Source organism: Macaca nemestrina, chromosome X (genome assembly GCF_043159975.1).
Source record: "Macaca nemestrina isolate mMacNem1 chromosome X, mMacNem.hap1, whole genome shotgun sequence".
Taxonomy (NCBI): domain Eukaryota; kingdom Metazoa; phylum Chordata; class Mammalia; order Primates; family Cercopithecidae; genus Macaca; species Macaca nemestrina.
In genome coordinates, this window is record NC_092145.1 from 35,878,020 (window position 1) to 35,948,798 (window position 70,779).

At 48.9% G+C, this 70,779-nt stretch overlaps 1 protein-coding gene and 2 non-coding genes across 6 annotated transcripts; 2 read left to right on the plus strand and 1 right to left on the minus strand.

The window, feature by feature from the left end:
- Window positions 1-2,631: 2,631 nt before the first annotated feature.
- On the plus strand, window positions 2,632-15,767 carry LOC105468398 (uncharacterized). Of its 4 annotated transcripts, XR_011618083.1 has the most exons (4): window positions 2,632-2,722; window positions 2,919-3,118; window positions 4,722-4,825; window positions 7,009-8,160. It is a non-coding gene; the product is annotated as an uncharacterized protein (transcript). The 4 variants fall into 4 exon arrangements; XR_011618085.1 differs by lacking the exons at window positions 2,632-2,722; window positions 7,009-8,160 and adding an exon at window positions 15,746-15,767 and having other exon boundaries at window positions 2,805-3,118; XR_011618084.1 differs by lacking the exons at window positions 2,632-2,722; window positions 7,009-8,160 and adding an exon at window positions 6,514-7,002 and having other exon boundaries at window positions 2,805-3,118.
- LOC112424422 (small nucleolar RNA SNORA69) lies at window positions 7,555-7,686 on the plus strand. The gene has a single exon (XR_003015167.1). It is a non-coding gene; the product is annotated as a small nucleolar RNA SNORA69 (small nucleolar RNA).
- A 19,332-nt stretch (window positions 15,768-35,099) lies between the features above and the next one.
- On the minus strand, window positions 35,100-37,225 carry LOC105468397 (sosondowah ankyrin repeat domain family member D). Its single transcript, XM_011718525.3, has one exon. It carries the CDS (start codon window positions 36,812-36,814, stop codon window positions 35,867-35,869), a length of 948 nt encoding a protein of 315 aa, XP_011716827.1. The 5' UTR covers window positions 36,815-37,225; the 3' UTR covers window positions 35,100-35,866.
- Window positions 37,226-70,779: the final 33,554 nt, after the last annotated feature.

The window sequence follows — 70,779 nt, forward strand, 5'->3', positions numbered from 1 at the left end:
AGTGTAGTGGTGCGATCTCGGCTCTCTGCAGCTTCTGCCTCCTGGGTTCAAGCCATTCTCCTGCCTCAGCCTCCTGAGTAGCTGGGATTACAGGCACACGCCACCACGCCTGGTTAATTTTTTTGTATTTTTAGTAGAGACGGGGTTTTACCATGTGGGCCAGGCTGGTCTTGAACACCTGACCTCAGGTGATCCACTCGCCTCAGCCTCCCAAAGTGCTGGAATTACAGACATAAGTCACCACACCTGGCAAATTCTATCACATGTGTAGCTTTGTGTAATCCCCACCACAAAAAATCCAGAACCATACCATTGCCACCAGATTCCAAGAGGGCAGGGATATTTGGTCAGATGTGTTTGCTCCTGTACCCCCAGCACGAAGACCCGAACCAGACAGAGTAGGTTCTCAAAATGTGTGGAGTTGAAAAGGCAGTAGAAGGTACTGGTGACAGCACAGACTCTGAAGCCTGAACTACCTGAGTCTGAGTACTGGCTGTGCAACATAGTAGTTGTGTGACCCTGGGCATACAACTTAATCTGTCCCTGCTGCACTTCCCTCTTCTGTAAAATGAGGATAAATAACCGTACTTACCTTGTAGTGTTCTGGTGAGGATTCAAAGGGTCACTGGTAAGACATGGTAAGCTCATAGTGAGGCTTGAATTAATACATGCAGGCACATAGTAACTATCAAGCCCCATAAGCAACATTCACTGTTACTGTCATCCTTTTGTATCACAACAGAACAGATAGTGCTAGGAGCCACAAGAAAGATACAAATAAACTATTAGAACAATGTTGAAGGGGTGGTGATTTCCAGCTAAGGGGAAGAGACAGCATTTGAATTCGGCCTTAGAAGGTGACTGGTGGTTTCATGAGCTAAATTATGTTTCCCCAAAATTCATGTGTTGAAGCCCTAATCCCCAGGGCCTCAGAATGTGAATTTAGGCCGGGCACGGTAGCTCACTCCAGTAATCCCAGCACTTTGGGAGGCCGAGGCGGGTGGATCACTTGAGGTCAGCAGTTCGAGACCGGCTTAGCCAACATGGTGAAAACTCAGTCTCTACTAAAAATGCAAAAATTAGCTGGGCGTGGTAGGGCGTGCCTATAATCCCAGCCACTCAGAAGGCTGAGGCAGGAGAATCACTTGAACCCAGGAGGCGGAGGTTGCAGTGAGCCAAGATTGTGCTATTGCACTCCAGCCTGGGCAATAAAAGGAGACTCAGTCTTGGAAAAAAAAAGAAAAGAAAAGAAAAGAAAGAAATCTGTGCTATAGTAATATATGGGCTTCTTAACATAGTTCTACTTGTGAACTTAATAAGTAATATAATTTAAAGGAAGTGTGTGTAAATAATGTCTGGAGACATCTGCATCAACTGTAATGTAATATGAAGCCATCTATGATTTCTATTAGTGACCAAGTCACAAGTACTGCTAATGCCACTGTGGTCTGTTGCCTACATTCGTAAATAAAGAAAGCATTAAATTTCATTAAATTTGGTGGAAATAAAGTTGTATTTTCCCATTCAAGTTCATGGGATCCTCTGAATTCTATACATGGACTCTTGTGGACTCCAGGTTAAAAACCCTTTCTGGCCGGGCGCGGTGGCTCAAGCCTGTAATCCCAGTACTTTGGGAGGCCGAGACGGGCGGATCACGAGGTCAGGAGATCGAGAGACGATCCCGGCTAACATGGTGAAACCCCGTCTCTACTAAAAAATACAAAAAAAAAAAAAAAAATAGCCGGGCGAGGTGGCGGGCGCCTGTAGTCCCAGCTACTCGGGAGGCTGAGGCAGGAGAATGGCGTAAACCCGGGAGGCGGAGCTTGCAGTGAGCTGAGATCCGGCCACTGCACTCCAGCCTGGGTGACAGAGCAAGACTCCGTCTCAAAAAACAAACAAACAAACAAACAAACAAAAAAAAACCCTTTCTGTGATCCATTGGTGCAAAAATGCTTGAGGTGACTGCAAATATACGTGGAGGTTTTTGCTTTTATTTATTTACTTTTTCCTTTTTGAAATGGAGTTTTGCTCTTGTTGCCCAGGCTGGAGTGCAGTGGCGCTCGGCTCACTGCAACCTCCGCCTCCCGGGTTCAAGCAATTCTCCTGTCTCAGCCTCCCGAGTAGCTGAGATTACAGGCGCCGACCACCACGCCTGGTTAAATTTTTTGTATTTTTAGTAGAGACAGGGTTTCACCATGTTGGCCAGGCTGGTCTCCAACTCCTGACTTCAAGTAATCCGCCCGCCTAGGTCTCCCAAAGTGCTGGGATTACAAGCGTGAGCCACCACGCCCGGCTTATTTTTATATTTATTTTATTTATTCATCAAAAATGAAAGGTTTTTATTTTAAACGGGGAAAAGGATTAAAACGGGGAACACTAGCATCCCAAACGCATGTCATTAATTATTGTACAGCTTGCCAAAGGCGGGATACAATGTCAGGCTGGACTTCTTAGCAGCCAAGGAAGAGGTTCTGTCCCTAACTTTCTGAGTTGAAAACTTTGATTGGCAACCTTTCGCCTAGTCGAAAACCCCAAGTGTCTAGGCTTACATAAGCGTCCACGTGGTCCAACCCCCTCTAACTTCTCCTGCTTCCTCCGACACGGCTGTCCCTTCCCACACCTTCCAGCCAGGCCGGAATGACTCGTAGCCCTCCGGGAAAATGGCACTTGCTCTTCGCCTGCCCAGCTCCGATCCGGCGTTCCCAGTCCCAGGCGCCCGGAGGTGACGGTCGCTTCCCCTGCCCTCTCTTAGGGTTAGTCCCGCCCAATCGACTCCTTAGGTTTTCGGAAGGGCTTCTACTTTGGCATTTATCACGGGCTGTCTGCCTCACTTGCAAAGCAGGGTGCCCCTAGCACACTGCCGGGCCCCTCGGGGAACCCACTTAGGGAAGCGAAGCAAAGCGAATTGCATTTGGCAGGAACCAGCGCTCTTTCCCACGGCGCTATGGGAGCGCACCGGTGGGCACAGAAGGCACTAGGAAGAGGCGGTCGGCGAATAGCGTCACCTCCTAAGCTCCGCCCATCAGAAGCGCCTTCTAAGCTCGTTCTTCCGCCTGCTTCCCCCCTCTTTTCCTTTCTCCGCCATCGTGGTGTGTTCTTGCCTCCACTTCTCGCCATGGTAAGTCCATCGGTCCCCATCGGTCCCCATCGGCCCCCATCGGTCCCAGGGTGGCTTCCCAAACACCCGAGGCCGCTGCCACGAAATGCCTGGGCCGCGCGGGGCGTCGAGGCGCTGGTGCCTTTTACAGGCTTTTTCAAGAAAAGCTCCAGTTCGGCCACTGTTGTCTTCCTCGGCCTGGAGGGAAGCTAATGAACCAGCGAGCAACCTGGAGAGGGGCGGGCTGCGCTGCGGCCGCGGATTCAAGGGGACTCTTTCTTTGCCGGGCCGCTGCCGAGTCGGGCAGGGATTCCGGTTTCCCTTCGCTTGTAGCGAACTCTGGTTCTGGAGGCGAGGGTTGGGAGGTAGCCACCCCCGAAATCGTGACCTGACTGTGGGCTGCCCGTGGCACGCGCAACGTGGAGGGCAATCAGGAGGGTAATGTGGGCTACTGGTTTTCGAAAAGGGTTTAAGCTTGGCGTGGAGAAGCGAACCACATTTTTAGATCCCAGGACTTTTGTTTAGAGAACGTTTATTCAGAGACTTGAGCGTCACCCCGTGGAAGCGCCTAGAACAAGGGGTGTTTTGTGAACCGGTATGTCATTCTGGCCTTCTTAGTAAATAGCAGTAGCGAACTAGTCACTCTTTACTGGGAAATGTGAAATGTTGATTTACAGATGTGGAGGCGATAAGTACTGATATTTTGTCACTTGTCAAGTAATAGTTTATTACTTGACAAGATTTACAACTGCTACTGTGGGGGGGGGGGGGGCCGTGTAATCTTTGCCTTCTTTGTATTGGCTCCCATTATTATGCAAGGGTATGTTCTTTCAGGTTGGCCAGGCATTCAACCTGCATCCGTGCCCTTTTTGCGAGATTATTCTGTAGATTTGGGGGAGTATTGGGGTTGGCCTTAGATGACTGAAGTTCTTTATGAAAGCCAAAAGATGCAACTAGAATCTGAGACAGTCATCCTGGGAAAAGTGACATTTCATTTCTTTTTAAATTTAAAAGTTTATTTTTGTAGCAGTGAAAATTAGCAGTAGGGATAGAGTTACGATTAATACCGAAATGGTGAGTAGATCCTCTGAACGTCAGCAGGGACTTTCCCTAAGTCTTAATTACCCTCCCAATGACACTTGAAAAGTATGTACCCCTATTTTACAAAGTAGAGCACTGAGATTCGTTGACTTGCAAATGGTAGATGGTTCTGTTTGACTCAAAGCTGTGTTCTTCCCAGGAAGCCAAGTTCCCTCGCCATTCCCAGTGTGGTCGTCTGAGTCCTTGGGGGACCGCAGGGTAAACTGAAAGGTAGCCTCTGGCTGTGGAGCAGAGAGGACCTGGGTTTCAATTCTGGTTCTGCACATTGATGCTCTGATTTTGTGCATGTTTCTTAACCTCCTGATTCCACTTATTTAATTTGAACAATAGAAACTGTGGTATCTGCCTCCAGAGAAGTTGTGAGGGTCAGAGACTTGCTTGGTTTGATGGCTTAGCGTTGAGAAGATTTTGGGGCTGGGGTATGTGTTAAGCACTCAAATGTTGGTTTGAAGGAGTTCTTGACTTTGAATCATTCAGGCAGTCTCTAATATCAATGTCTAAATTGATTGCATTTTCTTCCCAGTCTTCTCACAAGACTTTCAGGATTAAGCGATTCCTGGCCAAGAAACAAAAGCAAAATCGTCCCATTCCCCAGTGGATTCGGATGAAAACTGGAAATAAAATAAGGTAAGACCTCCATCATACTGCTTGTATTTTGCTAAATGTAAGAGCCACTGTACCTGGCCAAGGTTACTTTTTGAGTATAAATACATGATTAAAATTGCTTGCAGTCCAATCCACCCTCTGACAGCATTCTCAAATTCCTTTCTAAAAACATGCCTCCTTTGTTTCTGCACTGCATCCAGGCCACAGCTGGGCTTATGGGCAGACAGTTTTCCAATACTTGTTAATTGCCTGGTTATCTTCAGTCTGAGCTAGGTCATAAGGTGGAAGGCTGCCTTATACACATCCTGGTGGAGAAGGCCCAGTCAGTGTTTTTAGGCTTTTTGTTTTTGTATTTTGTTTTTTTTCGAGATGGATGGAGTCTCGCTCTGTTTCCCAGGCTGGAATGCAGTGGCACAATCTTGACTCACTGCAACCTCTGCCTCCCAGGTTCAAGTGATTCTTCTGCCTCAGCCTTCGGAGTAGCTGGGACTATAGGCATGTACCCAGCTAAGTTTTGTGTTTTTAGTAGAGATGGGGTTTCACCATATTGGCCAGGCTGGTCTCGAACTCCTGAGCTCAAGTGATCTGCCCCTCTCGGCTTCCCAAAGTGTTGGGATTACAGGCATAAGCCATTGCGCCCGGCCTTTGTTTTTGTTTTTTGAGACAGGATCTTGTTATGTTTTACATGCTTCATTGACACTATCACTGCAGCCTCTACACCACCAGTTTCAAGTGACCCACCCGCCTCATCTCTCTGAGTAGCTGGGACTACAGGCACACGCCACCACACCTGGCTAATTTTTAAATTTTTTGTAGGGATGGGGTCTCTCTGTGTTGCCCAGGCTGGTCTTGAACTCCTGAGCTCAAGCAATCCTCCTGTCTCACCCTACCAAAGTGCAGAGATTATAGGCGTGAACCATCGCACCTAGCCCAGTTTTTTAGATGTTTCTCTTTTTTTTTTTTTTTTTTGAGACGGAGTCTCGCTGTGTCGCCCAGGCTGGAGTGCAGTGGCCGGATCTCAGCTCACTGCAAGCTCTGCCTCCCGGGTTTTTACGCCATTCTCCTGCCTCAGCCTCCCGAGTAGCCGGGACTACAGGCGCCCGCCACCTCGCCCGGCTAGTTTTTTGTATTTTTTAGTAGAGACGGGGTTTCACCGTGTTAGCCAGGATGGTCTCGAACTCCTGACCTCGTGATCCGCCCGTCTTGGCCTCCCAAAGTCCTGGGATTACAGGCTTGAGCCACCGCGCCCGGCCTAGATGTTTCTCTTTTCTAAAGAGAGACTAGAAAAGATTGGAAAACTGCCCTGAACTGCAGAAGTAGTTGATCTCAAAGGAAAAACATTACTAGAATTGCTATGAAGGACCTCCAAGGTCATCTAGCCTAACTCCAGGGAAAGCTAGGCCTGAAACTCAATGACTCGTGCATGGCTTTTTCAGCCTGTCGCTCTTTGGACCTGATGGTCCTTGAGACGGGTTTTGAAGGGAGGAAACATAAGTATCAAGAATCAGCAAGAGCTGCCCAAGGTTCAGCAGTTGCTCTCTCACCCAGGCTGAGTGCAGTGGTGCAACCCTCCCACCTCAGCCTCCTCCTGAGTAGCTGGGACTACAGGTGTTCACCACCATGCCTGGCTAATTTGTGTACCTGTTGTAGAGATGGGGTTTTGCCATGTTGCCCAGGCTAGTCAAAGCACTTTTTTTTTTTTGAGACAGAGTGTTGCTGTCATTGCCCAGGGTGGAGTACAGTGGTGTGATCTTGGCTCACCGCAACCTCCGCCTCCCGGGTTCAAGCAATTCTGCTGCCTCAGCCTCCCAAGTAGCTGGAATTACAGGTGCCTGCCACCACACTCGGCTAATTTTTGTATTTTTAGTAGAGACGGGGTTTCACCATCTTGGCCAGACTAGTCGGTCTTGAACTCCTGACTTCGTGACCCACCTGCCTCCCAGAGTGCTGGGATTACAGGCGTGAGCCACCGCGCTCAGCCAGAACTTGATTCGAGTTGTATGGCAAAGCTAGTGGGATTGGTTTGCTAAGAAGACTTAAAAGTGTGGCTTCTTAGGGCTAAAGTTGAGGGCCCATTTCCTTGGATCATTTAGCCAGTTAGATGTGAAAATTGCCACCCATTGTAATGTTATGGGCTAGTTAATTGCTTACCATTTGATTACTGGATACTAGACACTGTCCTTTATTGTTTGATACATCTACAGGAACGTCGGGTTTCTCTGTGTCCTGCCTGATGGTGGGACCTGCTTGTGAAGAATGAAAGAAGTATATATAAGCCAGGCACAGTGCCTCATACCTATAATCCAAGCACTTTGGGAGAGGCCAAGGCAGGAGGATTGCTTGAGGCCAGGAATTTGAGACCAGCCTGGGCAACATAGGGAGACACCCCCCACCCCCATCTCTACCGAAAAAAAAAAATTAGCTGGACTTGGTGGCACATGCTTGTAATCCTAACTATTTGGGAGGCTGAAGTGAGAGGATCACTTGAGCCCAGGAGTTCACAGGCTGCAGTGAGCTGTGATCCGGCCACTGCATTGCAGCCTGGACAACAGTGTGACCCTGTCTCAAAAAAAAGAAAAATGTATGTAACACTCAATGCCTAGTTCAATAAATAACTTGCTATTAAACTGTGGTCTCCTAGAATTGAGAAGGTATTTTGTACGTAAGATTATATACCTTTGACCCAGATAATTGACCTGATGGAATGATTTTCATTGTCTTAGCTATCTTCCAGTTTTAAAAATGTTTTGAAAGCAGGTTGCAATTACAGTGCTTCATTTTGTGGAAGTACTGCCATTATCCTGCTGAGAGAAAAGCCGTGTTAATCATTTTTGATTTTGCCTTTATGAGGGTAAAATCATGACAGATTGACATGGACAATTCAGGGATTGCTGTTTCCCTGTACTAGACGTGAATGGGGGAGTTGATTGATTGTAAAGATCACGCGAGGCCAGGTGCAGTGGCTCACGCCTGTAATCCCAACACTTTGGGAGACAGAAGCGGGTGGATCTCAAGGTCAGGAGTTTGAGACCAGCCTGGCCAACATGGTTAAACCCCGTCTCTACTAAAAATACCAAAATTAGCTGGGCGTGGTGCGGGGGGGAGGACTCCATCTCAAAAAAAAAGTATCATGGGGGAGCTTTTATGTGTTTGTGACCCATTATGAAGGGGTTCAGAATATGTGTGTACCTCCAGGTCCATTGAATCAAAAGTGGGTGCAGGTACACTTGGAGAGAGCGGGCTTCCCCACTGCTGTGATCCCAGTTAAGAGCCTAGCCTTGAATTATTTTGAGAGGATAAAACTTGACTTGGCTAGTTTTTAAACACATAGGGAATCTTTTTTTTTTTTTTTTTTTTTTTTTTTTTTTTTTTTTTTTTTTTGCTCTCCAGAAAGAACTCCAAACTTGTTAAAGGAGAGAAAAGTGGTACCCTTTGTATTTTGTGGTACCTAAAAGGTTGTGTGAATGGGAACGGCTAAATTGCTGTCGGACTGCCTTTGTAACTTGACATGTTTTTCTGTGTAGGTACAACTCCAAAAGGAGACACTGGAGAAGAACCAAGCTGGGTCTATAAGGAATTGCACATGAGATGGCACATATATTTGTGCTGTCTGAAGGTCACGATCACATTACCGTATCAAACTGAAAATGTCACCACTCTCTGGAGAGTTCGACGTATTTTCCTCTCTGAATCTATTATGAATGCGTTGGTTGGCTGGGTTCAGTAATAAATATGTGAGGCCTTTCATTTCAATTGCTGTTGTATTGTGGTTTGTCAAGTACTGAATTCTCCCTTCCCTGCCAAACCTAACAACAGTATCCAGTAGACCTTTCTGCAGTGATAGAAACGTTCTCTGGCTACCATATGCTTGAAGTGTGTTTAGTGTAAGGGACTGATTCTGCAAATTTTATTTTATTTTATATATATTTTGAGACGAGTCTGGCTCTGTTGCCTAGGCTGGAGTGCAGTGGTGCGATCTCGGTTCACTGCAACCTCCGCCTCCCGGGTTCACGCAGTTCTCCTGCCTCAGCCTCCTGAGTAGCTGGGATTACAGGTGCCCCACACCACGCCCGGCTAGTTTTTGTATTTTTAGTAGAGACAGGGTTTCACCATATTGGCCAGGCTGGTCTCAAATTCCTGACCTTCAGATCCACCTGCCTCAGCCTCCCAAAGTGCTGGGATTACAGGCGTGAGCCACCACGCCCGACCTCTCATGGTTTTTACAATCGATCACCTCCCCCATTCACGTCTAGTGCAGGGAAACAGCAATCCCAGAATTTTATTTTTAGTAGAGACGGGCTTTCACCATGTTGGCCAGGCTGGTCTCAACCTCCTGACCTCAGGTGATACACCACCTCTGCCTCTCAAAGTGCTGGGATTACAGGCATGAGCCACCGCCTGTTTTTGTACAGTCTGAACGATACAGTTCCTACATTTTTAAATAGTTAAGAATATTTTATGCCATCTGAAAATTGAAATAAAAATTTCTGTCCATGTAAAATGTTCTTGTTTCACAGCCATGTGCATAACTTACGTGTATAAATGCTCCCTTGTGCACAGAGATAATGTGGCCTGCAAAGCCTAAAATATTTACTACTTTGCTCTTTATGGAAAAAGATTGCCAACCCCTGTTCCTGCATTCAAGAGAGTTCACTTTTGTTTTTAAAAAAATCTAGGCTAATTGTTGACATTGTAACAGGTAATGCCATTGCCTGACTTATTGAAGAGCTATAGCTGAGTGAATGTACATGGAAATCTTGTGGGTTTGAGCTTTTACCGGGTTAGTGCAGCTTCTTTGGTACCCCTTGCAGTTTTCCTGGCTGACGAATCACCAGGGAATTATGTTTAACATCTCAAAGAACCAGTAGCAACTTCATATTTAGAGAGATGGTTAGCAAATTATTGGCCACCTTTGTGTCAGGCACTGTTCTAGGTACTTGGGATTCATTGGTTGATAGACAAATTATGTGGCATGTTAAGTGGTGACAACGAATAGGCCAATATACAAGCCTTAACAGATCTTTTCTGTAGAAAAGGTGAGAGGGAACAAAGCTCCCCCAATTACCAGTGGAATTAGGATTGAAACTGCAGCAACAAGGGAAAGAACAGGGTTTGGCTGTAACTCCCTGCCCAGTCGATAGGGGGCCTGTGCTGCCTGGACATAGCTGAGAAGGCAGGTGGCAGGAGATGTGGGCTGCTGCATAAAGTGTGCAAGTGATATAGGCGGGATTGCACAGCAAAGGATTCCTGCCTACAACCACACTAGGAGGTTCAGATGAAAACAATTCCGGCCGGGCACAGCGGCTCACGCCTGTGATCCCAGCACTTTGGGAGGCTGAGGCAGACGGATCACCTGAGGTCAGGAGTTCGAGACCAGCCTCGCCAACGTGGTGACGCCTCGTCTCTACTAAGTAAAGTACAAAAATTAGCCGGGCATGGTGGGCACGCGCCTGCAGTCCCAGCTACTCAGGAGGCTGAGGCAGGAGAATTGCTCAGACCCGGGAGGTGGAGGTTGCAGTGAGCCGAGATCACCCCACTGCACTGTAGCCTGGGCAACAGAGCAAGACTCTTGTCTCAAAAAAAAAAAAAAAGAAAAAAGCAATTCCTAAGTGCATGGCACTCACCAGAAGTGTGAAGAGTGAGCTCCAGAATACCAAGGAACTTAGGAGCTTTAAAGGATCTTTGGAATCTACCTCCTGAATCCCTAGACTGCAAATACTTTTTTCTTTTTTCTTTTTTTTTTTTTGAGACGGAGTCTCACTCCTGTTGCCCAGGCTGGAGTGCAGCGGCATGATCTGGGCTCACTGCAAGCTCCGCCTCCCGGGTTCACGCCATTCTCCTGCTTCAGCCTCCCAAGTAGTTGGGATTACAGGTGCCCACCACCATGCCTGGCTAATTTTTGTATTTTTTTTTTTTTTTTAGTAGAGATGGGGTTTCACCATGTTGGCCAGGCTGGTTTCGAACTCCTGACCTCAGGTAATCCGCCTGCCTTGGCCTCCCAAAGTGCTGGGATTACAGGTGTGAGCCACTGTGCCCGGCCTGACTGCAAATGTTTTCTCTTATTGCATCAGTGATGACTTCATATTCAAAGAAAGCTGCCACTGTGAACAGCAGTTGGTAAATATTAACATACTTAAAAATGTTACTCAAGGCCGAGTGCAGTGGTTTGCCTGTAATCCCAGCACTTTGAGGGGCCTAGGCAGGTAGATCGCTTGAGCCCAGGTATTCGAGACCAGCCTGCACAATATGGCAAAACAAAAAATTAGCCGGCCAGGGTGTAGCGCACCTGTAGTCCTAGCTACTTGGGAGGCTGAAGTGGGAGGATCACCTGAGCCTGGAAGGCCGAGGCTACAGTGAGCCGTGATCATGCCACTGCACTCCAGCCTGGGTGACAGAGTGAGACCCTGTCTCAAAATACTCAAGTCCAAAGGAGAAGGACTTGATAAAATTAACTGACAGTCACAAGACAGGGAAATTTCTAACCATTTCAGACCATTAGAAAGCAGTCTTGTGCTTCAGAGTAGGTTGGGTGTTTGCTAACAGAGCCCAAGGAGGTTAAGTGACAAGGCTAAGATCTAATTAATGGCATAGCTGGCTTTCTCTACAGACCTCGAATAGTTGGGATTACAGGCGCCCAACAGTTGCACCTGTACCCAACTACTCAGATAGGTAGGATTAGGATTTGGAGAAAAGGAAAATGATGTGGACAAGGGGTTAGCTGTGTGTGAGGGGTTTATTTGGAGCCTGGGAGTTGAAAGCTGTGGGGTCTGGATCCAGTGGCCCCTCGCTATCTTGTACAATTGCCAGTACCTGTTTCCCCATCTATGAAGGGAAATTGGATTAGATCAGTGCATCTTGAAGGGAGGAATGGGAACTTGCGATATATTTTAAGATTTCAAAAAGGTACTGAAATTAAGTAAAGAAGTGAAGCATTAGATGACAGGTTTTGAAAGACAGGAAGTCACCCCTGTGGTGACACTGCCCATCCCTTGACCTACTGAGAAGCAGGCAGCAGACTGGTGGTTGAGTTTGCTGCTGTCTGTGTATCACCAGACTATAGTCTGGATTCATCAAACCCTGCTCCCAGGCCAGGCGTGGTGGCTCATGCCTGTAATCCCAGCAGTTTGGGAAGTCGAGATGAGTGGATGATTTGAGGTCAGGAGTTGGAGACCAGCCTGGCCAACATGGTGAAACCCTGTCTCTAAATACAAAAAAACCCTGTCTCTAAAATACAAAAATTAGCCGGGCGTGGTGGTGCAGGCCTGTGTTCCCAGCTATTTGGGAGGCTGAGGCAGGAGAATCGCATGAACCCAAGAAATGCAGGCTGCAGTGAGCCGAGATCACGCCATTGCACTCCAGCCTGGGCCACAGAGTGAAACTCCATCTCAAAACAAAACAAAACCCTGCTCTCCACCACTCACCAGTTGTAAGCCCTCAGCATCCTCATCTGCGAAATGGAGTCTCCCTCAGAAGGTTGTGAGGATGAAATTTAATAATTCACCAAAGCACTTGGTTCAGTTGCCTGACTAGGAAAAGGAGATGAGGAGTAGGGAGTGAGCAGGAAGAAAGTTTTGGTGTCAGTCCCCAGCACAGATGCGCCATATGTTGGCACAGGGAGACGGAGGAGGTTGTGATGGGAGGCTGAGATAAAGTCAGGCAGAGCTGCCATGGAGTTGGTGCTCAACATCAGCTGCTAGATTGATGTCAGTTCTCTTCCAACTCTGGGGTTTTAATTTGGAGGGACAGAGTAACCCCTCAAGGTCTTGCAGTCAAGCCTAGGGTTGAATCCCAGCTTCATCACTGAACCAGTTGTGGGACTTTCCTCTCTTAGAAGACTTTTATATCCAGAGTCATACCTGACTACCTCAGGTTTGTAAGGATTGATTGATGTCTGTAAAAGATTAGTTCCAGGAGTGTATATTCAAGGTAAATTCAGTCTATGCTCCCAAGTAAAAAGGTTTTGTTTGTTTTGAGACAGAGTCTCGCTCTGTCGCCAGGCTGGAGTGCAGTGGCACGATCTCGGCTCACTGCAATCTCCGCCTCCCGGGTTCGAGTGATTCCTCTGCCTCAGCCTCCTGAGTAGCTGAGACTACAGGCACGCACCACCACACCTGGCTAATTGTTTTGTATTTTAGTAGAGACGGGGTTTCACCATCTTGGCCAGGATGGTCTTGGTTGGACTCCTGAACTCGTGATCCGCCTGTCTCAGCCTCCCAAAGTATTGGGATTACAGGCGTGAGCCACCGCGCCTGGCCTTGTTTGTTTTTTTAAGACAGAGTTTTGCTCTTGTTGCCCAGGCTGGAGTGCAATGGCCCGATCTCAGCTTACTGCAACCTCCGCCTCAGGGGTTCAAGCAATTCTCCTGCCTCAGCCTCGCAAGTAGCTGGGATTACAGGCCTGCACTACCATGCCCGGCTAATTTTTTTGTATTTTTAGTAGAGACGGGGTTTCACCATGTTGGCCAGGCTGGTCTCAAACTCCTGACCTCAAGTGATCCACCCGCCTCAGCCTTCTAAAGTGCTGGGATTACAGGTGTGAGCCACCATGCCTGGCTGTAGAAAGTTTTTAAGAAGAGAAAAGGATCAGTTCCACCAGATATTCTTCCATTTTACAGGTGAGAAAAAGGTAGGCTGGACATGGTGGTTCATGCCTGTAATCCCAGCAGTTTGGGAGGCCGAGGTGGGCGGATCGCCTGAGCTCAAAAGTTCGAGACCAGCCTGGGCAACATAGTGAAACCCCGTCTCTACTACAAATACAAAAAATTAGCTGGGCATGCTGGTGCGCAACTGTAATCCCAGCTACTCAGGAGGCTGAGGCAGGAGAAGCACTTGAACTGGGGAGGCAGAGGTAGCAGTAAGCCAAGATTGCACCACTGCACTCCAGGCTGGGCAACAAGACTGAAACTCCCCGTCAAAAAATATATAAATAAAAATAAGGCCGGGCACGGTGGCTCACGCCTGTAATCCCAGCACTTTGGGAGGGCAAGACGGGATGATCACCTGAGGTCAGGAGTTCGAGACTAGCTTGGCCAACATGGTGAAACCCCATCTCTACTAAAAATACAAAAAATTAGCCAGGCATGGTGGTGTGTGCCTGTAATCCCAGCTACTCGGGAGGCTGAGGCAAGAGAATTGCTTGAACCCAGGAGGCAGAGGTTGCAGTGAGCAAAGATCATGCCATTGCATTCCAGCCTGGGCAACAAGAGTGAAACTCTGTCTCAAAACAAATAAATTAATTAATTAAAGTAAAAAATATTGATAGTAGCGAGGCTGAGAAACCCTGGTCTAGCAGCACTGCAGCCAGCCACAGTGACCCTTTATTAATTTTTTAAGACAAGGTCTTGCTCTGTTGCCCAGGCTGAAGGACCCTTTATTTATTTTTTTAGGCAAGATCTTGGACTGTTGCCCAGGCTGAAGTGCAGTGGCATGATCATGGTTCACTGCAGTCTCAACCTCCCAAGCTCAAGTGATCCTCCCACCTCAGCGTCCTGAGTAGCAGGGACTACAGGCATGTGCCACCATGCCTAGCTAATTTTTATAAAAAATTATTGTAGAGGCCGGGCGCGGTGGCTCAAGCCTGTAATCCCAGCACTTTGGGAGGCTGAGGCGGGCGGATCACAAGGTCAGGAGATCGAGACCACAGTGAAACCCCGTCTCTACTAAAAATACAAAAAAAAAAATTAGCCGGGCGCGGTGGCGGGCGCCTGTAGTCCCAGCTACTCAGGAGGCTGAGGCAGGAGAATGGCGGGAACCCGGGAGGCGGAGCTTGCAGTGAGCCGAGATCGCGCCACTGCACTCCAGCCTGGGCAACAGCGTGAGACTCCGTCTCCAAAAAAAAAAAAAAAAAAAAAAAATTATTGTAGAGACGGGGTTTGGCTCTGTTGTCCAGGCTGGTCTTGAACTCCTGGGCTTAAGTGATCCTCTTTCCTCTGTCTCCCAAAGAGCTGGGGTTACAGGCGTGAGCCACCATACCCAGCAGTGGCACAATCTCAGTTCACTGCAACCTCCACCTCCCAGATTCAGGCAATTCTCCTGCCTCAGCTTCCAAAGTAGCTGGGATTACAGGCTCGCACCACCACGCTCAGCCAATTTTTGTATTTGTAGTAGAGACGGGGTTTCACCATGTTGGCCAAGCTGGTCTCGAACTCCTGACCTCAGGTGATTCACCAACCTTGGCCTCCCAAAGTGCTAGGATTACAGGCATAAGCCACCGTGCCCGGCCACCTGGCTATATTTTTAATGTTTTTGAAATATAACATTCATAAAGAAGAGTGCACTTTTTTTTTTTTTTTTGACAGAGTCTTGCTCTGTCGTCCAGGCTGGAGTGCAGTGGCGCAACCTCGGCTCACTGCAGCCTCTGCCTCCTGGGTTCAAGCGATTCTCCTGCCTCAGCCTCCCGAGTAGCTGGGATTACAAGTGCCCACTACCATGCCTGGCTAATTTTTGTATTTTCAGTAGAGACAGGGTTTCGCCATGTTGGCCAGGCTGGTCTCCAACTCCTGACCTCAGGTGATCCGACTGCCTCGGCCTCCCAAACTGCTGGGATTACAGGCATGAGCCACCATGCCTGGCAGAAGAGTGCACTTATATGCGTAGATAGCTTGATGAATTTTCACGGGGTGAATCCAGTCGTGTCACCAGCACCCAGATCAAGAAACAAAACATGATCAGCATCCTAGATGCTCCTCCTTGAGCTACCTTTAGTCACTGTCACCCCCCCAAGTGTAACCACTGTCCTAGCATCTAACAGCATACCTTAGTTCTGCCTGTATTTGTGTTATTTATGAATGGAATAATGAACTTGGCCCTTCTGTATCTTGCTTCTTTTGCTCACTATCACATAACATTGATCCATATTGTTGCACGCAATTGTAGATAATTCTGTATCATGTTCCAGTGTGTGAATCCCCCCTGATTTATTTTTCCACTTTCCTGTTGGCAGGCATTTGGACAATTTCCAGTTTGGGGACTTTATGAATAGTACTGCTGTGAACATTCGTGTACATATCTTTTGTCCAACATGTGTACACATTTCATTACAGGTGATTTGGTTTTCATTCTGTGCTTCTCAGGATATATAAACATAACGAAAATGTGTGTCATAATGAGACGAAAGCTAATTAAAACTTCCACAATGAGCATGTATTTACAATCAGGCGAGATTAGGCAAATTCAGGGTGGCATGACCACAGACTGTACTTATAATCAGAAAAAGATTTCTTTAAGAACAGGAAAATTGGCCGGGCGCAGTGGCTCAAGCCTGTAATCCCAGCACTTTGGGAGGCCGAGACGGGCGGATCACGAGGTCAGGAGATCGAGACCATCCTGGCTAACACCGTGAAACCCCGTCTCTACTAAAAAAAAAAAATACAAAAAAACTAGCCGGGCGATGTGGCGGGCGCCTGTAGTCCCAGCTACTCGGGAGGCTGAGGCAGGAGAATGGCGTGAACCCAGGAGGCGGAGCTTGCAGTGAGCTGAGATCCGGCCACTGCACTCCAGCCTGGGCGACAGAGCGAGACTCCGTCTCAAAAAAAAAAAAAAAAAAAAAAAAAAAAGAACAGGAAAATTAGTGGAAGTTGAACAATGAGAACACATGGACGCAGGGAGGGGAACATCACGCATCGGGGCCTGTTGGGGGATGGGAGGCCAGGGGAGGGATAGCATTAGGAGAAATACCTAATGTAGATGACGGGTTGGTGGGTGCAGCAAACCACCATGGCACATGTATACCTATGTAACAAACCTGCACGTTCTGCACATGTATCCCAGAACTTAAAAGTATTAAAAAAAAAAAAAAAAGAACAGAAACATGTCTTTACTTTTTTTTTTTTTTTAGATAGATCTTGCTCTGTTGCCCAGGCTGAAGTGACGTGGCGAGATTTCGGCTCACTGCGGTCTTGACCTCCTGGGCTCAAGCGATCCTCCCACCTCAGCCTCCCAAGTAGCTGGGACCACAGGTGCATGCCGCCACACCCAGCTAATTTTTGTATTTTTAGTAGAGACAGGGTTTCACCATGTTGGCCAGGCTGGTCTCAAACTCCTGGCCTCAAATGATCTGCCCACCTCAGCCTCCCAAAGTGCTGGGACTACAGGCGTGAGCCACTGTGCCCGGCCATCTTTTTTTTTTTTTTTTTTTTTAAAGAGGGCAATTGAACACAAGGCTTCAAAGATGTCTCTCATGAAATCCAAGGGCAGGAGGCAGCCAGGCTTCCAGAAGAACCAGAACCAGGGCCTTGAAAGCCACTGAGGGCCGGGCGCGGTGGCTCAAGCCTGTAATCCCAGCACTTTGGGAGGCCGAGACGGGCGGATCACGAGGTCAGGAGATCGAGACCATCCTGGCTAACACGGTGAAACCCCGCCTCTACTAAAAAATACAAAAAAACTAGCCGGGCGAGGTGGCGGGCACCTGTAGTCCCAGCTACTCGGGAGGCTGAGGCCGGAGAATGGCGTGAACCCGGGAGGCGGAGCTTGCAGTGAGCTGAGATCCGGCCACTGCACTCCAGCCTGGGCTACAGAGCGAGACTCCGTCTCAAAAAAAAAAAAAAAAAAAAAAAAAAAAGAAAGCCACTGAGAAGTCAGGCAGGCTGCTCTCGCTCTCTGGGCCTCAGTCTTCTACTCAGCTTCTTTCTGTGTGTTTGTCTCACTCTTGTTCTTGGCCGACCTGCCTCCTCTGCTTCTCTGAACACAAGGCAAAAGATGGCCTCCTCTCTGTCCTCAGGTCAGGCCACCAGTGGAAATGGATGGTAATCGCTGAATCCCAACAGCAAGATCATGAGAGGGAGAGGCCAGTTGGCTCAACTTGGGTCATGAATCCAGTCAAGAGTCAGTAACTATGGACCAGGCGCGGTGGCTCACGCCTGTAATCCCAGCACTTTGGGAGGCCGAGGCAGGTGGATCACCTGAGGTCAGGAGTTCAAGACCAGCCCTGCCAACAAGGTGAAACCCAGTCTCTACTAAAAATACAAAAATTAGCCAGGCACGGTGGTGTGTGCCTGTAGTCCCAGCTATTCAGGAGGCTGAGGTGGGAGAATCGCTTGAACCCAGGAGGTGGAGGTTGCCAGTGAGCCGAGATCGTGCAGCTGCACTCCAGCCTGGGCAACAAAGCGAGACTCCATCTCAACAAAAAAAGAGTCAATAACTGTGGCTGAGAGGACAGGGTTATGCATAGGCTTGACTGCCCTGTGAGTGAGCTGGTGCCCGGAGAAAGCAGTATGGGCTTAGCAGATATCCCCAAGAGCACCTACTCCAAGGGAACTCTGAACGAGAGACCTGTGTGTGTGCTAGTCCTGGCGGCGTTGCCTCAAGTAATCCCTTACCTCTCTGGGATTTTGTCTTCATCTGTTTGCTCCTGTTCTCTTGGTGCTTCCTACAGTACTGTATGTTGATTTTTATTTAAGTTTGCTTTTCTGTGGGTAAATTTTCAGGGGCTCCCAAGAATACTAAGACCTGGGAAAGATGGCATATCAAACAAACAAAGGATAATTCTGAAAGAAATTCGACAAGCTTATGAATTGTGGGATTTGAAAAAAGACATACCCTTTGGACCCAAGACCAAATTCTTGGGTTTGGGCTGCAGGCCAGTTAGCAGTCCAAGCTGGAATAAAATATTACCTCTCTCCGGAAACTCGGGATAAGATGTTACCTCTCTCCGGAGACTCGGGATGACTCCCACTTTCTTATCTGAAGCCGCTAGTTTCAGAGGAAGTCTTTGTAACTGCCTTATGCCTTACAGCCTGGCACCTGTCTCTGAGTATTCTCTGAGACACATATATTGATGTATTCCAAACAGCACAGGGTAGAGGCAACTTTTTCTATTGTTAGTAATTCATTATCGCAGTTACGATTTAAAATATTTAAAAATAGGCCAGGCGCGGTGGCTCGTGCCTGTAATCCCAGCACTTTGGGAGGCTGAGGCAGGCATATCACGAGGTTAAGACAGCGAGACCATCCTGGCCAACATGGTGAAACCCCGTCTCTACTAAAAATACAAAAAATAGCCGGGCGTGTTGGCACACACCTGTAGTCCCAGCTACTCGGGAGGCTGAGGCAGGAGAATGGCCTGAATCCGGGAGGCGGAGGTTAGAGCGAGCCGAGGTGGCGCCACTGCACTCCAGCCTGCCAACAGAGCGAGACTCCATCTCAAAAAAAATAATAATAATAAAAAATAAAAATAAAGAAAATATTTAAAAATAAAGTAACCATAGGAAAAGTGGGTGCAGGCTATACAGGAACTCTCTGATATTCTTGCAACTTTTCTGTAAATCTAAAACTATTCTAAAATATAACTTTATGACTTTATTTTGGAAGACCGAGGCAGGAGGATCACTTGAGCCCACCAGGAACTTGAGACCAGCCTGGGAAACATAGTGAGGCCCCATCTCTACAAAAAAAAAAAAAAAAAAAAATGCTTTTAATGAGCCAGGTGTGGTGTCACACACCTGTAGTCCTTCTACTTGGGAGGCTGAGGTGGGAGGATCGCCTGAGCCCAGGAGTTTGAGGCTGCAATGAGCTAGGATTATGCCACTGCACCCAGGCTGGGTGACAGAGTAAGACCCTGTCTCAAAATAAATGAATGAATATTCATTTATGAAAATAACCAAGCAAGCACCTATACCTGAAGTGAAATTGATGAAATATGCATTTTAAAGTGTGGTACTCAAGGAGGAATGCTGATGGGACACTGAGTTCCTGGTTTATTTACAAATCACCAAAAGTTGATGAACTCCACTGATGATGTCTGCATCATAAACACTTACTTTAAATTGTGTCTACGTAGGTCGGTTCCGCATAGATTGATGGAGAAAATGTCTTCCTATTTGCAGGATGTCTTGTCTTAGCAAAACCCTTCATGTAGGTGCTTTGGTTAACTGCATGGGGGCAGCAGAGTGACATGGAGCACTCACAAAGCTATGGAGCTGACCAGGCCTAAGTTCACATCAAATACATACCTCTCACTTACTAGTTGGGCGACTTTATTTTCATTTATTTATTTCTTTATTTATTTTGAGACAGAGTTTTACTCTTATTGCCCAGGCTGGAGTACAATGGCGCGACCTCAGCTCACCCCACAACCTCCACCTCCCGGGTTCAAGTGATTCTACTGCCTCAGTCTCCTGAGTAGCTGGGATTACAGGCATGTGCCACCATGCCTGGCTAATTTTGTATTTTTTGGTAGAGACGGGGTTTCTCCATGTTGGTCAGGCTGGTCTCAAACTCCCGACCTCAGGTGATCCGCCCACCTCGGCCTCCCAAAGTGTTGGGATTACAGGTGTGAGCCACCACGCCCAGCCTAGGCAACTTTCGAGGTGTTACTTAACCTCCCTGAGCATGTGTAAAATGGGATAGATATTGTGCTATAACTTGCTTTGGCAATTAAATGAGATGGTGTGTTAAAATTGCCTGGCCTATTGTATGATAGCAATCTTTAAGAGTGTCTGGTATAGGCCCAGCACAGTGGCTGATGCCTGTAATCCCAGCACCTCGGGAGGCCAAGATGGGAGAATCACTTGAGCCCAGGAGTTGGAGACCAGCCTGGGCAACACAGTGAGACCCCATCTCTATTTTTAAAAAATATATATAAAATAGAAAAAAAAGAGTTTCTGATATAAACCTATAACTGATATTTTTTTCTTCCCTCCCTGCCTCCCTCCTTTCTTTCCTTCCTTTCTTTCTTCCTTCTTTCCTTCCTTCCCTTCCTCTCTCCCTCCCTTCTTTTTTACTTTTGACATATTTGGGGAGGGAGTAGATAGTTTCTGTTCTGGCAGGCAGTTAACAGAAAGTTCACACTGGTGTAGATATGTAGGCCCAAACTGAAAACTGAAAATGGATGAATAATAAATACATTGCTGTAAGACTCCTTGAAATACAAGTCTCAGCTGGGCTGAAATGCAAGCCCAGCACTATTCTTGGGAAAGGGTGAAGGGTCCCAAGAAGACAAGGATATTCATCTCCTAATAGGAGCATTCAAGAATAAATTTCATTCATTTAACACGTATTTACAGAACACCTACATGTGCCAAACAGTGTACTGGCTGCTGGGGATGCAGTGGTGAATAGGCTAGGCAAGGACACTGCCCTTAGGATCTCACAATCTATTCCAGTGGCTACAACACACACACACACACACACACACACACACACACACACAATCCTGCAATCCTGCAAGTTTCTTGATGTGCAATGCAAACTTATATTTTTATTTTATCCCATTTCATTGAAAAAATGGATTTCATGCCCCACTAATAGGTTGCTTGTTTAGTTTGAAAGGCATAGATCCAGTCGAGAAAATAAATACATAGACAATTAATTATCATACATTGTTACAAGCACAATGATAGAGAAGTATTCACAGAGGCCAAGGAAAATATTCTGAACTTACATATTTTAAATAAAAATAGTCTGATAAGGCTGATGCCAAAACAATCTGTGTTCGTAGTGTGAAGTGCATATTTATATTTTATTTTATTAATTAATTTATTTATTTATTTATTTATTTATTTTTGAGACAGAGTATCGCTCTGTTGCCCAGGCTGGCGTGCACTGGTGAGATCTCAGCTCACTGCAACTTCCGCCTCCCAGGTTCAAGCGATTCTCGTGCCTCAGCCTCCCAAGTAGCTGGGACTACAGGCGTGTGCCACCACACCCTGCTAATTTTTGTATTTTTAGTAGGGATGAGGTTTTACCATGTTGCCCAGGCTGGTCTCAAACTCCTAACCTCAAGTGATCCACCCACCTCGGCCTCCCAAAGTGCTGGGATTACAGGCATGAGCCACCTTGCCCGACCACATTTATACATTTTTATCACCAAAGTGACATTCATATGCTTGCAATATGCATACACATATATTTAGTATGTAATTTGGGAATCACAGAATGATGACACTTTATACAAACAGAACTTTGTGCTTCAAAAGACAGCATTTCACTGCCGTTTTGAAGAATGCTAGAGATAGTATGTGTTCCTGTTATCTATTGCTGTGTAACAAACTATCCCAAAACCTAGTGGCCTAAAAAGAGCATTTTGTTTCCATTCCCAGGTTGGGAAGCAATTTGTTTCCATTCTCAGGAAGTTGGGAAGACCTTGGCTTGTTACTTTTTTTCTGATCTAGTGGGGGTAGCCTGGGCTGGAGGATTCACTTCCAAGATACCTTTTCCACTCACATGCTGGGTGCCCTAGTGCTCCTTGGCCTTTCACTCCCTCTCCTTACATGGCATCTCATCCTACAGGGCCGCTTTATGTGGCTTGGCCTTCTCACAGCATGATGCTCTTGGGGTAGATGACTGCTTATGTGGTGACTGGCCTGATCATGTGTTCCAAGAGACAGGAACTGGAAGCTGCCAGTCTCTTAAGACCTGGGCCCTGGCCGGGCGCGGTGGCTCAAGCCTGTAATCCCAGCACTTTGGGAGGCCGAGGCGGGTGGATCACGAGGTCAGGAGATCAAGACCATCCTGGCTAACATGGTGAAACCCCGTCTCCACTAAAAATACAAAAAACTAGCCGGGCGTGGTGGCGGGCGCCTGTAGTCCCAGCTACTCGGAGGCTGAGGCAGGAGAATGGCGTGAACCTGGGAGGCGGAGCTTGCAGTGAGCCGAGATCGCGCCACTGCACTCCAGCCTGGGTGACACAGCGCGAGACTCCGTCTCAAAAAAAAAAAAAAAAAAAAAAAAAAGACCTGGGCCCTGAAACTGGCAGCACCAGGATCAGCTTCCTGGGGGTGGTCGTGCAGTTGCACAGGGCTCTGCGCTTAGCTTGATACTCTGATTTTGCGATCTTGAAATTTCTTCTTTTTTTTTTTTTTTGAGATGGAGCCTCATTGTGTCGCTCAGGCTGGAGAGCAATGGTGCCATCTCGGCTCACTGCAACCTCCGCCTCCTGGGTTCAAGCTATTCTCCTGCCTCAGCTTCCCAAGTAGCTGGGATTACAGATGCATACCACTATGTCCGGCTAATTTTTTGTATTTTTAGTAGAGACAGGATTTCACCATGTTGGCCAGGCTGGTCTCAAACTCCTGACCTCAAGTGATCCACCCGCCTCGGCCTCCCAAAGTGCTGGGATTATAGGCGTGAGCCACCACGCCCGGTCTTTCTTGAAATTCTTAATTTCTTTTTTTTTTTTTTTTTTTTTTTTTTGAGACGGAGTCTTGCTCTGTAGCCCGGGCTGGAGTGCAGTGGCCGGATCTCAGCTCACTGCAAGCTCCGCCTCCCGGGTTTAGGCCATTCTCCTGCCTCAGCCTCCTGAGTAGCTGGGACTACAGGCGCCCGCCACCTCGCCCGGCTAGTTTTTTGTATTTTTAGTAGAGACGGGGTTTCACGGTGTTAGCCAGGATGGTCTCGATCTCCTGACCTAGTGATCCGCCCGTCTCGGCCTCCCAAAGTGCTGGGATTACAGGCTTGAGCCACCGCGCCCGGCCGAAATTCTTAATTTCTTAAAAGGGGTCTCACATTTTCAGTTTGGGCTCCACAAATTACGTAGCTGGTCCCACCCAGACTGGGTTATCTCTTTTCCTATACTTTTTTGGTCTAAGCAGGTCCAGAACCCATCCAGATTCAAGGGAAAGTGTGATAGAGGCCACCTCTCAATGGGAAGAGTATCAAAGGACTCGTGGTCATCTTTAATCCATCACAGCATGGTATGGGATAGGAGAAAGAGCACTGGAATCAAGAAGTCTGAGGCTTAGTCCCAGTTTTACAGCTATAACTAGCCTGCCACTAACAAGCCACCACAGCTTTGGGGACCTGTTTACTTCCGTTTGAAATGAGGAAGTTGGACTTGATCGCTAACCTCTAAAATCATGAACCTATAATGCCACATTTGTAACTGTCTAATGTACGTCTAACATGGTGTTCATTAGAAAAACTGTTTCCAGGCCGGGGGCGGTGGCTCAGGCCTGTAATCCCAGCACTTTGGAAGACCGAGGTGGGTGGATCGCTTGAGGTCAGGAGTTGGAGACCAGCCTGATCAACATGGTGAAACCCCGTCTCTACTAAAATTATAAAACTTAGCCAGGCATGGTGGCAGGCGCCTGTAATCCCAGCTACTTGGGAGGCTGAGGCAGAAGAATCGCTTGAACCCAGGAAATAGAGGTTGCAGTGAGCTGAGATCACTCCACCGCATTCTAGCCTGGTGACAAAGTGAGACTCTGTCTCAAAAAAAAAAGGAAAGAAAAAAGAAAAATTGTTTCCACAGGGTTCTCCAGAGGAAGAAGGGCATGGGAAAACGGAAGGCAAATGAATACAAAAAACACAACTATTAGTTAAATCAGAAAGCCTGCGGATCTAAATTCAAGGTCAGCTGCCTCCAACTCCCACTTGTTCATTCTCAAACACCCGTTTCAGACTATAAGGCAGATACACAGTGTTGGCTACTGGGTGCTGGGTGCTGGGCTGCAGCAGTGAACCACATCCACAGGCCCACATCTTCTTGGACTCCCAGCCTACAGGGAGGCAGATGACAGTGCAGACAGCTCCTAGTGCGGAGGGCCGTGGCAAGGAAGGCACTAGGGTCTTGGGAACCTGTCCCGAACACAGGAGGGGCTGAGGAAGAGCAAGCTGAGCCCTGGAGGCCCACAAGGAGTTAGGTTTTGTGGCTGAGGCTGCCGGGTGGAACGTTCATGTCCTATGCAGAGGAAACAGACTGTGAAAAGGCCCAGTCAAGAGAAAGCTGGGAGATCGGGAACTGAAAGTTACTGCATGGCAGGAGTGTAGAAAGGGGATGTATTCATGGGTGAGGAAAGAGGATGCGAACAGGAAGTAGTGATGAGGAATGAGGCTGGAGAGGTAAGCAGATGCCAGATCACGAGGAGCCTCTTAAGTATTGAGTGAGAGCTTCAATTCTATCCTGAGGTCAAGAGAAACATTAAAGAGTTCAAAGGTAAACAGTGGCCTATCAGGTTTGGGTTTAAGAAATCGTCAAGATTAGTAGGCTGGGCGTGGTAGCTCATGCCAGTAATCCCAGCACTTTGGGAGGCTGAGGCAGGCAGATCACCTGAGGTCAGGAGTTCAAGACCAGCCTGGCCAACATGGTGAAACCCCATCTCTACTAAAAACACAAAAATTAGCTGGGCTTGGTGGCACATGCCCGTAATCCCAGCTATTCAGGAGGCTGAGGCAAGAGAATCACTTGAACCTGGGAGGCGGAGGTTGCAGTGAGCCAAGATCCTGCCACTGCACTGCAGCCTGGGTGACAGAGCAATACGAAAGACAGAGGAGTCAACGCGGGTAGCTGGATCACAGGTATGTACCACCACGCCCAGCTAATTTTTGTATCATTAGTAGAGACGGGGTTTCGCCACGTTGGCCAAGCTGGTCTCGAACTCCTGACCTCAGGTGATCCCCCCGCCTTGACCTCCCAAAGTCCTGGGATTACAGGTGTGAGCCACCACACCCTTTCTGGAAGCAATTGCTCTGGGATGATGGAGGCAGAAAGTTAAAGACTGAAGAAAAGGTAAGGAAATTGAAATGATGTGGTGAGGAGACCTCTCAGTAGACAGGCTTTACTGTGAAGAGAAGAGGCACAAGTTTGAGCCAGAAGGTTAGGGAAGACTTGTGCTCTTTTATCACCCAAAGTGACACTCCTATTAATGACTTACTAAATGTCTGTTGTACATGGACACATATAGGGAAACAACACACACTGGGGCTTATCAGAGAGTGGAGGGTGGGAGGAGGGAGAGGATCAGGAAAAATAAATAATGGGGGCCAGGCACAGTGGTTCACATCTGCAATCCCAGCACTTTGGGAGGCCGAGGCAGGGAGATCACTGGAGGTCAGCTGTTCGAGACCAGCCTGGCCAACATGGTGAAACCCCATCTCCACTAAAAATACAAAAATTAGCCGGGAATAGTTCCAGCTACTCGGGGAGGCTGAGGCAGGAGAATCACTTGAACCTGGGAGGCGGAGGTTGCAGTTGAGCTGAGATAGAGCCACTGCACTCCAGCCTGGGTGACAGAACAAGACTCCGTCTCTAAATAAATAATGGGTAATAGGCTTAATACCTGAGTGATGAAATAATCTGTACAACAAACCCCCATGACACGTTTACCTGTGTAACAAACCCACACATGTACACCTGAACTTAAAAGTTAAAATAGGCCAGACACGGTGGCTCATGCCTGTAATCCCAGCACTTTCAGAGGCCGAGGCGGGTGGATCATGAGGTCAACAGATTGAGACCACCCTGGTCAAATGGTGAAATGTGTCTTTACTAAAAATACAAAAATTAGCTGGGCGTAGTGGCACACGCCTGTAGCCCCGTGTGTCCAGAATTTATTCCTTCTGGTGGGTTCTTGGTCTTGCTGACTTCAAGAATGAAGCCGCAGACCCTCCGGTGAGTGTTACAGCTCTTAAAGATGGTGTGTCCCAGAGTTTGTTCCTTCAGATGTTCAGCTGTGTCCAGTTTCTTCCTTCCAGTGGGTTCGTGGTCTTGCTGACTTCAGGAATGAAGCCACAGACCCTTATGGTGAGCGTTACAGCTCATAAAGGTAGTGTGGACCCAAAGAGTGAGCAGCAGCAAGATTTATTGTGAAGAGTGAAGGAACAAAGCTCCCACTGCACAGAAGAGGACCCCAGCGGGTTGTTGCTGCTGGCGCCAGTGGCCAGCTTTTATTCCCTTATTTGGCCCCACCCACATCCTGCTGATTGGTCCATTTTACAGAGTGTTGATTGGTCCGTTTTTACAGAGTGCTGACTGGTGCATTTACAAACCTTTAGCTAGACACAGAGTGCTAACTGGTGCGTTTACAAACTTTTAGCTAGACACAGAGTGCTGATTGGTACATTTACAAACCCTTAGCTAGACAGAAAAGTTCTGCAAATCCCCACTCCACCCGGGAAGTCCAGCTGGCTTCACCTCACACTAGCTACTGGGGAGGCTGAGGCAGGAGAATCGCTTGAACCCTGGAGGCGGAGGTTGCTGGGAGCCAAGCTGAGATCACACCACTACACTCCAGCCTGGCAACAGAGCGAGACTCCATCTCAAAAAAAAAAAAAAAAAAAAAGATACAGGAGAAGACGATTGATGTCAGTAAACCCTGAGAGGAGAGGGGGTTGAGAGCATGAGCGATATCCTGAAAGAGGACAGGCATGCTCCTTTGTCAGAACGAAGGGAAGGAGGGAAGATGGGGAGTCTTGGTGTGGAATATTTGTTATGTTGGCTGGGGTTAGGGGGCATTCCTATAGATGAATAGGGCCAGGAGATGAAGGACTCCTTTGATTCTCTTCAGAGGATTTCAGGTTTAGCTCTGGCTCCAGTTTATGACTTTATCTGAAAACAGTATCTAACATATTTAATATTTGGTGGGCACTTACTAAGTTGCTGCTTTTACTTCCCTGAGTGAAGAACAAGGTACCTTTGCTGATTGCAATTATGTCTGTCTTAGTCCATTTTTGTGTTGCTATAAAGAAATACTTGTAGGCCAGGCGTGGTGACTCACGCCTGTAATGCCAGCACTTTGGGAGTCCGAGGCGGGTGGATCACTTGAGGTCAGGAATTCGAGACCAGCCTGGCCAACATGGTGAAACCCCGTCTCTACTAAAAATACAAAAATTAGCCAGGCATGGTGGTGCAAGCCTGAAATCCCAGCTACTCGGGAGGCTGAGGCAGGAGAATCCCTTGAACCCGGGAGGCAGAGGTTGCAGTGAGCTGAGATCACACCACTGCACTCCATCCTGGCAACAGAGCAAGACTCTGTCTCAAAAATTAATAAATACTTGGGGGGCCAGGCACAGTGGCTCATGCCTGCAATCCCAGCACTTTGGGAGGCCAAGGGAAGAGGATTGCTTGAGCCCAGGAGTTCGTGACCAGGCTGGGCAATATAGGGAGACAATGTTTCTATTTAAAAAAAAAAAAAAAATTTTTTTTTGAAAGAAATATCTCATCTTTGGCCACATTTAAAAAAAAGAAAAGAAAAGAAAAGAAAGAAAGAATTGGGGGAAAAGAAATACGTGAGGCTAGATAACTTACAAAGGAAAGAGGTTTATTTAGCTCATGGTTCTGCAGGCTGTACAAGAAGCACGGCACCAGTATCTGCTTCTGGTGAAGGCCTCAGGCTGCTTCCAGTCATGGTGGAAGGCACAGGGGAACAGGCATCACATGGTGATAGAGGAAGGAAGATAGAAAGGAGGGAGGTGTCAGGTTTTTTTTCAACAATCAGTTCTCAGCCGGCCACAGTGGCTCACGCTTGTGAGGTGGGTGGATCACCTGAGGTCAGGAGTTCGAGACCAGCCTGACCAACATGGTGATACCCTGTCTCTACTGAAAATACAGAAATTAGCCAGGCATGGTGACACGTGCCTGTAATCCTAGCTACTCAGGGGGCTGAGGCAGGAGGATCGCTTGAACCCAGGAAGCGGAGGTTGCAGTGAGCCGAGATTTTGCCACTGCCCTCCAACCTGGGTGACAGAGCGAGACTCCGTCTCAAAAAGAAAAAAAACAAAACAAAACAAAAATCAGTTCTCACAGGGACTAATAGAGTGAGAACTCACCCTTTACTGTAAAGATGGCACCAAGTCCTTGGTGAGGGGTTCACCCCGATGACCCAGAAACCTCCTTTTAGGCCCCACCTCCAACATTGTGAGTCAAATTTCAACATGAGGTTTAGAGGGGACAAATATCCAAACTCTATCATTCTGCTCCTGGCCCCCCAAATCTTATGTCCTTCTCTCATGCAAAATACAATCATCCCCCCGAATAGTTCCCAAGTCCAGCATTAACTCCAAAAGTCCGAAGTCTCATCTGAGACTCAGGACAAGTTCCTTCCCACTGTGAGCCTGTAAAATCAAAAAATCAGGCTGGGCGCAGTGGCTCACGCCTGTAATCTCAGCACTTTGGGAGTCCGAGGCGGGTGAATCACCTGAGGTCGGGAGTTCAAGACCAGCCTGGCCAACATGGTGAAACTCCGTCTCTACTAAAAATACAAAAATTAGCTGGGCATTGTGGCGCGTGCCTGTTATCCCAGCCACTGGGGAAGCAGAGGCAGGAGAATCGCTTGAACCCGGGAGACGCAGGTTGCAGTGAGCTGAGATCGCGCCACTGCACTCCAGCCTGGGCGACAGGGTGAGGCTCCATCTCAAAAAAAAATAAAAAAATCAAAATCAAGGTATTTACTTCTGAGACACAGTGGTAGAACAGACATTGGGTAAATACTCCCATTCCAAAAGGGAAATATCCCCAAAAGCAAGGGCTAACAGACCCCACACAAGTTCAAAACACAGTAGGGCAGACATAAGTCTTTTTTTTTTTTTTTTTTTTTTTTGAGACAAGGTCTTGCTCTGTCACTCAGTCTGGAGTGCAGTGGTATGATCATGGCTCATTGCAGCCTCAACCTCCTGGGCTCAAGCAATCCCCCCGCCTCACCTCCTGAGTACATGAGACTACGGTCTTGCACCACCATGCCAGGCTAATCTTCTAATTTTGTATAGAGACGAGGTCTCACTGTGTTGCCCAGGCTGCTCTCAAACTCCTGGGCTCCCGCAACCGTCCTGCCTTGGCCAGCCATTAAATCTTCAAGTTCCAAAATGATCTCCCTTGACTCCATGTCCCCTCATCCTGGGCACATTGGTACAAGGGGTGGGCCGCCAAGGCCTTGAGCAGCCCCATCCCCATGGCTATGCTGGGAGCAGCCCATGTAGCTGCTCTCATGGATTAGAGTCCAATGCCACAGGCTTTTCGAGGTTGAGGATGCGTGCTGCTGGTGGCTGCACTATTCTGTGGTCTCGAGGGTGGTGGCCCTGCTTCCACAGCTCAACTAGCCCCTGGTAGGGATTCTTGTGGGGGCACTACCCCTGCAGCACACTTCTACCTGGGCATCTAGGCTTTCCCATACTTCCTCTGTAATCTAGGTGGAAGTTGCCAAGCCTTCAATTACTCTCACATTCTGCAAGTCTGCAGACTTAGCACCATGTGGAAGCCCCAAGGCTTATGGCCTTGGGAGCAGCAGCCAGAGCAGTACCTGAGGCCCTTTGAGACTGGGCTGGAGCTAGAGCAGTAGGGATGCAGGTCAGTGGTACCCCAGGCCTGGCACCCTATTTCCTTCCCTTCCACGCCCCCCCCCCAAAAAAAAAAACAAAACCCATTCTGTCCTCCTATGCCTGTGGCCTTAGTGAACTTTTTTTTTTTTTTTTTTTTTTTTGAGATGGAGTCTCGCTCTGTCGCCCAGGCTGGAGTGCAGTGGTGCTATCTTGGCTCACTGCAACCTCTGCCTCCCAGATTCAAGCAATTCTCATGCCTCAGAGCCTCCCAAGTAACTGAGACTACAGGCACACACCACCACGCCTAATTTTTTTTATATTTTTAGTAGAGACGGGATTTCACCATGTTGGCCAGGCTGGTCTCAAACTCCTGACCTCAGGCGATCCACCTTTTGAGACAGAGTCTTGCTCTGTCACCCAGGCTGGAGTGCAGTGGTGCAATCTCAGCTCACTGCAACCTCTGCCTCCCGGGTTCAAGAGATCCTCCTGCCTAAGCCTCCTGAGTCGCTGAGATTACAGGCACCCGTCACCATGCCCAAATAATATTTGCATTTTTAGTAGCGACGAAGTTTCACCATGTTGGCCAGGCTGGTCTTGAACCTCTGACTCCAGATGATCTGCCCACCTCAGCCTCCCAGAGTGCAGAGATTACACACGTGAGCCACTGAGCCAGCCTGCCCTTAGTGATCTATAAAATGCCTTCAGGGCCTTTTCCCATCCTCTTGACTATTAGCACTTGGATCCCTTTTAGCCATGCTAAGCACTTCAGCAAGTGGTTGTTATGTCAAAAGTAAAAATATATAGCTTGTGAAGAACATCAGCAGAGGAACCAACATCTCCTTTGAGGAACAGTCACTCCTCTGGCACAGATGGAAAATAACTTGCAATAAATGCAAACTCATTTTAAAGCTGACATAATGCAGGTAAACCACAAGATACCTCCTGGACTACCCTAGCAGATAATGTAGTTTCACCACAAGAACCTGCTGAGCCCCTTAGGATTCTTTCAAACAGCCGTTATTTCCTATTCCCTGTGTGTCACCCAGTGTGCCAGATGTTGCACATACATTATCTTGAATGCTCAGAACAAACCTGCAAAAAAGATTCTGTTGGTCCCATTTCACAGATGAGGAAATTGCCACTCAGAGAGGCCAGCACGTAGCTCAAGGTCATGAATCGGGAGCTAGGATTTGAACCCAGGCAAGGCTGAGAGCTTTCCACCACACCAGTGGCTTTGAATTTTACTCCAGGGGCCATGGTGTAGGACTGTCTGTCTAGAAAAGAGGCAGGGGGTGGGGAGATTTACACACGAGGATTCTAGGTGAGCTTCATTAGAACAAAGACTTTGGAGGAGAAAAAAAAGAGAAGTTTCAAAGGCACTGCCCTCACAGGGATCTTTGAACTTCTTGGGGTGAAGAATGACTATTTTTCTTAGAGACAGGGTCTTGCTCTGTTGCCCAGGCTGTAGTGCCATGACACGACCATGGTTCACTGCAGCCTCTACTTCCTGGGCTCAGGTGACCCTCCCACCTCAGACTCCCAAGTAGCTGGGACTACAGGCAAACAGCAACTATAGGCATACAGCCTTGCTAGTATGACTTTTCTGAAAGCATTGCTCTAGAAGTGTTTTGCTTTTGCGATGCATTTGCCCCCAGTTTTCTCCCCTGGCACATTCATCCTCCAGGTGACTGCCAGAGTGATCTTCCAAAATCTCATCATGCTACTCCTCTGCTTAGAAACCTTCCATGACTCCCAACTACCTTTTGGCTAAACTTCATGAACCTCTTTTAGCATGACCTTCGAGACTCTTGGTGATCTGGACCCCCTTCCACTTCTCCAGCCTTGCCATTAACCTCTCCCCAGCTTCCACCCTCCTGCCAAACCCGCTGCCTTTATAGTGTCTGGTACTTGCCACACTCAACGGTCAACTCGCACTCAGCCCTCCAGCCTCAGATCAGGCACCACCTTCCTCCACGAAAGCCTTTTCTATTCCTCTCGACTTGGATCCGGCCCTGCCTCCTGTGCTCCCTCAGCACCCCCTCCCCCTGATCCATCACAGCCCTGCTTCTGTCTCCTCTTCTTGCTTGGCTCCCCTGCTAGAATGAAGTCTTGCATCATCTGCTGAACTCCACTTTGCTCCCCTGGAAAGAGGTTTCTCGGGGAATTTGCTCTTTCTCTTGGGGTAAGCATACCAGTCTTGCCTCAAAAAGCATACCAGAAATGCCAACGGCTTGATGTGAGGCACGGAGAGCTTTCAGCATGGGAGTTTGTCCCCTGCAGCCAAACCTCAATTTTACATGGAGGAGGTAGGCTAGGCAGTATCACATGATGAGAAAAATCTGTGGGGAAGAGTAGCTGACTACAGGAAAACTATGGAAAACCGTTTTCGAATCTTCCAGCTAACTTGGTTTTCATTTTGGAAGGAGGAGGGTGAACGCTTGTCTCAGGCCCCCAGATCTGCTAACAGTTAAGATGCTTAGGTTCATACTTTTCCTATAAAGAGGGGACTAATGTTATAAGTGGCCTGTGAATGCTCAGCACACACCAATCTTCCTTTCAAGCCAGGAGCCTGCAGAATCAGCAGAAAGCCCTGCCCTGACAGCCTTCCCCAAGCCCAACCCACCTTGGCAGCTGTCAAGGGGGAGGTTGTGGAACAGAAACCACGGTCCTGCATCAGTTGGCCTCTTCGCATCTATAAAATGGGCACAGGGGTGGAGAGGGTTAATGCCAGATGCCAATGCCAATTGCCAGAATTTAGGAACTGTTAGCCCTCCCTCCTTCAATTACTAAAGAAGTTCATTTAGAAAAGACAAAGGAAGGCCAGGCACAGTGGCTCATGCCTGTAATGCCAGCACTTTGGGAGGCCAAGGTCGGGGGATGACTTGAACCCAGGAGTTCAAGAACAGCTTAAGAAACATAGCAAGACCCTGTCTGTACAGACAAAAAAAAAAAAAAAAAAAAAAGTAGCTGAGCATGGCGACATGTGCCTGTAGTCCCAACTACTTGGGAGGCTGAGGCAGGAGGTTCACCGAAGCCCAGGTGTTTGAGGCTGCAGTGAGCTATGATCGTGCCACTGTACTCCAGACTGGGTAAGAGTGAGAGATGCCATCTCAAAAATAAAAAATAAAGGAAAGTAGGAAAGTTTTGAGCATAGAGGCAACAGGGCCACCAGGCAGAGATGGAAACATGGATGGATGGGCTCAGGGTGGCGTTTCTGGGCTGTTTGTTAGTGGTGACTTTTTCTCCCTGGTGTTCACGGACTGGGATGAGAGGGCTGGGGAATGCGACAGTCCATTGCAAGGGCTACCCAAACCGTCAGGGATACAGTGCTATTTTTAAAATGCACTGTTCTCCAAGGCAGCATGGGTCTGTAGCCAGCAACTGCTTTCCTGGCCTTTCAGGCTGAGTCAACCCTCCTGTAGTCTTTTTTTTTTTTTTTTTTTTTGAGACGGAGTCTCGCTCTGCCGCCCAGGCTGGAGTGCAGTGGCCGGATCTCAGCTCACTGCAAGCTCCGCCTCCCGGGTTCACGCCATTCTCCTGCCTCAGCCTCCCGAGTAGCTGGGACTACAGGCGCCGCCACCTCGCCCGGCTAGTTTTTTTATTTTTTTAAAGTAGAGACGGGGTTTCACCGTGTCAGCCAGGATGGTCTCGATCTCCTGACCTCGTGATCCGCCCGTCTCGGCCTCCCAAAGTGCTGGGATTACAGGCTTGAGCCACCGCGCCCGGCCCCTGTAGTCTTATTTAATTCATGCCATTTCTGAATGGGAGCAATTTTGCAAGCTACAATTTATGCATTAAACTTAACTTTTTAAAAAGAATTTTTACGTGTGAAATATATATATATATAGAGAGAGAGAGATAGGGTCCTACTCTTGTCACCCAGGCTGGAGTGCAGTGGAATGCTTTACTCACTGCAGCCTCCACCTCCCAGGCTCAAGCAATCCTTCCACCTCAGCCTCCCTAGTAGCTGGGACTACAGGCCTGCACCACTACACCTGGCTAATTTTTGTATATTTTTGTAGAGATGGGGTCTCCCTATATTGCCCAGGCTGGTCCAGAACTCCTGGGCCCAAAGGATACTCCCGCCCTAACCTCCCAATATGCTGGGATTACAGGCATGAGCCACTGTGCCCAGCCTTAAACTTAATTTTTTAAATGCTGCTGAGCAGGCGCGATGGCTCATGTCTGTAATCCCAGCACTTTGGGAGGCCGAGGCAGGGGAGCACTTGAGGTTAGGAGTTTGAGATCAGCCTGGCCAACATGGCGAAACCCCGTCATTACTACAAATACAAAAATTAGCCAGGCGTGGTGGTGCACGTTTGTAATCCCAGCTACTTGGGAGGCTGGGGTAGGAAAATCGCTTGAACCCAGGAGGCAGAGGTTGCAGTGAGCCTAGATCACACCATTGCACTCCAGCCTGGGCGACAGAGCGAGACTCTGTCTCAAAAAACAATAATAGTGGCCGGGCACGGTGGCTCACACCTGTAATCCCAGCACTTTGGGAGGCCGAGGCGGGTGGATCACGAGGTCAGGAGATCGAGAACATCCTGGCAAACATGGTGAAACCCCGTCTCTATTAAAAATACAAAAAATTAGCCAGGCTTGGTGGCGGGCGCCTGTAGTTCCAGCTATTCAGGAGGCTGAGGCAGGAGAATGGCGCGAACCTGGGAGGCGGAGCTTGCAGTGAGCCGAGATCGCGCCCCTGCACTCCAGCCTGGGCGACAGAGTGAGACTCCGTCTCAAAAAATAATAATAATAATAGTAACAATAAATACATGCTGCTGGCCAGGCGTGGTGGCTCATGCCTGTAATCCCAGCACTTTGGGAGGCTGAGGCAGGTGGATCACTAGGTCAGGAGTTCGAGACCAGCCCAGCCAACATAGTGAAACCCCATCTCTACTAAAAATACAAAAAAAAAAAAAAAAAAAATCGCTGGGCGTGGTGGTGGACGCCTGTAGCTATTTGGGAGGCTGAGGCAGGAGAATTGCTTGAACCCAGGAGGCAAAGGTTGCAATGAATCAAGATTGCATCACTGCACTCCATTTCATAAATAAATAAATAAATAAATGCTGCTGAAAAGCTGAAGAAAGCCCCATCTTGGAAAAAAAAAAGTGCCCATGGGTGTGTCTCATTAGAGGCCACAAATCAAGGTGAATTACATGACTCATCGTGGAAATATCAGAAATGTAAATTTGGAAACTTTTGCCTTTTACCCCCTAACCCAAGGCCCCTATAGGACAACTCTTCTAGGATGAGGCTGGTGCCTGAGGCCAGACCATCAAGGAGCTCAGGACAGAGGTGAACTGTGTGTTTCTCCTCAGATCCAAGGGGGAAATAGCTTCTTCCCTGCACAGCTCTGGCCATTTGTTCTGAGAAGGAGGCCCAAAGCCTGCCCTGGAGCACGAGATCATGGCCACGGGTGGGTGACCTCTACCCTGCAAACATATGCAGCTTCTTCCTTTGTGGTTAGTAAGGGAGGTGGGGGAAAACACTAAAAGGACAGCCTTGTCATGTGAAAAGAACACATATTCCACTTTAATATACATAAGAAGTCACCTGTGATACATGAGAAAAAGTACCAGTTAAGGCTTGGTCGTCTCAGGAGGAGGTTGTCAGAGGCTGACTCTACCCGCACCCCAAGACCCCATTAATGGCCGAGCCAGGCCGGCAGAGTGAGGCATTTTCTCTGCATTGGTGGTATGCAATTTTAACTCATTCTTCTAGAGAATGTTTCCTAATAAACCCTGCGCGTCGGCCTGCCCAGAAATGGCCACTGGAAGCTTAACTTGCCCTCTCCCAAGCAGGACCACGATCCCTTCTCCCAACTCCTTAGTCGTGTAGCTTTGGAACTCGGAGCCAGGCCAGCTTGGTCCTTCACTCTCTCTTGGTGAGGTGGTGCCCAAGTCCCCAGGTCCTCCAGGCCGGTGGGTACAGGAGACCTGAGACAAGTACCTGAGTTGGACCCCGACATGTTCTGTTCCTTGCAGGCCCAAGCAGCGTCCAAGGCGCCTCTCCTTCGGTGGAACCCGGGACAACCCAGGACCTAGCCATCGCCACAGCGTCGCGGCCCCTCCTAGCTCTCCAGTCTCTGTCCCTGTCAACGGTCCTGGAATGAGGGGAACAGATGGCGGAAAAGGACATGCATTTGCGCCACCCGGCTGCCCGCGGTGTCCTTCGCCTTGGTCCGCGACGCCGCCGCTCTTCTGCTTGTCTCCACAGCCGTCGCGCCCACTGCGCTCGCGGCCCTCCACGCAGTGGTGCCGCTGCTGTTGTTGTTCAGGTTGGTGCACCCGCTGCCGCTCTCCATCTCCCATTCCTCAGCTCCCGACAGCTCCCGCAACCTCCAAGGCGCGTCGGGCCGCAGGTAGTGGCAGGCCCGGTGGCCGCTGTGGTCGCGGCGCGTAGCGTCGGCACCCAGGGCGCCCACCAGCACCTTGATGACCATGTCGTGGCCCTGAAGGGCCGCCAGGTGGAGGGGCGTGAGGCCGCCGCTGCCTGGGGCGCTCACGTCGAGCCGCAGCCCCCGGCGTAGGGCGAAGTCGTGTACTAGAATGAGCTCCTCGTGGCGCCCGTGCTTGGCCAGCCAGTGCAGAACCGAGTAGCCGGTGATCGGGTCGCCCCGCAGCAGCAGCTCCGGCTCAGCCTCCAGCAGCTCCCGCAGCACCTCATAGCGGCCCTCGGCGGCCGCCAGAATCCACGCGTGCTCCCGCGGTTCCAGGCACAGCCTGCTGCTGCCCGGCCCGCTGGGCCCGCCCAGCTCCTCGGCGCGCTCCTCCGACAGCCACCCGGCAGGAGCCGCCCGCTGCAGCCCCAGCAGTTCCCGCAGCGCTACCCGCCGGCGCCCTGAGCCCGCTCCAGAGTGCATCAGCGTGCCTGGGAAGGGGGGCTCCCGGGAAGCAGTGGCTGCGGCTTTGCCCCAGTACCTGCCCAGGCTACCAGTGTCCGCTCTCGAGGGGCGGGGCTGCGGGGCGCACCGCAGGCTCTGCGCGGTCGGCGCGAGGGAGGCCGTGGGTGCCCGGTTCGTGGCCCCTCCGGGCTGGGCCATGGTCTTGCAAGCTGCCGCCGCGGACGTCCCAGTGTCCAGTTCGCTGCCCTTCTCGGGCCCCAACGGGAGAGGAACTGGCGCTGGCGTTGGGGAAGGAAGCGGCTTGAGCAATTGGGTTCAGAGGGAGGGAGCAAAGGAGAGGAGGAGGAGGAGGGAGGGAGCTAGGGGAGGGCCCCCGCTCAGGCCTTGGGGGCCGTGGAGGGGTTTGAGCTCCAGCCAAGCCCCCAGGGCAAGCTCAGCTCCAGCGCCCTGGGTACCGCCGCCTCTGCAGCTCCCCCGGGTCGCGGGCGGTCCCACCCCAAACGGCCAGGTGAGCTCTGCAGCCCCGCCTCCAGCACCGAGGGGCGGGCGCGAGGGCGGGCTGGGAGCTCGCCTGTGGCCCTGGAAGCCCCGGTTCTCAGCATCCCAGCCGCTGCTAGGGTGTAGAGGCTCGAGGGCGCCCCTTCCGCAGCGGGCCGAGCTCGGCTTCCAGCCATGGCCTCCCAAAGCGCGGTCCTGGAGCTCCGAGGCTCTGGCTCCCCGCCCCCTTCCTTCGCCCTTCCCTCTTATCTCTTCAGGAGTCTCCCTGCACTTTGTCCCGGAGTTGCCTTTGTCCCGCGCCTAGCATTCACGCAGGCAGCTCGACTGCCCCTTGTGACTGGCTCGTCTGCCTGCCTTGCGCTTTTTGCGGCCTTGACCTTCCCCGCGGCGCCCGGGGCTGCCCAGGATTCCAGCAGAGAAGCCCAAGACCGGGGTCCAGGCTGACGCTCTTCCAGGGAACTGGGGTGGGATATTCCCCTTCTGCACCGCCCTCTCTGTCCAGCTCTCCACCCTCTTCCCTCCCGTCAATTTTCCCAGGTTGGCTTGGAGAAGCAGCTACAGGTGAATCTGAGCTGGAGCCACGGGAGCGCCCTGTTCTCTTTAGAGATGCATCCCTGCTCTCTCCCCAGGACCCCGCTTTCTGCAAATTCAAAGCTTAGGAGCTTTTTTAAAAAAGGATATTTTTTCTTTTTTACTGCTAATACCAGCGTACTCTTTGCTCTTCCCTTCCCTTAGTAAATGGTAGTTCTTGCCTCCACACCCGCACCATGTTAAAGAGCTCAGTCAGTGAGCAACGGGGAGCCAGAGAAGATTGTTGAGCCAGGGAGAGACACAGCCATGATGGAGGTTGTGTTAAAAAGGTGATTTGGGAGGTGCAGAGGCAGGAAGTCGGAAGACTGTTCCAGCAGTCTAGGCCAAGGGGGATGGAGGCTCAGGCCAAGTCAGCCCACTCCCCCGGGGCTACCTGTGGCAGCAGTGACAGAAGGTGTCAGAAGCTTTTCTTTCTTGGCCCTCACGTGTTTGGAACAAGTCCTAAATATCTAGAGCTTTCCTTCAGAACAGCTTATACATTTGTAATTTGGTTTTGAACATTTACTATGTGCCAGGCACTGTGCTCGTTGCGTTATATATGTTAACTCTTTTAATCCTCCCAATGACCTCAAGTGCTAGGAGTCATTACTGTCCCCAGTTTGCAGAGAGGTTAGGCTACTTGCTCAAGGTCACCCAGCAGGAAGTGGCAGAGCAGGTCTGTGCGACACCATAGCCTTTGTTCTGGTACACAGGAACTGGCATTCAAGCCTGGCTTATCAACTGCAAATCACATACAAGCCCCAAATTCCAGCCAAAAGGATAGACTTGTAACGTGAGCGTATCTATAACTTACACTCCTCTGCCTGGAAGAGCTTCTGTGTAGTGAAGTTCTTTTCTTTCAAGGTTGCGCTTAGTTTCCACCTCCAGCAAGCCTCCTCTGATTATCCCAGCCCGAAGTGATCCCTCTCTTTCCCCAGCCCTGTGTTTCTGCTACTTCTTTGGCACCCAGACTGCCATGTGTTACATCGCTCTCCCATTGCTCTCACATGCCAATCAAACTAGAAACTCTTGGACAGCTATGTCATACTGTCCTTGTGCACCTAGTAGTTACCCAAGAAATATTTGTTACCTTGTTCTGGTTTGGCAGCCTGGGAAAACGTGATTGTGTGTGTGTATGTTGGGGGTGGGGGACGTGTATCCACAGCCAGCACCTCAGTGCCTGCTCCCACATCCCTGCCCCAGACTCCAATCTGCAGGACATCAAAAGCAACTCATAGGCCGGGCGCGGTGGCTCAAGCCTGTAATCCCAGCACTTTGGGAGGCCGAGATGGGCGGATCACGAGGTCAGGAGATCGAGACCATCCTGGCTAACACGGTGAAACCCCGTCTCTACTAAAAAATACAAAAAAAACTAGCCGGGCGCGGTGGCGGGCGCCTGTAGTCCCAGCTACTCCGGAGGCTGAGGCAGGAGAATGGCGTGAACCCGGGAGGCAGAGCTTGCAGTGAGCTGAGATCCGGCCACTGCACTCCAGCCTGGGCGGCAGAGCGAGACTCCGTCTCAAAAAAAAAAAAAAAAAGCAACTCATAGATTTGGTCAATTCATTTTTTAAAAAAGGGATTCAGTGGCTTATTCACTGAGTTGACTGGCCAAAGCCACCACCTCCTGGCCTCCGGTGACTTCTCAGAGACCAGGCCCAGGCCCAGAATGGGCCCCAAGCTTTCAGGCTTTCATTTTCAAAATGAATCCTGACTGACAAGCAGCTACTTCCGTTGCTCTGGAGACTCCTCTCCGCAACCCCAAATCTGTAAACACCAAACCGCACACATGCACACACACTTCCAGAATATGCAAACAGCTGCAGCAATATTATTTTTAGTCAAAATGCCAGCATGGAGAATGCAGGATGGAAGAATGGTTGGACTATTAATTTTCCTCACCACTAAGCAGGCAACTCTCTTCCCTATCAGCATGAATAATATCTCTGTTTCCAGTTCAAAGATTGCAAAGGCAGCCGCCTGACCAGTGCCACAGACCCATGATACATGTGCCCTTGCTTAACTCTGCTGCTAGAGACCAAAGCCATGGTGCCTCCTTTGCAACTTGTTTCATCTTTAATTAGCAAGTGCTTTCTACCCTAGGTCACCAGCTGCACACACCACTCCCCAGAACCGCAACACCCATCTCTATTTTAGTAGAGAGGATATCTGGAATTTGGTAGCAGGGAGTAGGGTAGAAGGAGTGGAAGACAGAAGGGAGAGTACCCACCCACCTAAAATTAACACGCCAGTTATGTGAAACATCTGCTACCCCTCCAAGGGAGTGGGGCAAAACCCCTCAAGTCCTGGGAAATAACTTTCCAAAAAGCTGGAGGTAGAGTAGATATTTGCATTGCAAATTGTAGTAATACTGATGCCTTTTCCAAATAGCAGCCTCTCTAATATATTTGCGGGTTTATTTACTAGATCTTGGACTATTAGAACTAGAAGGGATCAGCCGGTCGCGGTGGCTCATGCCTGTAATCCCAGCACTCTGGGAGGCCGAGGTGGGTGGATCATGAAGTCAGGAGATCGAGACCATCCTGGCTAACATGGTGAAACCCCGTCTCTACTAAAAATACAAAAAAAATTAGCCAGGCGCGGTGGCGCCTGTAGTCCCAGCTACTTGGGAGGCGGAGGCAGGAGAATGGCGTGAACCCGGCAGGCGGAGCTTGCAGTGAGCCAAGATCGCGCCACTGCACTCCAGCCTGGGTGACAGAGCGAGACTCTGTCTCAAAAAAAAAAAAAAAAAAAAAAAAAAAAAGAACTAGAAGAGATCTTAATGTTTCATTGGCCTTTATTTTCCAGATGAGGTTTAACTAACTCAGGGAGCATGGCAGAAGGCAGAGGAACAGAGAAGCTGATGTGTTAGGCATACGTTGAAAATCTATCTTGATGAAGAGAGCAGCTCAGAAATCTTAGTGGATGTCAGCAGGAAATCATAGTTGATCTGCAAAAATTTAATTTACATGCAACTTCTCAGAAACATGCCCCTTGGGTGAAGCCAAAGGCTCGTGTATCCTTGGGCTCTCAGTGGAGTTTGCCAGGGGGGCTTATGGATTCAGAAAAATCCAGAAGTGCAAAACAGTTGAGAGGCAGATGTGTGGAATATGGGAAGTAAAGTTCCTCAGGCGTCCATAACCCTTGGTCATGGAGGGAATGGGGAACATTCTTTTTTTTTTTATCCTTTCTTTTTTTTTTTTGAGACGGAGTCTCCATCTATTGCCTAGGCTGGAGTGCAGTGTGGTGTGATCTCGGCTCACTGCAACCTTCGCCTCTCCAGTTCAAGCGATTCTAATGCCTCAGCCTCCTGAGTAGCTGGGATTACAGACGTGCACCACCAAGCTCAGTTAAATTTTGTATTTTCAGTAGAGACGGGGTTTTACCATGTTGACCAGGCTGGTCTCGAACTTCCGGCCCCAAGTTATCCACCCACCTTGGCCTCCCACCACACCCAGTGGCGTGAGCCACCACACCCAGCTGGAACATTGTTGAGGTTCCAGATATAGAATGTAAATTTCCTTTCCTCCAAAGACCTGTGCTGATATCATCATGGTTCTCACTGAAAAAGCCGTGAGAGAGAGAGAGAGCTCCTTTCTCTCTATTTGCATGGAATGTGTGTGCAAGAATGGATGTTTGAGTGGTATGTGTGTGTACCCGGCATCACTGTCTCTGGTTGTATCAGTGTATGTGTCTGTGTGTATGTACACTGCCAAACATCACTTTCCCCTTCCCAAATGTCAGACCTTTACACGAGATCTCATTTTGAATCCCTTTTCCTTAGACTATGGAACAAGTCATATTTGGTAAACACTTTAAAAATTATTTCCTAGTACTTTGGAATTACCCACACCGTTCCACCCCCCGCCCAATCCTGCAGTAAGACCTGATGTAACCAGTTAAAAAAAAGAACTTACAATCTTATTTTGAGAGCTTACTGAGCTTGGAAGAGTAGAAAGTGGTAGAACCAAGTTGACATGTGTGAGCCATGAGACCAGGGCTTCTAAAAATGACCAAGGAGAAAGGGGGTGGGCAGGGAGCAGGAAGAAATCTGTAGGCCTGAGTGGAAGCAGGAAACCTGCCTAAACTCAAGCTGGAATGGCTTAATTGGAGCCCGAGAGTCAAGCATGGGCTTTGAAGTGTGAAGGGAAAAAAATTTCCATTACACATTTTATTGATACTGAGATTAAAAGAATGCCACATCCTGTAACAGACTTAGGGTATTACCATATGGAGACACATGAGGGCGCTCTGACCAACTAGCAACTGAGAAAAGTAGAAAGGCTGTGTCTGTTTCAACCTGTAGGCAAGGAAAGAGGCACGGCAGGCCTTTTAATTTTTTTTTTTTAAGGACAGGGTCTTGCTATGTTGCCCAGGCTGGTCTTGAACTCCTAGGGTCAAGCGATCCTCCCACCTCAGCCTCCCAAAGTGTTGGGATTATAGGTGTGAGCTACCATGCCCAGCAACAGGCCCTTTTATTTTGTTTTGAGACAGTCTCTGTCACCCAGGCTGGAATGCAGTGGCACGATCTCGGCTCACTGCAACCTCTGCCTCCCAGGTTCAAGCGATTCTTGTGCCTCAGCCTCCCAAATAGCTGGGACTACAGGTAGGTACCACCACACCCGGCTAATCTTTGTATTTTTAGTAGAGACAGCCTTCCCCTGGTTTGGCCAGGCTGGTCTTGAACTCCTGGCCTCAAGTGATCCACCCACCTCGGCCTCCCAAAGTGCTGGAGTTACAGGCTTGAGCTACCTCCTACCTCGCCCAGCAATAAACCCTTTGTTTATATGAATTAAGGCTTGTACCTTGCAGCAGGCCCTTGGCCCTTAAGTAGTTCCTGGGAAGAAGGTACTAGCCCTAGGGGTGAGGGGGCTGGCGTCATCTTGAAAGGAATGTGAACCATCAGGAGAGAGAGGGAGGCCAGTGAGCAGTACAAAGTGGTTCCTTCCTTACTTTATCAGTTGGCTTCTGTCATATGTAAGGCTTGGAATCATAATCTCTTAGTTTTCAGAGTGCTTTCATATTTTTAGTTATCTCTTTGACCCAGACAGCAAGCTTGTGAGATATGTAGAAAAGACAGTATTTATATGCAATTCACACACAAGGCTGAGGGAGGTTAAGTGGCCTGCCCAGAGTCCCACGGCTCGAAAGTGGTAGAGCAGGGTCTGTGCTCATGCCTGTTTCATGCTGCCATACTGTACATTTGGATATGGCGGACAGGAACAGCTCTTAATAAAATTGTGCAGTGGGTAAATGTTGTCCTTGGTGCCTTCGGCCATCCATTTCTGACATCCAGGCATCCTGTACCCCAGATCACCTATCGTAGCACTCTCTAATAACAGTGATTACAGCTGCCTACTGCTCATTAAGCACTTAGGTGACTGGTGACTTATGTCCTGTGCCAAGCATTAAATATGCATTTTCATACATGAATGGTCACAGCAGAACTATTTACAATAGCCAAAAGGTGGAAACAATCCCTATGTCCATAGTATATCCATACCATGGAATGTTATTTGGCCATACAAAGGAATGAAATAAGCCGGGCACAGTGGCTCACGCCTGTAATCCCAGCACTTTGAGAGGCCGAGTTGGGCAGATCTCCTGAGATCAGGAGTTCGAGACCAGCCTGGCCAACATGGTGAAACCCTGTCTTTACTAAAAAAAAAAAAAAAAATACAAAAATTGCCAGACGCGGTGGCTCACACTGGTAATCCCAGCACTTTGGGAGGCCGAGGTGGGTGGATCACCTGAGGTCAGGAGTTTGAGACCAGCCTGGCCAATACGGTAAAACACTGTCTCTACTAAAACTACAAAAATTAGCCGGGCGTGGTGATGTGTGCCTGTAGTCCCAGCCACTCCGGAGGCTGAGACAGGAGAATTGCTTGAACCTGGGAGGCGAAGGTTGCAGTGAGCCAAGATTGTACCACTGCATTCCAGCCTCGCGACAGAACGAGACTCTGTCTCTAAAACAACAACAACAACAAAACCCAAAAATTAGCTGGGCGTGGTGGTGGGCACCTGTAATCCCACCTACTTGGGAGGCTGAGGCATGAGAATTGCTTGAACCCTGGAGGCGGAGGTTGCAGTCAGCCGAGATTGTGCCACTGCCCTCCAGCCTGGGCGATAAAGCGAAACTCAGTCTCAAAAAAAAAAAAAAAAAAACAAGGAACGAAATAACTGACACATGCTACAACATGGAGGAACATGGAAAATATTATGCTAAGTGAAAGAAGCCACAAAAGACTCTTCTGATTCCTATATGAGATGTCCAGATGAGGCAAAACCATACAAACAGAAAGTAGGTCAGTGGTTGTCAAGGCAGGCATGAGGGGAGAGGGAGAATTAGACAGGGATTGCTAATGGGTATGGGTTTCTTTGGGGGTGTTGAAAATATTCTGGAATTAGATAGTGGTGATGGTTGCACAGGCTTGTGAATATACTAAAAACCACTGAAATGTACACTTTAAAATGGTGAATTGCTGGGCATGGTGGCTCATGACTGTAATCCCAGCATGTTGGGAGGCCGAAGCGGGCAGATCACCTGAGGTCAGGAGTTCAAGAGCAGCCTGGCCAACATGATAAAGCCCCGTCTCTACTAAAAATACAAAATTAGCCGGGCATGGTGGCGCATGCCTCTAATCCCAGCTACTCGGGAGGCTGAGGCAGGAGAATTGCTTGAACCCAAGAGGTGGAGGTAGCTGTGGGCCAAGATCGTACCACTGCACTCCAGCCTGGGCAACAAGAGTGAAACTTAGTCTCAAAAAAAAAAAAAAAAAAAAAAAAAGGTGAATTATATGGTATGTGAATTATATCTCAGTAAAGCTGTTGCCAAAAAGTGCATTATCTCCCTTGATCTTTACAACAACTCTAAGAGACTAATGAGAAACTGAGGCCCAATGAAGTTAATTGACCACGTTCACACAGCTATTAATTGGCAGGAAACCCAACCAGCTTCAACTGATTCCAAGGCTCATACTTTTAACCATCATGTTACACTGGGTCTAATGCATCCCTCATTTACATAGAGGATGTTGTAAAAGCCAACACTCATTGAGGGCTTAATATGTGCCAAACACTATGCTAATCATATCACATTCATGATGCTTAACATTATGGTAGATACTATTAAAGCAATGATCTCTAATGTTTTTGTTGTTGTTGTTTTTTGTTTTTTTTTTTTTTTTTTTTTTTTGAGATGGGAATCTGGCTGCATCACCCAGGCTGGACTGCAGTGGCACCATCATAGCTCACTGCAGCTTCTAACTCCTGGGCTCAAGCCATCCTCCCACCTCAGCCTCCTGAGTAGCTGGGACTACAGGCATGTGCCACCATGCCCAACTAATTGTTTCTGTTTTTGTTTTTGTTTTTGTTTTTTTGAGACAGTTTCGCTCTTATTGCCCAGGCTGGAGTGCCATGGCGCCATCTCGGCTCACTGTAACCTCTGCCCTCTGGGTTCAAGCGATTCTCCTGCCTCAGCCTCCCGAGTAGCTGGGATTACAGGTGCCCACCACCACACCCAGCTAATTTTTTTGATTTTTAGTAGAGACAGGGTTTCACCATGTTGGGCAGGCTGGTCTAAAACTCCTGACCTCAGGTGATTCACCCGCCTTGGCCTCCCAAAGTGCTGGGATTACAGGTGTGAGCCACTGCACCCAGTCCCAGCTAATTTTTTAAAAATTGTTTTAGAGATGGGATCTCACCATGTTGCCAAGGCTGGTGTCCCAACGTTTTAAATTGCACGCCCATATAATAAAAATATTTTGAGCAGATATTCTCAACATTTGTGAATATTTTGTAATTTCAAAATGATGTATGTGTATTACTCTACTAAATATGTGTATTATAAAGCATACACAAAAAGGAAATTTTACAAGGATAGGACAAAGATAAAATATAGTTTAAAATAATTTACAATTTTATAATGCTTCTAGTACAAAACTATTTGGATATTCATTAAAATTTTATTATTAATTTTTTTCACAAGAGAATGTGATTGCATATGCTTCATTTTTAAAACATCTTTTTTTTTTTCTTTTTTTTTTTTCTGAGACAGGGTCTCACTCTGTCGCCCAGGCTGGAGTGCAGTGTTGAGAATACAGCTCACTGCAACCGCAGCCTCTTGGGCTCAAGTGATCCTCCCCACCAGCCCCGCAAGTATCTGGGACTACAGACGTGTGTCACCATGCCAGGCTAATTTTTGTATTTTTTGTAGAGATGAGTTTCATCATGTTGCCCAGGCTGGTCTCGAACTCCTGGGCTCAAGCAATCTATTCACCTTGGCCTCCCAAAGTACTGGAATTACAGGGGTGAGCCACTGTGCGTAGCCATCTTTAAAAAATCTAACATCATTGTTATTAGAAAGTGCTGGCTGGGTGCGGTGGGTCATGCCTGTAATCCCAGCACTTTGGGAAGCCGAGGCAGGTGAATCACCTGAGGTCAGAAGTTCCAGATCAGCCTGGCCAACATGTTGAAACACTGTCTCTACTAAAAATACAAAAATTAGCTGGGTGTGGTGGCACACGCCTGTGGTCCCAGCTACTCGGGAGGCTGAGGCAGGAGAATCCCTTGAACTCAGGAGGCGGAGGTTCAGTGAACCGAGATCTTGCCACTGCACTCCAGCCTGGGCAACAGAGCAAGACTCTGTCTCAAAAAAAAAAAAAAAAAAAGAGTGCTAGGCTGCTATGACCATTCTTGGGTTAACACTATAATGCAGCTCTTTGAAGGTGCGGATCTTACTTTATTGCAGCACTCGGTTTTAGTGGATGTCACACATAAGCAAGATGTCTCACAAAGATACACAGTTCCAAATGAAAGAAAAATTTAATTGGCTGGGCTTAGTACATCATACTTCTTGTTTTTCAATTTCACCCACCAATTATGCAAAGGTTTCTGATGAAATTCAGCTGGTAAATGGTCATTTTTGCTGATGGCAATCATTTGTTCTTGCAAACCAATAAGTACTTGTTGCACCTTTGTGTTTTTAACACGTGTCGAAAACCCACAAAAAACTCTACATTTGAAACATGTTTAAAAAACAGGTTAGGGCCGGGCGCGGTGGCTCAAGCCTGTAATCCCAGCACTTTGGGAGGCCGAGACGGGCGGATCACAAGGTCAGGAGATCGAGACCATCCTGGCTAACACGGCGAAACCCCGTCTCTACTAAAAACACAAAAAATTAGCCGGGCGAGGTGGCGGCGCCTGTGGTCCCAGCTACTCGGGAGGCTGAGGCAGGAGAATGGCGGGAACCCGGGAGGCGGAGCTTGCAGTGAGCTGAGATCTGGCCACTGCACTCCAGCCTGGGCGACAGAGCGAGACTCCGTCTCAAAAAAAAAAAAAAAAAAAAAAACAGGTTAGGAATTTTTATTCCAAAGTTTTAAAATGTGCAGATATGATAGGTTTTCTAGGTATGCTACTTACATCATTTTTGTAAGTAGCCACAAAATTGCATAACAATGAAAACACAAACATCCATTTTCCAAATGTTCTCTGCCTGTTCTGCATTTCCTTCCAAAGCAGTTACTTTCTCACTCATTGTTAAAATCTCAACTTTATCTTGAAGAACTGGATGGAGTGTGTTTATTATGATTTTTTTTTTAAGTCTCCTGGCTGGACGCGGTGGCTCATGCCTGTAATCCCAGCACTTTGGGAGGCCGAGGCTGGTGGATCACCTGAGACCAGGAGTTCAAGACCAGCCTGGCCAACATGGTGAAACCCCATCTCTACTAAAAATACAAAAAAATTAGCCGGGCATGGTGGCAGGCGCCTGTAATCCCAGCTACTCAGGAGGCTGAGGCAGGAGAATCGCTTGAACCTGGGAGGCGGAGGTTGCAGTGAGCCGAGATCACTCCATTGCACTCCAGCCCGGACAACAAGAGCAAAACCCCATCTCAAAAAAAAAAAAAAAAAAAGTCTTCTGACTACTCTAGGACACCCCTGAAAATGTCAGTAAATTTGAAATGTATGTGAAAAAAAGTACATCTTTTAGTTTGAAAACTCTTTTAAGGACTTACACAATAGAATTCTGTAAAGATTTTACTGGTCTATTGGCTGGGCACTGTGGCTCACACCTGTAATCCCAGCACTTTGGGAGGCCGAGGAGGGGGGATCCCCTGAGGTCAGGAGTTTGAGAGCAGCCTGGCCAACATGGTGAAACCCCATCTCTACTAAAAATACAAAAAAAAAAAAAAAAAAAAAAAAGCCAGGTGTGGTGACACACACCTGTAGTCCCAGCTACTTGGGAGGCTGAGGCAGGAGAATCGCATGAGCCTGGGAGGTGGAAGTTGCAGTGAGCTGAGATCACACCACTGCACTCTAACCTGGGCGAAAGAGTGAGACTGTCTTAAAAAAAAAAAAAAAAAAAATTACTGTATTATCAAGTCTTATTTTGCCAGGCACGGTGGCTCATGCCTGTAACCCTAGCACTTTGGGAGGCCGATGTGGGTGGATCATCTGAGGTCGGGAGTTTGAGACCAGCCTGGCCAACAAGGTGAAACCCTGTCTCAACTAAAAATACAAAAATTAGCTGGGCATGGTGGCACGTGCCTGTAATTTCAGCTACTTGGTAGGCTGAGGCAGGAGAATCGCTTGAACCCAGGAGACAGAGGTTGCAGTGACCCGACATTGTGCTACTGTACCCCAGCCTTGGCAACAGAGTGAGACCCTGTCTCCAAAAAAAAAAAAAAAGAAAGAAAAAAAAAGTCTTACTTTTATACTGTTAACCAGATTAATGAATCCTATAGCACTTTGTACATTTCAGGCTTCAATATCTTTGCTGTGATAGCTCGCCAACTTTCTCAGTAAGGTTACCTTGAAATCCACCCCCAGTTTTGGAAAGTTTCCTGTCAGAGTAGCACTTCATCAGTATAAAAATCTTTATTTCCAGTTTTCCTATAAGATGTTACAAAAATAAACAAGTCACTTCCTATTCATAATATATCTTCTCCTTTACATTTTCCCTTTGGTAGACCACACAGAAAAAAGTAGTTTTTTGGCTGGGCATGGTGACTCACACCTGTAATCCCACAGGTGTGGGAGCACTTTGGGAGGCTGGGGTGGGAGTATCGCTTGAGGCCAGGAGTTTGAGACCAGCCTGGGCAACAAAACGAGACCCTGTCACTACAAAAAATTAAAAAATAAAAATAGCCTGGAGTGGTGGCATGGGCCTGTGGTCCCAGCTACTCAGAAGGCTCAGGTGGGAGAATCGCCTGAGCCCAGGATTTAAAGGCTGCAGTGAGCTAAAATGCTGCCACTATACTCCAGCCTGGATGACGGAGGGAGATTCTTATCTCAAAATAAATAAATAAATTCTTTGTGGATTTTATTATTGAAATAGCATCTAGCAAATACAAAGCTGAAAATGCTGAAAACGTTTCGTCCAACTGTACAGAAAACTTCCTACACTGTATCATTTACTCATACTGTTTGTTCAAATCTTCAACAATGTTATCTAGATGCCTTCCAATGGTATTTACTGACAAATAAATGTGTTTTAGTTTGTTACCGCTTTGTTTCAAATGAACTATTTTGACCTTGTTTACTAAGATAGGAAAAGCAACTGCTTCCTCAAGGGGATCTATGAACTTTTGTTTTTTGTTATTAAGTAACAAACTTCGAATGAAGCTTCTAAACATGTATCTTTCCATTCGGTGAGATCTAATAAAGTACTGTTTTGAAAATCATATGACTGGCCGGGCGCGGTGGCTCAAGCCTGTAATCCCAGCACTTTGGGAGGCCGAGGCGGGCGGATCACGAGGTCAGGAGATCGAGACCATCCTGGCTGACACGGTGAAACCCCGTCTCTACTAAAAAATACAAAAAACTAGCCGGGCGAGGTGGCGGGCGCCTGTAGTCCCAGCTACTGGGGAGGCTGAGGCAGGAGAATGGCGTGAACCCGGGAGGCAGAGCTTGCAGTGAGCCGAGATCCGGCCACTGCACTCCAGCCTGGGCAACAGAGCGAGACTCCGTCTCAAAAAAAAAAAAAAAAAAAAAAGAAAATCATATGACTTTTGGCATTGCTGAAAAAATAGTAGAGACGTGTCTTTACGTTCTGTATATCCAGGGTTTGTTAATGTAAAGTTTTAAAATATGGTGACGTGCATACAAAAAAAAAATGCACAAATAAGGGTATAGTTTGACACGGTTTTTTGTTTTGTTTTGTTTTGAGACAGAGTTTTGCTCTTGTCACCCAGGCTGGAGTGCAATGGTGGTCTCGGCTCACTGCAACCTCTGCCTCCTGGGTTCAAGCGATTCTCCTACCTCAGCCTTCTGAGTAGCTGGGATCACAAGCACCCGCCACCACGCCCAGCTAATTTTCGTATTTTTAGTAGAGACGAGGTTTCACCATGTTGGCCAAGCTGGTCGTTACAAATTGAACACACCTGTGTAACTAGCACCCAGATCAAGAAATAGAATATCACAGCACCCGGAAGCCTCTTTTGTGGCCCCTGTTTGCCATTACCCTTTTAGTTCCTACTGCTGTGTAACAAATCATCCTAAAACTTGTTTTTCTTTTTTTTTTTTTTGAGACAGAATCTTGCTCTGTTGCCCAGGATGGAGTGCAGTGGCAAAATCTCGGCTCACTGCAACCTCCACTTCCCAGGCTCAAGCGATCCTCCCCACCTCAGCCCTGCAAGTAACTGGGACCACAGGTGCGTGCCACCACACCCAGCTAATTTTTGCATTTTTAGTAGACATGAGATTTCACCATGTCTCAAAACTGGTGTTGAACTCCTGAGTTGAACTCCTGACTTCAGGTGATCCACATGCCTCGGCCTCCCAAAGTGCTGGGATTATAGGATTATAGCCCTGAGCCACTGCACCCGGCCTCATCCCAAAACTTAGTGGTGAAAAATAACTATTTTCTTATGCTCATGGATTCTGGAAGTCAAGAATTCAGACACGGCACATGGGGATGACTGGCATCCGCTCCATGATGTCTGGCACATTGGGAAAATGTGAGAGCTGGGGGTGACTTGACACCGGTTGGGGTGGGATCTTCTGGAGATGTCTTTCCTCACATGTCTGTCATTTGCTGCTGGCTGCTGGCTGGGACCTCAGCTAAGAGCTGCTGGCCAGCACACTTGAGGCAGCCGCTGCCCGCGGTTTATGACATAGCTTTGGAAGTTAGGCAGCATCTCCTCTACCATACTCTGTTGGCTGCTCAGATTCAAGGGAATGGCACATAGATTCCTCCTCTCAAAAGGAGGAGTGTCAAATAATTTGTGGATATGCTTCCAAACTGCCACGAAAAGCAGCCATCATCTGGACGTCTCCCACTGTCGATTAGTGATGCATCCACCTTGTGGAAGCTTAGATTTTAAAGCTCTCGCTAATCCTAATGGCTTCGTACTATTATTAGCTAATCTCTCAAGGCAAATTATCCACTAAGAGTGCATTTATTATTAACAAAAGTGAATGGGGCCGGGCACGGTGGCTCACGCCTGTAATCCCAGCACTTTGGGAGGCTGAGGCTGGTGGATCACTAGGTCAGGAGACCGAGACCATCCTGGCTAACACAGTGAAACCCTGTCTCTACTAAAAATACAAAAAAAAAAAAAAAAAAAGCCAGATGTGTTGGCGGGTGCCTGTAGTCTCAGCTACTCAGGAGGTTGAGGCAGGAGAATGGTGTGAACCCAGGAGGCCGAGCTTGCAATGAGCCCAGATCGGGCCACTGCACTCCAACCTGGGCAACAGAGCGAGACTCCGGCTCAAAAAGAAAAAACAAAAAACAATAGTGAATGGGAATCATACTTTAAGTAGGCTTTTGTGGTATTTGCTTTCTTTTTCTTTTTTTCTTTTTTTTTTTGGTGGGGGGATGGTGCTGATTTCTTTTTTCTTTTTTTGAGACAGGGTATTTCTCTGTCACACAGGCTGGAGTGCAGTGGCACATCATGGCTCACTGCAGCCTCAACCTCCTGGGTTCAAGCAATCCTCAAATCTCAGCCTCCTGAGTAGCTGGGTCTATTCTATAGGCTTGAGCTACCAGGCCCGGCTAATTTTTAAATTGTTTTGTAGAGATGAGGGTCTCACTATGTCACCCAGGGTGGTCTTAAACTCCTGGGCTCAAGGGATCCTCCTGCCTTGGCCTCCACAAGTGCTAGGATTACAGACGTGAGCCACTGCACCCGGCCTGATTTATTTTTCTTTTCTTTTTCCTTTTTTTTTTTTTTTTTTTTTGAGATGGAGTCTCGCTCTGTCGCCCAGGCTTGAGTGCAGTGGTGTGATCTCGGCTCACTGCAAGCTCTGCCTCCCGGGTTCACTCCATTCTCTTGCCTCAGCCTCCAGAGTAGCTGGGACTACAGGCCACCACGTCTGGCTATTTTTTTTTTTTTTTTTTTTTTTAAGTAGAGACAGAGTTTCACCATGTTAGCCGGGATGGTCTCAATCTTCTGACCTCGTGATTCGCCCGCCTCGGCCTCCCAAAGTGCTGGGATTACAAGCGTGAGCCACCGCGCCCAGCCGTCTTTTCTTTTTCTTTTTTATTTTTTTGAGACAGGGTCTCGCTCTGTCACCCAGGCTGTAGTGCACCGGCACAATCTCGGCTCACTGCAACCTCTACTTCCCAGGTTCAAGCAATTCTCATGCCTCAGCCTCCTGAGTAACTGGGATTACAGGCATGTGCCACTACACCCAGCTAATTTTTTGTATTTTTAGTAAAGAGGAGGTTTCCCCATGTTGACCAAGGTGGTCTCCATCTCTTGACCTCGTGATCTGCCTGCCTCACCCTCCCAAAGTGCTGAGATTACAGGCGTGAGCCACTGTGCCCGGCCGGATAACAGCTTTCTATGTGCCAGCTACTGCTCCAAGTTTATATGTATTATGTGTATTAATTCATTAACTCATTTGTATTTATATGTATTAACTCATTAATTCCTTTTATTAGTCCATTTTCATGCTGCTGATAAAGACATACTGATAGGTGACAATGTGCTAGCAGCCCTCACTCTCAGCGCCTCCTCGGCCTTGGCGTCCACTCCGGCGGCGCTTGAGGAGCCCTTCAGCCCCCCACGGGACCGTGGGAGCCCCTCTTTGGGCTGGCTGAGGCCGGAGCCGCCTCCCTCTGCTTGCGGGGAGGTGTGGAGGGAGAGGCATGGGCGGGAACTGGGGCTGCGCCCAGCGCTCGCGGGCCAGTGTGAGTTCCAGCGCGCGCGGGCGCGGGCGCGGGCGCGGACTCGGCGGCCCCAGCACACGGAGTGGCCAGCCGGCGCCGCCGGCCCAGGGCAGCGAGGGGCTTTGCACCTGGGCCAGCAGCTGCGCAGGTTGCACCGGGTCCCCCAGCAGTGCCGGCCCAATGGCGCTGCACTCAAATTCTCGCCGGGCCTTAGCTGCTTCCCCGCGGGCAGGGCTCGGGACCTGCAGCCAGCCATGTCTGAGCCCCGCCCCCCGCCGTGGGCTCCCGCACGACCGAGCCTCCCCGACGAGTGCCGCCCCCTGCTCCGTGGCGCCCGGTCCCATCGGTTCCATCGACAGCCCAAAGGCTGAGGAGTGCAAGCGTGGCTCGGGACTGGCGGGCAGCTCTGCCTGCAGCCCTGGTGCAGGATCCACTGGGTGAACCTAGCTGGGCTCCTGAACCGAATGGGGACTTGGAGAACTTTTATATCTAGCCTGAGGATTGTAAGTGCACCCATCAGCACTCTGTGTCTAGCTCAGGGTTTGTAAATACACCAATTGGTACTCTGTATCTAGCTAACTCTGTAGCTAGTAGCTAACTAGCACTCTGTGACTGTCTAGCTCAAGGATTGTAAACGCACCAATCAGCACTCTGTCAAAATGGACCAATCAGCTCTCTGTAAAATGGACCAGTCAGCTCTCTGTAAAACAGACCAATCAGCGCTCTGTAAAATGGCCCAATCGGCAGGATGTGGGTGGGGTCAGATAAGGGAATAAAAGCAGGCTGCCGGAGCCGGATGGCAGCAAGCCGCTCGCGTCCTTTTCTTCTCTGTGATAGCTTTGTTCTTTCGCTCTTTGCAGTAAATCTTGCTGCTGCTGCTTAGTCTTTGGGTCCACACTGCCTTTATGAGCTGTAACACGCACCACCGAGGTCTGCAGCTTCACTCCTGAAGCCAGTAAAACCATGAACCCACTGGGAAGAACAAACACCTCCAGACGCACTGCCTTTAAGCACTGTAGCACTCACTGTGAAGGTCTACAGCTTCACCCCAGACAGTGAGACCACGAAGCCACCAGAAGGAAGAAGCTGCAGACATATCTGCATGTCTGAAGGAACAAATTCTGGACACACCATCTTTAAGAACTGTAACACTCACCGCGAGGGTCCGTGGCTCCGTTCTTGAAGTCAGTGAGACCAAGAACCCACCAATTCCGGCCACAATACTTGAGACTGAGAAGAAAAAGATGTTTAGGCCAGGCGTGGTGGCTCACACCTGTAATCCCAGAACTTTGGGACGCAGAGGTGGGGGGGATCACCTGAGATTAGGAGTTTGAGGTCACCCTGGCCAACATGGCAAAACCCCATCTCTACTAAAAATACAAAAATTAATAGGGTGTGGGGGTACATGCCTGTGATCCCAGCTACTTGGGAGGCTGAAGCAGGAGAATCGCTTGAACCTGGGAGGTGGAGGTTTTAGTGAGCCAACATCACGCAACTGCACTCCAGCCTGGGTATCAGAGTGAAACTCCCATCTAAAAAAAAAAAAATTTAATGAACCTACAGTTCCACATGTCTGGGGAGGCCTCAATCATGGCGGAAGGTGAAAAGCATGTGTCACATGGCAGCAGACGAGAAGAGAGCTTGTGCATGGAAACTCCTTTTTTTTTTTTTTTTTTTTTTTTGAGACAGTCTCGCTCTGTCACCCAGGCTATAGTGCGGTGGCTTGATCTCGGCTCACTGCCAGCTCCACCTCCCGGGTTCATGCCATTCTCCTGCCTCAGCCTCCCGAGTGGCTGGGACTACAGATGCCCACCACCACTCCGGGCTAATTTTTTGTATTTTTGGTAGAGACGGGGTTTCACTGTGTTAGCCAGGATGGGCTGGATCTAATGACCTTGTGATCCACCCGCCTCGGCCTCCCAAAGTGCTGGGATTACAGACATGAGCCACTGCGCCCAGCCGAAACTCCCGCTTTTAAAACCATCAGATCTCATGAGACTTATTCACGATCATGAGAACAGCACAGGAAAGACCTGCCCCTATGATTCAATTACCTCCCACCAGGTTCTTCCCCCAACACATGGGAATTGTGGGAGGTACAATTCAAGATGAGATTTGGGTGGGAACACACCCAAACCATATCACCCCTCAAAATAGCCTTATGGGTAGGTTCCGTTATTACCTGTGTTTTACAGATGAGAAAATTAAGGCTCAGAGAATTTGAGAGGTTAAGTGACTTGCTCAAGATTACACAACTAGCATCTGGTAGAGTTGGGATTCAACCCCAGATAGTGTGGCTCAAGAGTCATGTGTTGAGCCAATAGCTCATACACTGAAATATCTGTCTTGTGACTGGGGCCTTCAATGCCTTAATCCAAAGGAGTGGTTCTAATGGTAGGGATCTCAGACATGAGGGAGCCTGATAATAGTGAGGATTCTTGTCTTGGAGACTTTTCCTGGTGGCAAACTCAACTCTGCCATCCGAGCCTTACGTTTTATGGTGGCCCCTCTTGTGTGAAATAAACAAGGGAAAATATCTTTTTTTTTTTTTTTTTTTTTGAGATGGAGTCTCAGTCTGTCGCCCAGGCTGGAGTGCAGTGATGTGATCTCGGCTCACCACAACCTCCGCCTCCCAGGTTCAAGCGATTCTCCTGCCTCAGCCTCCCTAGTAGCTGGGACTACAGGTGTGCACCACCATACCAGGCTAATGTTTATATTTTTAGTAGAGACGGGGGTTACACTATGTTGGCCAGGCTGGTCTCGAACTGCTGACCTTGTGATCTACCTCTCAAAGTGCTGAGATTACAGGTGTGAGCCACCATACCCAGCCTTTTTTTTTTTTTTTTTAATTTTATTTTATTTTATTTTTGAGATGGAGTTTCACTCTGTTGCCCAGGCTGGAGTGCAGTGGTGCGATCTCGGCTTGCTGCAACCTCTACCTCCCGGGTTCAAGTGATTCTCCTGCCTCAGCCTCCCGAGTAGCTGTGACTACAGGCACCTGCCACCACGCCCAGCTAATTTTTTTTTTTTTAATAATAGAGATGGGGTTTCACCATGTTGACCAGGCTGGTCTCAAACTCCTGACCTCAGGTGATCTGCCTGCCTCGGCCTCCCAAGGTGCTGGGATTATAGGCGTGAACCACTGCCCCCAGCCAGGAAAATAGCCTTCTAACTGGGCTTGTGGCATCTCTCTAAATGACCTGAAGCCTCCAGGCTGGTGCTATTTGTCAATTGTCAGCCTCCATATTTGAGAGGCTCTTATATGGGCTGGGTTCAGGTGAACATTGTTCGCACTTAAAATGGGCAGAGTCTGGAGAGATTTCAATATGAAACGTTGTCGGTTGTATTTTCTTTTTTTCTTTTTTCTAAAGCAGAGTCTTGCTCTGTTGCCTAGGCTGGAGTGCAGTGGTTCGATCTCAGCTAACTACAAGCTCCGCCTGCTGGGTTCACGCCATTCTCCTGCCTCAGCCTCCTGAGTAGCTGGGACTACAGGCGCCCGCCTCCACTCCAGGCTCATTTTTTTTGTATTTTTAGTAGAGATGGGGTTTCACCGTGTTAGCCAGGATGGTCTTGATCTCCTGACCTCGTGATCCGCCCGCCTCGGCCTCCCAAAGTGCTGGGATTACAGGTGTGAGTCACTGCGCCCAGCCGTTGGTTGTATTTTTGTGTTGCACTTTGTTGTCATCTGGAAATCAAGAAAAAAGGGCCTGTGCCTTTTGTAGCACTGAGTCTTTCATTGTCACCTGTGCATTCTGTGGCCAAACCCTGTTTCTGTTTCCACTTACCAAGGCAGGTGTGGGCAGTCTCTCACAATTAGTTTGCTAAGAGTGTGGTCCCTTTGATGTGCTGGGGGTTTTGTGCAGCTTGGTAGAGGGCACAAGGGGGACCTCAAGCTGAGCACGGGCTCTCAAGAGAAGACACTATCCAGGCCGGGCGCGGTGGCCCACGCCTGTAATCCCAGCACTTTGGATCACCTGATTTTGAGACCAGCCTGACCAATATGATGAAACCCTGTCTCTACCAAAAATACAAAAATTAGCCGGGCGTGGTGGCATGCACCTGTAATCCCGGCTACTCGGGAGGCTGAGACAGGAGACTCACTTGAACCTGGGAGGTGGAGGTTGCAGTGAGCCGAGATCGCGCCACTGCACTCCAGCCTGGGCAATGAGATTGAAACTCCGTCTCAAAAAAAAGAAGACACTATCCATGGGTCTGCTCATTCAGCGGGTGGCCAATGTGCCCACAAACAGCAGGGAGAGAGAGCATTGCAGCTGGTCCTGGTGCCATTGCTAATGGATTTGCACACCATCTCTGCATGATAGCCCTGCCTGGCCTCGCCAGGACAGTTGAGCTGCCTACTGGGTATACTAAGACCCTGAAACCTGCTGCTCAGCAGTACCTATCACAAGGTGGTTCCCATTTTTTTTGGAAGTTTGGCATCTCCCTTAAGGTGCAGGGAAGAATCTACCCTAGCTCGGCCACTGTTTCACTTGGCCAGCTGGCATCGTCAGGAGTTCTGTTCCTAGGGCCCGTGACAGCCAGTTTGGCAAGAGCGGTCTGGGAAGAAGAGTCACTTGATTTGTTTCCTGTCTGCCAGACGCTCAGAGCTGCTGGAAATCCACGCGGATGCAATAACTCAACTTGGTTTCATTCATCGAGATCCAGAGGGAGGATGCACTCCTTCCAAAGACAGACAGGGCCCACATGCCTGATCTAGCAAGCTGGGTAGGTTTCACACTTCTCCACACATTTCAAAGTATAATTAAGTGTCCGGGCTGCCTCATGCATCTCCTTCTGTGCTCATGTAACCCTTGTTTATCAGGGCTCCTGGGGACTGAAGATTTTGCAAAGGAACAAAAGAGACCAAACTTACATGCAAATTATTCATATTTATGAGTGAAAAGTCAACAGATTGATGAGACTTTGTTACCAACACAGGAATTTGATTCCTACCAACACAGGCTGCAGAAATGGCAGTACAGTGTCCAGAGCAAAGGGGAGAGGGCACAAGAGGCCTGCTCTGCACGGGACCAGCCAGACTCCACCTGGAATATTGTGCTCAGTTTCTGGAGCCCATCCAGCTTTTGGAGTGATGGGACTCCTGATGAGAAATGGTTGAAAGCCCTGGGAATGTTTAGCTGAGGAGGAGAAGACTCATGAGGAACATGACAGCTGCCTTTAAAAAACTGAAGAGCTGGCCCATGGGAGAGAGGGAGAGGACTCAAGGAAGAGTGGAGGTGTAGAAAGAGTGTGGGCTTTGAACTCAGGAACCCTCAGCTGAATTCACAGTTCTGCACCTTACTAGGCCTGCTCCCTTTGGTAAGTCATCTCATCTCCCTGAGCCTCAATTTCTTCATTGGTGCAATGGGGAGGACAATACCTCCCTCACTGTGTTGTGAGGTCAGTGGTGGTGGGGGGTGGTCTGTAAAATAGTGCTTGAAATTTTCAAAGCACTTGACAATTGATATTACTGTGAGTCTCTGTGGTTCCACAGCACAGAGCCTGGTCCCCTGGGGGAAATTGACAAGGAAGCAGATTTTGGCGCAGTTCCATTAAGAGCTATCTAACCATGATAGGGGTCTTAAAATGTAAATGACTGCTTTGGGAAATAGTAAGTTCATCATCACTGGAGATATTTAAGCAGCAACTGGACCAGTATTTTCTGGGAGGCTGCATGGAGGAATTCCTGCATACAAAAGAGGGTTGGAGTACATCACTTCTAGGGGCTTTTCCAACTTTTAGGTTAGAAGATTCTTTTTGTTTTGTTTTGTTTTGTTTTTGAGACGGAGTGTCGATCTTGTTGTCCAGGCTGGAGTGCAATGGCGCGATCTGGGCTCACAGCAACCTCTGCCTCCCAGATTCAAGTGATTCTCCTGCCTCAGCCTCCCGAGTAGCTAGGATTACAGGCGCATGCCACCATGCCTGGCTAATTTTTCTATTTTTAGTAGAGACAGGGTTTCTCCGTGTTGGTCAGGCTTGTCTTGAACTCCCGATCTCAGGTGATCTGCCCGCCTCGGCCTCCCAAAGTGCTGGGATTACAGGCATGAGCCACTACGCCCTGCCTTTTTTTTTTTTTTTTTTTTTGAGATGGAGTATCACTCTGTCACCCAGGCTGGAGTGCAGTGGAGTGGCATAATCTCGGCTCACTGCAGCCTCCACCTCCCGGGTTCAAGGGATTCTCCTGCCTCAGCCTCCTGAGTAGCTGAGATTACAGGCGCCCGTGACCACACCCAGATAATTTTTATATTTTTAGTAGAGACGGGGTTTCGCCATGTTACCCAGGCTGGTCTCGAACTCCTGGCCCCAAGTGATCTGCCCGCCTCAGCCTCCCAAAGTGCTGGGATTACAGACGCGAGCCACTGCACCTGGCCCATTTCTTTCTTTCTTTTCTTTCTTTCTTTCTTTTTTTTTTTTTTTTTTTGAGACGGAGTCTTGCTCCGTCGCTTAGGCTGGAATGCAGTGGCGTGATCTCGGCCCACTGCAACCTCCGCCTCCTGGGTCAAGCACTTCTCCTGCCTCAGCCTCCCAAGTAGCTGGGACTACAGGCGCCTGCCACCACTCCCAGCTAATTTTTGTATTTTTAGTAGAGATGGGGTTTCACCATGTTGGCCAGGCTGGCCTCGAACTCCTGACTTCAGGGGATCCACCCACCTCAGCCTCCCAAAGTGCTGGGATTATAGGCGTAAGCCACCTTGCCTGGCCCACCTGGCCCATTTCTATTAGCACAAAAATATGCTGTTTATTCTCCAGTTGAAGAAAAACAAAAGTGGTTTCCTCTCTCCTTCCCTTTTTCTAAACTTTACAAAAGAGTTAGCTGTACTGGCTGCCTCCTGTCTTCCCCTCCTACCTTCTCTTTTGCATACTGCAGTCAGGCTTTTGTCCTCCCCCTCACTCCACCAAAGTTGTTGTTCTTAAGGTCATCAAAAACTTACAGGCTGCCAATGCCACGATCAATTTTCTCCATCCTCTCCTCACTTGTCCCATCTGCATAATTGATAAAGTTGACCTCTCCCTGCTCCTCCAAGACACCACACTCTCCTGGCTTTCTTCCTACCTCACTGGCTCTCAGTCTCTTTGGTGGGTTCCTCCTCATCTCCTGACTTGTAAATGGTGGGGTGCTTCAAGGCAGTGTCTCAGACCTCTTTTTCCTAGTGTTTCCTAGCAGTCTCATCCAGACCTGTGGCTTTTTTTTTTTTTTTCTTTTGAGATGGAGTCTTACTCTGTCACTCAAGCTGGAGTGCAGTGGTACGGTCTTGGCTCACTGCAACCTCTGCCTCCCAGGTTCAAGCGATTCTCCTGCCTCAGCCTCCCAAGTAGCTGGGATCACAGGCATGTACCACCATGCCTGGCTAATTTTTGTATTTTAGTAGAGATGGGGTTTCACCATGTTGGCCAGGCTGGTCTCGAACTCCTGACCTCAAGTGATCCGTCCGCCTTGGCCCCCCAAAGTGCTGGTATTACAGGAGTGAGCTGCCGAGCCCAGCCAGACCTGTGGTTGTAAATATATACTGGATGTGGTTATTGCCTCTGAATACTGGACAACTCTCACATTCATATCTCCAGTTGGGACCTCTATCCTGAACTCCAGACTCGTACAACCAATGACCTCCTTGATTTAACAGGAACACCAAATCCCTGATGTCAAAACCTGCTCCTCCCACAATCTTCGTCATTTCAGAAATGGTGACTCCATACTTTTAGTCACTCAGACCAAAACCTTAGGGTCATCTCATACTCCACATCCAGTTCATCAGCAAATCCTGTCAGCTCTGTCTTCAATATGTACCTAGAGCCCAACCACTTTACTCCTCTCATGCTGATCCAAGCCACCATTATCTTGCACCTGAGTAACTCCATAGCCTCCCAAATAGACTGATTTCACAGGCGGTCCTGTTAAAGCATAAATCAGGGCCAGGCACAGTGGCTCATGCCGGTAATCCCAGCACTTTGGGAGCCTGAGGTGGGCAGATCACGAGGTCAGGAGATCGAGACCATCCTGGCCAACATGGTGAAACCCCGTCTCTACTAAAATACAAAAAATTAGCTGGGCATGGTGGCACGCTCCTGTAGTCTCCGCTACTCAGGAGGCTGAGGCCGGGGAATCGCTTGAACCTGGGAGGTTGCAGTGACCCGACTGCACTCCAGCCTGGTAACAAAGCGAGACTCTGTCTCAAAAAAAATCAATCAATCAATCAATCAATCAATCAATCAAATCTTATCACTTATCTGCTAAAAATTGCCCAATGGCTCCATCTTCCTCAAAGCAAAAGCCCAAGTCCTCATCACCAGTTACTCTCATCATGCACTCTGCTCCAGGCATTGGCTAACCTCCTTGCTATGCCTCCAGCACACCAGGCAAGCTCCTGGCTGAGAACGCTCTTTCACTAGACATCTGATTGGCTCACTTCCTTACTCAGTTCAGGTCTTCTTGGTGAGGCCTTCCCTGACTGCCCTGTTTAAAGTTGCAACTCCCCTTCCATCCTGTTTCCCATTTTCCCTTTCCTGCTTTATTTTTCTCATTGAGACTCATCATCACCTAACAAACTATATGTTTTGCTCATTTTGTTTGTTACCAAACATAAGCTGCATGAGGAAAGGGATTTTTGTCTGTGTTGTTCGCTGAGGTCTCTCCAGCTCTTAGAACAGTGTCTGACATAGGATGGGTGCTCAATAAATGCTTGTTGGCCGAGTGTGGTGGCTCATGTCTGCAATCCCAGCCCTTTGGGAGGTTGAGGCAGGCGGATCACCTGAGGTCAGGAGTTCGAGACCAGCCCGACCAATATGATGAAACACCGTCTATACTAAAACTACAAAAATTAGCTGGGGGTGGTGGCACGGGCCTGTAATCCCAGCTACTCGGGAGGCCGAGACAGAAGAATCGCTTGAACCCGGGGGGCGTAGGTTACAGTGAGCCAAGATGGCGCCATTGCACTCCAGCCTGGACAACAAGAACGAAACTCTGTCTCAGAAAAAAATAATAACCAACTAAATACATAAAGGTTTGTTAATCTCCAAGACAGACTGGTAAGTGACAACTGCAAATTGCAGAACAACGGAATACTGTGATCTAATTTATGTTAGGCCAGTCGCTCACATCTGCAATCCCAGCACTTTGGGAGGCCAAGGTGAGCAGATCACCTGAGGTCAGGAGTTCGAGTCCAGCCTGGCCAACATGATGAAACCCCGTCTCTACCAAAAATGCAAAAATTAGCCGGGTCTGGTGGCACATGCCTGTAATCCCAGTTACTCTGGAGGCTGAGGCAGGAGAATCGCTTGAACTCGGGAGGCGGAGATTGCAGTGAGCTGAGATCCCTCCACTGTACTCCAGCCTGGTGACAGAGCGAGAATCTATCTAAAAAATAAAATAAAATAATAATAATAATTTATTTTAAAGAACACCCACAAAGCACCACTCTGTATCTGTATATACATATGCATATCTTGTAAAGTGCATGTACTAGGGATGTAAATGCAAGAACTAGGGTTTAGAAGGATCATACCGGCCGGGCACGGCGACTCATGCCTGTAATCCCAGCATTTTGGGAGGCCGAGGTGGGCGGATCACGAGGTCGAGAGACGGAAATAATTCTGGCCAACATGGTAAAACCCCATCTCTACCAAAAATACAAAAATTAGCTGGGCATGGTGCCGCGCGCCTGTAGTCCCAGCTACTTGGGAGTCTGAGGCAGGAGAATCGCTTGAACACGGGAGGCAGAGGTTGCAGTGAGCCGAGATCACACCACTGCACTCCAGCCTGGCGACAAAGTGAGACTCCCCGTCTCAAAAAAAAAAAAAATAGTAAAAATAATAATAATAGAAGGATCATACCAAAGCCGTAACAGTGGTCACAACCAGGGTTATTCCCAGTGGACCTGGGAATGGGGTAAGGTTGGGGGGCGGTGCCAAAGGAGACTAGTCATATCTGTAATGTTTTCATTACAATGAATTCCTGTATTATTTTTGTGGAATTTAAAAGAAATAAAAATGAATCCATTAAAAATTATATGTTGTGGCCGGGTGCAGTGGCTCACTCGTGTAATACCAGCACTTTGGGAGGCCAAGGCGGGCGGATCACTTGTGGTCTGGAGTTCAAGACCAGTCTGGCCAACATGGTGAAACCCCGTCTCTACTAAAAATACAACAGTTAGCTGGGTTTGGTGGCATAAACCTGTAATCCCAGCTACTCGGGAGGCTGAGGCAGGAGAATTGCTTGGCCCAGGAGGCAGAGGTTGCAGTGAGCCAAGATCATGCCACTGCACTCCAGCCTGGGCGACGGAGCGAGACTCCATCTCCTAAATAAATAAATAAAATTACATGTTGTAACAATTTCTGGAAAATGAACAGGAGAAGTTGGAAGGACTCGGTAAGTGCTAAAAGCCATTCTTAGGGCTGGGGCCTGCCGAAGCCTCCAGGAATGCTCTCCCCAACCCCACCTGTTCCAGGCCCTGTTCTAAGAGCTGGGGATATAGCAATGCACTAGACAGAGGGAGCCCTCTTCCTTGTGGAGCTGGCTTTCTGGTGGGAGAACCAGAGCCCTCCAGCTTCTCAGCCAGACCTCCACAATACGAAGGTTTAGATTCTGCAGCTGCAGGAATAGCATCCCTGAGGGCTGATATCCAACCCGGGCTGCCTCAGGCCACTTGGCCTTGTCCCGGAAATCCTGCCTTCTAGAGACTAGCAGGAGCCACCTCCTTCTCACCTGGCTAGGGTTGGGGGATAGAATATCACTGATCAGTTAACATATATTGAATATGTAAGGAGCCTTTCTGCACCATTCCCCAACCCACCCACCCCTCAGGCCTCAGGCCTAGTCTGTGGCAGAGGATGACACATCTGGCCTCTGGCTGGTCCTTTGCCTCTAGTTCTCATCAGTGGGGCCAAGGCTGCCCAAGAGAAGGCCCCCTACCTTCTCTCCAACTCTCTCAGCTGGAGGCCAGGAAATGACAATTCCATTCACTGTCACGAGGGACAGATACATGAGCTATTTTATCCAGAGCCTAGACTGCCCTCTTCCACTCTTGTCACTTTCTTCCTTCAATCTGGTCAAACCACTGCCCTGGGTAGTACCCTTTGATGGAGTCCATTGAAAGGCCTTTAGCAAAGCTGATGGAGGGGAGGAGTCGTGTCCTGATTCTCTCTCTCCCACCAGCCTGGCTCAGCCCTAGGCCTTGCCCTTGTGCCCCATATCTTGCTGCATGCTGCTGGCTGCACTGGGTTCCTGTCCTGGCCCTTTAGCTTAGTGCAAAGAGAGTTGCTCCTCCAGTCGGGAACAGGCTTCTGTGAGCAGAGCTAGTTTAGAAGCTCAGCCCCCTTGTCCTGCACTGACTGTCTGGGGAGCCTTGTGTCCCAGACGTGCTGTTCCTCAGTTCCTGTTAATGGAGAGAGAATCCTGACAGGGCCTGTGCATCTGCAGGATGGGGACTAGTGCTTAAGGACATAGGCCCTGGAGCCACCTGCTTGGGTTCATTTTTCAGCTTTCCTAGCTGGATGACCTTAGAAAACTTGCAAAAATTGTGCTTGCTTGCCTTATTCTACACAAATGAGATTCCTCATTTGTAGAAGGTGAGGAATCGATCATATTCATAATATCTACTTCACGGGGTTGTAGTAACAATTAAATGTGTGTTATTGCCTGTAAAAGCTCTTAGAACAACGCCTGGCACACAGTAGGCACTCAGTACAAGAAGGCCGTTATTTTCACTATTTTTATTTATTTATTTATTTATTTATTTATTGAGATGGAGTCTCGTTCTGTCGCCCAGGCTGGAGTGCAGTGGCGTGATCTCAGCTCACTGCAAGCTCCGCCTCCCAGGTTCACGCCATTCTCCTGCCTCAGCCTCCCTAGTAGCTGGGACTACAGGCGCCCGCCACCACACCCAGCTAAACTTTTGTACTTTTAGTAGAGATGGGATTTCACCGTGTTAGCCAGTATGGTCTCGATCTCCTGACCTTGTGATCCATCCACCTGGGCCTCCCAAAGTGCTGGGATTACAGGCAGGAGCCACCGCGCCCAGCTGCCTTATTATTATTATTTTGATACAGGGTCTTGGTCTGTCACCCAGGCTGGAGGGCAGTGGCGAGATCTCAGCTCACGGCAACCTCTGCCTCCAATGCTGAAGCAACTCACCTACCTTAGCCTCCTGAGTAGCTGGGACTACAGGTGCACACCACTATGCTCGGCTAATTTTTGCATTTTTTTTTTTTTATAGAGACAGTGTTTTACCATGTTGCCCGGGCAGGCCTCGAACTCCTGAGCTCCAGCAATCAGCCTGCCTTGGCCTCCCAAAATGCTGGGATTACAGGCATGAGCCACCACGCCGTGCCTTCACTATTATTAATATAATATAATATTTTATTTTATTGTATTTTATTTCTTTGGAGACAGGTTCTCACTCTGTTGCCCAGGCTGGAGGGCAGTGGCATGATATCGGCTCACTGCAACCTCCGCCTCCCCGGTTCAAGCGATTCTCCTACCTTAGCCTCCCGAGTAGCTGGGACTACAGGCGTGTGCCACCAAGCCCACTTAAGTTATGTATTTTTAGTAGAGATGGGGTTTCACCATGTTGGCCAGGTTGGTCTCGAGCTCCTGACCTCAAATGATCCACCTGCCTCAGCCTCCCAAAGTGCTGAGATTATATTTGTGAAGCACCGCACCTGGCCTTCACTATTATTTATTTATTTATTTATTTATTTATTTATTTATTTGAGACAGAGTCTTGCTCTGCCGCCAGGCTGGAGTGCAATGGTGCGATACTGGCTCACTGCAACCTCCGCCTCCCAGGTTCAAGCGATTCCCTTGCCTCACTCAGCCTCCTGAGTGGCTGGGACTACAGGCCTGTGCCACCATGCCCAGCTAACTTTTTTTTTTTTGTATTTTAGTGGAGATGGGGTTTCACCATGTTGGCCAGGATGATCTCGATCTCCTGACTTCGTGACCCATCTAGGCCTACCAAAGTGCTGGGATTAAGGCGTGAGCCAACGCACCCGGCTGCCTTCACTATTATTAATATCATATTTTATTTCATGTAATGGTTATAATAGCCCTGCCAGGGAGAGTGAACAAAACAGGCTTTAAAGTTAGACAGACCTGGTTTGAATCTCAGCCTGAAGACTTAACTACATGACTTATATAAGGCACTTTACTTCTTTGTACCTGAGCTTCCCCATCTATAAAGTGGAGGTCATGATAATGACACCTGCCCCCTCATCTGCCCCTGCCCAGCAACCGCTCCTAGGATTACAGTGCTTCTAGAGAAGCTGTGGCTGCTGTCTCTCCCAGCGCTGTCGTCTTCTCTAGGCCCGAAGCACACATAGCCTGAATTTGCGGGACCTCACGCCCCTGCTGTGCCCTCTGCAGGGCTCTCAGCTCCAAGTGGGTTCTGTCTAATAATTACATAATAAGGTGTAATTACATAATAATTACACTTTAGCTATCCTACGAATTAAGGCAGCTCTTCCAAAGGCAACACATCACACAATGCCCAGCATGTGCCAAGCTTCAGTTAATGAGAGCTGGGTTTGCTTTGTTTTGTTTTGTGATCTGACTGGGCTGTGACCTCCTTGGCTGGCTCTGGGTTCATCTGTCCCTCTCCCAGATGAGCAGTCTGCAGCCCTCCCCTCCAGCAAATGGGGCTGCGTAGCCTCCACACTCCTCTTGGTTGCTGCCCAGTGGGCTGTTGCAGATGTCCTGACGGGCAGCTGCTGGCCCTGCCCATCCTGTGGCCCCCTTTCTAGCATCTGGGCTCCTCAGCTCCTTGGGGGGATGGGACTTTGGGGCTCCTGGTCTTGACTTTGATGGCTAAACACTGAGTGCCAAGTCTATTTGTTCCCAAGTAGTTGAGATGGCACAAGTCTGGCCACCTTGCCCTGGACGCCCAGCTCCTGGTTGAGGAGAAGCCCCCTGCAGGAGTCACTATTATGCCTCCCTGGCCATTTCCAGGCCTGAAAGTGATATTTCTCTGCTCAGTTCACTGTCACTAAAGATGGGTTCATGTGCTGTTTTCTCCAGAGCCTGGTCTGCCGTCTCATCCATGCCTGTCACTCAGCCCAGCTTGTCACTTCCCTCCTTCAGCAACACCTCAAACTGCCACCCCGATGCAGCCTGGGCACTCTTCCATCTGTCTGCCTTGTCTGCCCCTGCCCGGCAGCCGCTCCTAGGATTCCAGTGCTTCTTGGGAAGCTGTGGCTGCTGTCTGTCCCAGCGCCGTTGTCTTCTCTGGGGCAGAAGCACACACAGCCTGAGCTTGTTGGACCTCATGCCCCTGCTGTGTCCTCTGTGGGGCTCTCAGCTCCAAGTGGGTTCGCTCTATGAGACTGGCCGGTTGCCAGCTGGCTGGCTCTGCAGCCGACTCTGGGGAGGGAGTCCTGCCAAGGGCTGGCCTGGATCACTGTTGCTAGAGGAGCAGCCACCTCCCCACCACCACCCCCCATAGAAACACAGGGTTCCACATTCGTAAGCGGACATGCCCAAGAATTTGCTACCCCCACTTGTTGTATGTCAAAAGCTGGCTAAAGGCTGAGTGAGGTGGCTCACGCCTGTAATCCCAGCACTTTTGGAGGCCGAGGTGGGCAGATCACTTGAAGCCAAAAGTTCCAGCCTGGCCAACATAGCAAAATCCCGTCTCTACTAAAAATACAAAAATTAGCTGGGTGTGACGGTGTGTGCCTGTAATCCCAGCTACTAAGGAGGCTGAGGCACGAGAATCTCTTGAACCCAGGAGGCAGAGGTTGCGGTGAACTGAGGTTATGCCACTGCACTCCTGCCTGGGCTACAGAGTGAGACTCCCATCTAAAAAAAAAAAAAAAGCTGGCTAAAATGGGCAGCCATGAAGAAGGGGAAAGACCTTATGGTGACTGGAGTTCTAAGTCTGTGGGTCACTGGCTGTGTGACCTTGAGTGATTACTTAATCTCTCCGAACCTCCATTTTGTCATCTGAAAAATGGACATGAAAGGAATTACTTTATTACCTCATAGGCCTTTTGTGAGGATCAAATGAGATCTTGGATGTGAACACTCTTTTTTTTTTTTGAAACGGAGTCTCACTCTGTCACCCAGGCTGGAGTGCAGTGGCGCGATCTCGGCTCACTGCAAGCTCCGCCTCCCAGATTCACGCCATTCTCCTGCCTCAGCCTCCCGAGTAGCTGGGACTACAGGCGCCACCACGCCTGGCTAATTTTTTTTGTATTTTTAGTAGAGACGGAGTTTCACCATGTTAGCCAGGATGGTCTCGATCTCCTGACCTCATGATCCACCCGCCTCGGCCTCCCAAAGTGCTGGGATTATAGGAGTGAGCCACTGCACCCAGCTTTTTTTTTTTTTTTTTGAGACAGAATCTGTCTCTCTCACCCAGGCTGGAGTGCAATGGCACGGTCTCCGCTCACTGCAACCTCCGCCTCCCAGGTTCTAACGATTCTCCTGCCACAGCGTCCTGAGTAGCTGGGATTACAGGCATATGCCATTATGCCTGGCTAATTTTTGTATTTTTAGTAAAGACAGGGTTTCACCATATTGGCCAGGCTGGCCTCGAAATCATGACCTCAAGTGATCCACCCGCTTTGGCCTCCCAAAGTGCTGGGATTACAGGCATGAGCCACCGTGCCTCCTTTCAAGCTTCTGATGGCTGCAGGCAATCCTTCGTGCTCCGTGGCTTGTAGATGCATCACTCCAATCTCTGCCTCTTTTTTTTTTTTTTTTTGATTTGAGACAAAGTCTCAGTCTGTCCCTCAGGCTGGAGTGCAGTGGTGCACTCTCAGTTCACTGCAACCTTCACCTCCAGGGTTCAAGTGATTCTCCTGTCTCAGCCCAGCAGCTGTGATTACAGGTGTGTGCCACCATGCCCAGCTAATTTTTGTTGTTGTTGTTGTTGTTTGTTTTTGAGACAGAGTCTGGCTCTGTCGCCCAGGCTATAGTGCAGTGGCGCGATCTTGGCTCACTGCAAGCTCTGCCTCCCGGGTTCACTCCATTCTCCTGCCTCAGCCTCCCGAGTAGCTGGGACTACAGGCACCCGCCACCATGCCTGGCTAAGTTTTTGTATTTTTAGTAGAGACGGAGTTTCACCGTGTTAGCCAGGATGGTCTCAATCTCCTGACCTCAGATGATCCGCCCGTCTCGGCCTCCCAAAGTGCTGGGATTACAGGTGTGAGCCACCGCACCTGGCCTCTGCCTATGTCTTTATGTCACCTCTCTGTGTCTTTTCCCCTTCTCTTCACTTATTAGGACACTTGTCATTGGATTTAGGGCTCACCCTAATCCCATACAATCTCGTCATAAGATTTTTACCTTAATTACATCTGCAAAGACCCCTTTTCCAAGTAAGGTCACATTCTGGATGGATATAAGTTTTGAGAGAGGTTCCATATTCAGCTCACGGCAGAAAGGTATTAAGAATTTCAGGCCGGGTATGGTGGCTCACGCCTGTAATCCCAGCACTTTGGGAGGACAAGGCGGGTGGATCACGAAGTCAAGAGATCGAGTCCAGCCTGGCTAACATGGTGAAACCCCGTCTCTACTAAAAATACAAGAAATTAGCTGGGCGCAGTGGTTGGCGCCTGTAGTCCCAGCTACTTGGGAGGCTGAGGCAGGAGAATGGCGTGAACCCAGGAGATGGAGCTCGCAGTGAGCTGAGATAGCGCCACTGCACTCCAGCCTGGGTGAAAGAGCGAGACTCCGTCTCAAAAAAAAAAAAAAAAATTTCAACAGAGCCAGGTGCGGTGGCTCACGCCTGTAATCCCAGCACTTTGGCAGGCCGAGGCAGGTGGATCACAAGGTCAAGAGTTCAAGATCAGACTGGCCAAGATAGTGAAACCCTGTCTTTACTAAAAATACAAAAATTACCCGGATCTGGTGGCACATGCCTATAATCCCAGCTACTTGGGAGGCTGAGGCAGGAGAATCGCTTGAACTCGGGAGGCGGAGGTTGCAGTGAGCTGAGATGGCACCACTGCACTCCAGCCTGGGTGACAGAGTGAGACTCCATCTCAAAAAAAAAAAAAAAAATCAACAGAGTCTCAGAAGGGCATTAGACCAGTTGCAAGACCCTGCTGAGAGTGGGGCCGTGTCCCACTACACAGGTCACATGCCCATGAAGCTAGAGTGTACTGAGGTCATCCATGCCCTCCCTTTCTGCTGTCAAATCCAGCAGTTGGGTCTGAGTCCTCACCTTACTGGACCCTCTCAGCAGCATTGGACATCATCGATCACCCCATCCTCCTTGCAACTCCTGCTTCCCTTGGCTTCTGGGATACCCAGCTCTCCCGGTTTTCCTTTGAGCTCCCTAGCCAGTCAGTCATTCCTCAGTGCCTTCCTTCTGCTGGTCCTGCTGGCTCCATCCTCTAGAGTCTGGAGATTGGAGAGCCACGGGTCTCGGACCTCGTCCACTTATCTCTATGTACTCGCTCCCTTGAGAATCTCATCTCATCCAGGTCTTTCAATGACCCCTCTGCACAGACGCCTGCTGTTCCGATCCCTCCTCTGAGTTCCAGACACACAGATCCAGCTGCTGTCCAGCAGCCTACTGACAGCTCCCCTTGGAGCTCTAATAAGCTTCTCAAACTTAGCCCATCCATAGTGAAGTCTTCCTAGTTGCTTGGGTGAAAATCTGCCAGCCATCTACATTCCTCTCTTTCCTCTCACATTTCAACACGATCTCAGCAAATGCTTTCTGCCCTTCCTAGAATGAGATCCCCACTCCTTGCCATGGCCCACGAGGTCCTCCATGAAAACATGACTGAGTCTTCCGCTACCTCACCTCCTCCATGCCTACCAACTTCATCCCCACCCCGACCTGCACTGAGGATGCTCCGGTCCTCCACCACCCCACCTCTGGCTCCTTGATCGAAACAAACACTCTCCCACCTCAGGGCCTCTGCACCTGTAGTTCCCTCTGCCTTGTGTGATCTTTCCTCCATTCACTCATGAAGCAGGCTCCCCCACTTCATTCAGTCCTGCTCCAATGTCACCTGCTCAGGGAAGACCTCCCTGACCACC

What these genes read in the sequence shown, in the direction of transcription:
- LOC105468397 (XM_011718525.3), bottom strand. Translation starts at nt 36,814, where the DNA reads ATGGCCCAGCCCGGAGGGGCCACGAACCGGGCACCCACGGCCTCCCTC.